This window comes from Peromyscus californicus, unplaced genomic scaffold (genome assembly GCF_007827085.1).
Source record: "Peromyscus californicus insignis strain IS unplaced genomic scaffold, ASM782708v3 Scaffold_24__1_contigs__length_46423439, whole genome shotgun sequence".
Taxonomy (NCBI): domain Eukaryota; kingdom Metazoa; phylum Chordata; class Mammalia; order Rodentia; family Cricetidae; genus Peromyscus; species Peromyscus californicus.
The window spans coordinates 5,119,986-5,191,343 of NW_026294535.1; the positions used below are offsets into that span (position 1 = coordinate 5,119,986).

Here is a 71,358-nt window from a genome sequence, read left to right on the forward strand (position 1 = left end):
GAGTTCAATTCCCAGCACCCATATGGCAGTTCACAACTGTTGATAATGAGATCTGGCGCCCTCTTCTGGCCTGCAGGCAAACATGCAGGCAGAACACTGTATACATAAGAAATAAATCTTAAAAAATAAACAAAAAATATTAAAACTATAGTTAAAGAGAGATGAACAGTGGTTAAAAAATGGATGTAATTTCATGGTTGGGGTCAAGGGTGCTTTCTGGAGGAGGTGCCTCAGCTTTGCCATCACTGAGACAGAATGCCTGAGACAGTTTCAGGGAGAAGACACTTGGCTCCAGTCACGCATGCTCTGCTGGCTCCTTACTGTCAGGCTCATGGCAAGGCAGGAGCACAAGAGAGGATGCTCCCGGTGGAGAAGAGCCTCTCACATCACAGCAGCCAGGAAGCGAAGAAGAGGAGCAGGAAGGGGCCAGAACCCGGAACACCCTCAGATGGCATCCTCAGTGACTCGCTTCCTCATCTGGGCCTCACCTTTCAGAGTTCCAGCACTCCCCCCAAATTTATTCACAGCTCAAGTCCAAGCCTGTGCCATTAATCCCAGCCCTGGGGAAGCAGAGCTGGGTGGTGTTAAGCCTGAGAATCTGGAGGAGAAAAGACCAAATCCATGACTGTACGATTAAAGCAAGCTGCATCTTGGGGTGTCCCTGGGACTGGCCTGCCGGCTGTCTCCCTCTAAGTCAGGATTTGAGAGAGCAGCCCCTGCTGGCCTCCTGAAGTCCTTTACGGGAGAGAAGGTGTTCACAGGGGGGCCAGAGAGTTGGCTGCCACACATGGTTAAAAAATACAATGAACGAACAGGGTAGGGATACACATCACACGGATGGAGGTAGCAAGCAGTTTACATCAGACCTAAGAAACAGAAACTTACTCTTCTTTTAGAAAAAAAAATTAATTGATGTTTTGCCTGTATGTATGTCTGTGTGAAGGTGTTGGATCCTGGAGTTACAGACAGTTGGGAGCTGCCATGTGGGTGCTGGGAATTGAACCCGGGTCCTCTGGAAGAGCATCCAGTGCTCTTAACTGTGGAGCCATCTCTCCAGACCCCAGGAACTTATTCTTAATTACAGATAGAAACCTTACCTTGCAAGGACTCAGCATAGGACAAACAGGAACTTATTCTTAGATGTATTAACTGTAAAGAGAACTCTTAACCTGCAAGGTCTATTTTTCCTGTCTTGGTATCCCATTAACTTGCTTGTGAGGTACATTGTTCCTGTTTCAGTCTCGCAGTGGATCTCTGTGTCTGTGTGTTCGAAGTCAGCATGGCCTACATAGCAAGTTCCAGGCCACCAGGGCTACGTAGCAAGACCCTGTCTAAAATAAATAAGTAAATAAATAAAAATAAATAAAATAAATAAAAAAGTTTGACTCTATCAGTGTATTAAACCATTGTAGATCAAAGCCTTCATGATTGATCTGATCCTCTTTGGAAATCACAGACATGCTCAGACACACTCAGAGGGATGCTCTGCTAACCTCCTAGGGGACCTCTCAATGCAATCAAGTTTGGCAGTCCAGATTACCCATCACGAGGTGTAAACTAACCTACATCTGGAAGAATACTGAGGAGTCAGTCAAGAGAATGGCAAAGGATGAGGTGTGAGTGGATGAAACTACCCAGGTGGGATCACTATTTGGAGACCAAGAATGCCCTTAGGGATATCAGAAAAGCAGAGGAGGACTGGGGATGCGGCGGCGGCTCAGCGGTAGAGCGCTTACCTAGCATGCATGAGGCCCAAGCACCACAACAAGGAAAAAGAAAAGGAATGGAAACTTTAGAGAAAAAAAAAAAAAAGAATTTCGTCATATTCGTAATACAAAACCTACAGATGCGCCCATCCCGGAGAAAGCTGAGCCTTGTAGGACTCTCGCCACACATTTTACTGCAGTTTTATCTTCAGCACAGTGGCTGCACCTTAATCGACTGCTATGTCAGCCAGCAATTGCGACTCCACAGTTACCGGCCTGTTTCACTGGAAGCAACCTGGCTGCTCGGGCCACAGCCTGGCGGGAATTCTGTTCCCACAGGCACTGGCTCTGTCGTTGCCACTAAAAGTAGCTTTAACTAAATGTCTACCGTCCTATTTATAAATAAGACTTGCGACTCAAAGGCTGGGGTGAAAACCTGCTAGCTCGGAGAGGCTGAGTAGCAACTAACTGACCTTCTCTTCTTGCTGGCGTCTCCTAAAAGGCATGTTCTTCTGCTCCATTGACGCAAAAGAGCTGCGCCATTCAAAATCCTTCCCTACTACTTCCTGTGCCTCTCTCTATCTCTCCCAGAAGCCCTCTGATGCTCTACCATGACTTTCTGCCAACTAGTTGCTAATTCAGCCTCCTGACCCAAGGTTAATTTTTATTTAATTAACATGAATGCAAACTCGGGGGTTCATAGTGTGATCAAATATCCCCCAACACTTTACAGTGAAGTTCCCTTTTCATTTTGGAGTATTCGTCCTTGGGGGGGAGAGGCCTCCAATATTCAAGGTGGAGCCATTAACCATCCCCAGGTGAATGACCCAAAGTAGGAGGCACGGTAGTGGCCTCCAGCTCCTGCCGTAGCTCTGTCTGTAGCTCCTTTCCCCCCAGGTTCAGCTTGCCTCAGCTCCTCCCTGCCAGATCCATTCCCTGGAGTCCTTATTAAAATTTACTGCTCACTTATTCCTTCCCTCGGGCACCTCTAATCCACAGTGTTAATTATCACGGAGCGCATAAATTACTTCCATAACTGGTTAAACTAGGTAATCCTTACTGGACGGCACCGTTCTGCTGGGGTAGAGAAATATTAATAAAGGTTACGCCTCCTAAGTACTCAGTTATTCTTAGTGTTAATAACCTCTTCAATCATAGCCATCTCAATCGCGGTAACAAATGACTCGTGGTTTCCAGCTGTCTTTCTGTGAGCTATCATCACTCTGAACCCTGTCTGCTGCCTGATGCTTTCCAACAACTCTGGGGGCAGAGTGGGTGAAGAAGTCCCTCAGTTTGCAGAAATAAAGGCATGTGGGGCTTGTGTAGCCCGTGGACCCAGAGTCCTCGGCTGGTAGAGGGTGGCAAGAGAGATCTAATCTAAACCCTACTCCAGATTCTACCTACCACGCACTCACTGCCAAGCCGGGGACCCAAGGATAAGTGTCATGGTTTTTCACTGTTCCCTTTTGGGGGGCCAGAGTGTTCTGTCACTAAAATGTAAAGTTCGTCAGGCACCTACTCTCTCTCTCTCCACCTGCATCCCCATTGCTTTGGCTTGAAAGTGGCCCCCAAAGTTCAGGCATGGGAGCTTAATTCCCAGCACAGCAGTGCTAAGAGTGGAGCCTTTGAGAGGTGATTAGGGTCTTGGGGGATCTGCTCTCCATGATGCTAATGTGATCATCTCCAGAGTGAGCTTGTTAGAAAAGTCATGACGGCAGTATCTGTGTGTCTCCCCTTTCTCTCCCCTCCCCACCACCAACCTGGCCTGCTGTGAGGTAAAGAAGGTGCTTACCAGATGCCGCAGGTGCAATATATATCCTTTGATTCTGGACTCCCCAGCCTCCGGAGCGATGAGCCAGTAAACCTGTTCACTACGAATTCCTGGATCTCAAGGATTCGGTTACAGCAGGCTGGACAGCCCCTCCAGTAAGAAATGGTTCGTGGCCAGCAAGGGGGTTCATCTGGTAAAGGCAGTTTGGTACCTGAGTTTGAGCCTCGGAATCCCCGTGGTGGAAGGAGGGAGCAGACTCCTGAAAGTTGATCTCTGGCCTCCACACATGTGCCATGCCAGTGGAACATCCGCATATACAAATAAATAAGTAAATATGAGAACAAGTGGTTCAGCTTGGAGTTGGGTACACCTGCAATCCTAGCAGTTAGGAAGATAGGCCGGGGGGACCCCCAGTTTGAGTCCAACGTAAGCTACCAAGTGAGGGGTGGGGGACCTCCAGTTTGAGACCAACCTAAGCTACCAAGTGAGGCTCCATTTCAAAAAAAAAGAAAAAAAAGAAAAAGAAAAAACAAAGAAGTAAAAAGTCCTTACAACCACTTTTAGTTGGTAGCATGATATTTTGGTTTAATGCCATAACCGTTCAGCCATTTCAAGTTGTTAGGTAATTAGATTGTGTTGATTACCTAGTGCTGTGTAACAAGTCATCCCAAACAGTGTCGTAAAAGAGTGAACACCGTCTCGTCTCTGTGGGGAAATCATTTGCATGTTCCTGTGGCTCTGAGTTTATTATAATGGCCATAACTTAAGCTCTCAACTGGGCGGTGCTCAGCCTAGCCGCACCCCCCGCCCCGGGGCTGGGGGGAGAGCCTTTCCAACCTCACTCTGGGCTGCAGTACCCAGCTTCTGCTGAAGCTTCTCCAAGGTCAGGGAAGGAGACAGCGAAGGAACTGCTATTATGACGAGATGAAAGGAACTGATGGTAATGTGAGTTTACGTGTCCCCTGTAACACGAATTCCTAAACCGTCTTATAATAAAAACCCGGGGCCAGATAGATTGGTATGAATGCTGAAAGATCAGAGAAGCAGAGCAAGCCACAGCTACCACCTCTTACCTCACCAACTCCTCAGCCTGAAAGAGCCTCTAGTTCCTGTCTCCTCACGCCTTTTATACCTTTCTCTGTTCAGCCATCACTTCCTGGGATTGAAGGTGTGTGTGCTTCCCAAGCAAAGGCATGAGATCTCAAGTGCTAGGATTAAAGGTGTGTGCCACCACTGCCTGGCCTCTGTGTTTACTCTAGTGGCTTGTTCTGTTCTCTGATCTTCAGGCAAATTTTATTAGGGTACACAATATATCACCACAGTCCCCACCAAATGCACCTGTTAAAGGCTGGGCCAGACCTTGAGTAACATTACTGGGGAGATGGGAGCTTTAAGAGGTGGGTTTCTTTTACTGTTTTACTCTACTTTTACTTTTAAATATTATTTTGCTGTTGATTTGGTGGGGAGAGGGAGACAGCAAAAGGCTGGCCTCAAACTTACAGAAATCCTCCTGCCTCAATTTCCTTGGTGTTGAAATTACAGGCATGTGCTACCATGCTCCAGAACTAAGGACTGCTTTAGGTGGAAGAATAGGGGAATTCTCTCTTTGAAGAGAGAGAAGACTTAAAGGTAAAAGCGGGCCACTTAGGGTCTTAAGGCAAAAGCTGTGTGTGTGTGTGTCTGTGTGTATGTGTGTGTGTCTGTGTGTATGTCTGTGTGTGTGTATGTCTGCGTGTGTGTGTGTGTGTGTGTGTGTGTGTGTGTGTGTGTGTGTGAATCTATGTCAAGGCTAGGGGCTCCAGAGGGTGGTGAGGTGGGGCTAGGAGAATAGTATAGCTGAGGTGGGAGAAGGAAGCAGAAGTCATATCCTTCTAGACTTCAGCACATAGAAAGGATTGAGAAAGCGGGCGATGGTGGTGCATGACTTTAATCCCAACACTTGGGATGCAGAGGCAGGTGAATCTCTGTGAGTTCGAGGCCAGCCCGGGCTACAGAGTGAGTTCCGGGACAGGCAGGACTATTACACAGAGAAACCCTGTCTTGAAAAACCAGATAGATAGATAGATAGATAGATAGATAGATAGATAGACAGATAGATGATAGATAGGCCCAAGTGTCTGGGTATATCTTTGAGGGATTTTTCTTGATTGAATCATTTGAAGTGGGATCTTTTGAGGTGGGAAGATCCACTTTAAATATGGACCAAGTCTTCTGCTGGCAGCCTGTATAAAAGACCTGGAGGAAGGAAGTGCTTGCTCTCTGCCTGCTTGCCCTTGCTCTCACGGGCAAGTCCATTCCTTCACAGGCATTAGAGCCTACTCCTTCAGGATTCCACTGTGTACTGAAGACCAGCTGAGACATCCAGCCTTGAGGGCTGAACAATTAATTACTGGATTCGTGGACCTTCCATACAGAGCCAGCCATTGGTGGATTAGTTGAACCAGAGCTTACAAGCCATTCTAGTAAATCCCATAAGTATCTGTGGGATTTAATTGATCACATATGTATGTATGGGTATGGGATTTAAAAGATTCCTATAGATACTCATTATCTATAGGAATCTATCTCTGTCTACCAGTCTGTCTACTCACTCTGTCAGTTTGTCCTCTGGAGAACCCTGACTAATACAGAAAACAGTGATGCAGGCTTGTAGTCTCTCAGTTACTGGGGGGGGGGGGGGGGGGGGGGCAGGGGCAGAGGATCTGGAGTTTAAGGCCAGCTTGGAACATCTCAGAAAAACAAACTGATCAAACAAAAAAAAATTGTAGAATTAGCCTTTTTTAGGTCTTTGTGTGTACACATTGCAACCAACCTTAGTAGTTAATGTTATTTCTGCTATAAAGAAATAACAGAAGAGTGAATCTGGCCTGTGAGAAGGGGTCCTGGAATTCAGGTCAGGTAGTCCTTCAGATCATGCAGGGCTGCTTTCTCCTCTTGGAATAACTAACTGAGCAACGCTGGTTTATGCTCCCTTCCTTATTTGCCCAGGAACTATTTATATGTTCCAGACATAGTAGGAACTCAATAAACATCTTTCTCAACCTTTCTGTGTATTTTATGCACACACACTTAATATGCTTGTTTTTTCGAGACAGGGTTTCTCTGTGGAGCCCTAGCTGTCCTGGAACTCACTCTATAGATCAGGCTGGCCAAAATCATAGTGATCCACCTGCCTCCTACCTCTGCCTCCTGAGTGCTGGGACTAAAGGTGTGTGCCCACCACTGCCCAGCTTACTTTTATATGTAATCTATACCCACACATAATTTTTTTTTTTTTTTGAGATGTAGTCCCAAGCTGGCTGTGAACACACTAGAGAGCCCAAGATGGCCTGGAATTTCCAGTCTTGCTGGATCTCCCCAGTACTGGGATTAAAGGCATAAAGCACAACACCAGGACTTCATTGTTACTATTGTTTGCTTTTAAAGATGGTCTTGCTTTTAAAAGGAGAACAATAACTTTCCACATATATTTTAAAAAGTAAAGCCAGAAAGTTAACGTGCCAGGCATTGTTCACAAAAGCAAAGGAAAGAGATTCCCAGCTCTGGGTGCATGCACCCTGTGGTGCTTTCCAGTGCCCGGCCATGCAGGCTTTTTGGATTTCCACCATATTCCACCATAGCAGCCAAGGGACATTCGATCCAGACCTCAGAGAAGTCCACAGGGAAGGCCCTGGCTGCACAGAGGCCATGAGATTTTGCGGCCGTGTCATCTGATTGGAAAAAAAGCACATCAGGCAGCAAGCTCCTAAGCCAACTTGGTAGAGCGGGCCTAGCAAAAAAAAAAAAAAAAAAAGGCAGCATCTTTAGACCAGAGTACAGGGTGGTGGTCTGCTGGACTAGCCGACATGTTAAACTTGGAGGAAGGGTTCGGTGTGCTAAGATGAAACCTGAAAAACTAACAGCCATGTTCAGTGACTGGGAGGGAACGCTGTGTGCCTGGGGACGCTTGGAGGGACACTAGGCATCCTGGAAGGTAGCTCGGGTGTCGATCCCCTCCGGGGCTGAACTCAAGCGGGCGAGACGCTGCAGGCGCGTGGGAAAAGAAGGAACAGGAAGGAGAAAGAGGCCCGAGCAAAGGCGCTCGGCACCGACTCCAGGATGCGCGGTGAGAACGCCGGGGCAGACGCGCGGCCTCCCCGGAGCAGTGCAGCACGGAGGAACCGAGCGCCCAGAGCCCGCCCGCGCGCTTTTCCGGGGGACGAGCGAGCCGCTCGGCTCGGCTCGGCTCGGTTCGGCTCGGCTAGCTCGCGGGCCCGGGGGCGTGGCGCGGCCGGGGGGCGCGGCCGGGGGCGTGGCCTCGGGCGCGGGCGTCGCGGAGGGAGGGTGTCACGCAGAGGGAAGCGGCCCGCGGCGGAGGGAGGGGAGGCCGAGTCCTGGAAGTGGAGCTCCGCGCTGGGACTGGTTCCTTCGCAGCCATTTTCTGTCCAACCAAACAGCCGATTGGAGACGGGAGCCAACCAGGGCTGCATTGGAGGTTTGTGTCTCGCTTCGGCCAATGATCGCTCCTAAACCGACTCCACTTTAGCTCGAATGAAATGTCCGTCTCCTCCCGGCGCCGTCCCCGCCGCCAACGCCGCGGCGGTCGGGGGCCACTCTCCGGCCGCAGCCTCCGGGCGGGCGGGCCGGGCCTCCGGGCGAGGCCGCCGTGCTTCGGGCCGGGCCGGGCGCGGGGCGGCGGGCGCTTTGTGCACGGGGCCGCGAGCTCGGCCGAGCTGGGCCGGGCCGGGCGGCTGCGGGGCTCTCGCGGCGGCAGCCCCCGGGCCGGCTCCATTTTGTTCGGGGAGCCGGCGGCGGGCGAGCGGGCGGGCGGGCGGGGGAAAGCGGCCCGGCGTGCGCGGCGCCCCGGAGCGGCCGCTTTGTCTCCCGCATCCCGGCGGCGGCGGGCGTTGGGCGCGGGCGGCGGGGGATGCGCTCAGCGGGGCCGCCCGGGCACCTGCAAGCCGAGGTGGCGGGTCCCCCGCGAGGAACGAGCGGCCTGGCGGCCCCCGGCCCGCTCGGCGCCTACAGCATGCAGCCATCTGGCGGCTGGCGCGCCCCGGACTTGCCCCGAAGGTGGGAAAGGAGCCTTGGAGGTTGCACGGTGGTTTCAGTCACCCGTGCTGGGGGGTGGGGGCGGGAGGGTCTGCGAGAACAAAGAATTACCGAGCACCCACAGATCGTTTTCATGCCCAAAGTGCTACAACAAGACTGTTTGGTTTAGGCAAGGTTAGGTAGCAGGCGACCTTTAAAAAAAAAAAAAATGGCATCCCGCTAATCCTCACAGACCCTAGTTTTGTGGATCGTGCCACAGATCACCGAGGTGGCTTCAGCTCTCAGTAAGGAAACTAATCTGCAGCCGAAAGTGATGGCTTAACTCGTCAGTAGTAGTGACATTAATAAATAGGAGCTTTATGGATGAAGTATTGAGAGTTTTACCAGAATTCCTTTAAAAGGCAAATTCCTCCTCTGCACTGCTCCTGTGGCTTAATTTAAGGATTCTATCGATGCAAAACTGTGGTTGTCGATGCCAAAGAATGGAGGTTGGAGGAAGGGAAGACTGCTTTTCTTGGATACAAATTTGCATTTCTTCAAACATTAAGCAGATGTATGCATTCCCTTGAGCTGTTACACAGATTATAACCTGCCCTTGGGAAAATGTTTTCCATATGAAGTGATAGAGTGATTTTATTCTTAATGGACTAAACCTAAATGTATACTTAGCCAACTGTTTGGGTTACTGGTGTGGTAAGGGCCCTCAACCCCATACCCTTTCTAAGCAATATACATGCACATGCCCAACTCCTGTGTTTAAGTGTCCAAACACTCTTTAAAGCTGTAAGAGCAGTTTTGGATCTAGAAAAGGGACATAATATGGAAAGAGGATACAAATTACTTTTGAGAGTGTAACAGTGTCAGACTGTCTTTGCTGTCTGGTCCCTTTAATCCCATTTTAAAAATCAATTTAGCGGAGCAGTGGTGCCACACGCATTTAATCCCAGCAGTCGGGAGGCAGAGACAGGAGGATCTCTGTGAGTTCTGAGCGAGTTCTAGGACAGTCTCCAAAGCTGCAGAGAAACCCTGTCTCAAAAACAAAAAAATTCAACTCAATAGCCACGTTTACCCCCTCCCCTGCTATTTATACTGCATTTCATGCTTGAATGGAAATCAGTATTCTTCCTTTAAAATTAACACTGAAAGGATTTTTGTTTTGTGCCCCCCCACACACATTTAATTGTTTGCTTTGAAAACAAGGACTCAGCAAATAGGAAGGTGCCCAAACTGTCATTGCTTCTGATTCTCTCAGTTGTTTTTGCCGTACAGTGAGACTGAAGCCTGTCTCCGTGCAATTTCAGTTCCCAATGACGGTGCTCCAAAACTATAAATAAGGGCCCTGTGGATTTTTTTTTCAGTGTGCCCTCTAGGCAGTGTGTCTTTTTTCCAGCATAATGAATGATAATTTAAATGCATTATATAGTCTGACATAAATTTTTTCTTCCTTTTGAAGTTCAAAAATTTATACATCTCTGAAACATTTAATGAAGCCATCCTCAAAAATTGAAGTTAATCAGTGGGGTATTTCTGTCCTTGGTGTTAATATTTTATGAAATTTAGATATGTGAGTTTTCAGTCTCTTGCATAATATATAATTTGGTCCCTTATTTGGAGTATTATGGTGAATATTTATTATTAAAACAAATTCGGGGGTATGTTAGAAAGCCATTTCTGCCCTCCCCTGCAGACCCTCCACTGATTAGGTGTAGGAGGTAAGATGGCCTGTGTCTCTAATTTCAAGGAAGTCTGCAGACTGCACACTTTTGCTATTAAGAGATATTTGTCTTTTAGGTTAAAATTGGGCAAGGATCCAACACCTTTTGACGGGTGTTTGAGAACACCACTGACACACAATTCTGACGGTATTTCATGACAGTAAGTATGCTTTGACCATTTTGGTTAGTTCCGTCCGACATGAAAAGGTAGCTGGTGTGTTGGAGAGGGCTGCACAGTGAAACCTTCCAGTCTAGACAGACAGTACCTGTGTTTATCCGCTTTGACGCTTGTCAGCTGTTGGCACAGGCTCACTGGTTCCTCAGCACTGCTGAGACCGTCTGGTAAAAGACCGTCTGCTCTCCTGCTTACGGGCTGTCTGTTCGGCTGCAGGCGGGGTTATGTGCCGACTGGAAAGGGCTGAAGAGAGGGATGTGGTTGACCTGGGAATGTCAGGAGGGGTCCTCCCGGGCTGAACGGGGTCTTACAGATGGGTGGGATTTGGCCAGGTAAAAGGTGTCACTCAGAGCAAAAGCCCAGAAGCCCCGGTGAGTCACAGGCTTGGAGAGGGAGACAGGTACTTGTTCCAGATGGGTTTTCACAGGATAGTTCTGTGACGAGCTCCCACCTGGCCGCTCTGCACATTTGGATCTGGCTCTGCTACAGTATCTGTGACCTCAGGCAGGGTACAGTTCCTATGAGTCATGTTTGCTTCACTCTTAAAATGAGAGACCTGCAATTGGTGGTCCCCTAGGCATATTCTAGTGTTAGAGTTTTCCTAGGTTAAGAAGGGAAGCTTCTCGTAAAGCTATGAAGAGGAGGTTTGGATTTGATGTAAGAGACCTTGTGGAAACAGTTTTGGTGAGTTGGTCTTGATAGCATGCTAAGCTGGGCTGGGTGGTGGTGACCCAGTGGGATAGAAAAGGACGGGCTGATCCAGGTTGGAACCGCAAGACAGTGCTGGCCGGTCAGCCTAGACCAGTCGACCCGTGGTGCTCTCAACAGAACTGTCGGGATGGGGGAGGTGAGTTACACTCCAGTGTCCTAGTAGTCACTGAGGGCTGCTTAAACGGCAGGCGCAACAGTGATTGTAAATTTCGTATTTATGAGAGTGGAGGTAAAATTTAATGAGTTCATTAGAAGAGCAGAGGAGGAAAGAGCAAACAGTAACCTTGGGTTGAAGCTAACGATTAGGGGACAGAGTAAGAGGATGGCTTTGGAAGTCTCGGAGGGCATGGGGCAAGCCGTGTCAGTTCTGCGATGGTCTGTCGGGTGAAGGCAGATCTGAAAAGGCGGCTTTTCAGTGGTTTCTATTGGCATGTTGGCGTTTAAGAGCATGGGAATGAAGAGCTGTGTAAGGACCACGTGACTCCGTGAGCGTGAGCGCTAGTTAGGGAGTGGGGAGGTGAGGGTAGTCCTCAGCCGGGAGAGTACCGCTGTGTGAAATGAGCACGTGTTTAAGGGAGAGTAGGAAGCAGGCAGGCAGGGCTGAAAATGAGTAGAGATGAGGACTCCTGATACTGTTTCTTAACCTCCAGAACAGATAAAGAGCAGGTAAGAGGTTAGTGTACATTCGAGGAAAGGTCCTCGTGCCTGGAAAGAACCAGGACTGTTTGAAAAGGCAGGAATTACAGGAGGCTGAGGCTTGTGTGCTCTGCTGGGGCATTTGCACAGGAACTTGTTAGAGCAATCTTTCCGTAGAGGATGGAAAGTGACCTGTTGGCCGCCACTTGGAGTGAGTGGGAGTGTGCCTCCAACCCAGACAAGCCCAAGGACCACACTCATCCCAAACTCCAGAACACCTTTTTAACCCCTTATAGATGTTATTCTGGTTGTGAGAGCAGCTACAATGCTTTCACTATGCAATCAGGAGATAGAGAGCTAAGAGGGGGCACCTGGAGAATCAGGCCTAAGCATCCTAGGAAAAGCTACCAGGATGGGTTCTGTAGAGAACGTGGAGCCTCTAGGTTGGAGTCCCACTCACTCCGTCACCTCAGGCAGTCCGCACCTCAGCTACCTTTTCTTTTTTAAGATGTGGGATGGGGCTGACGGTGAAGGTGCATGACATGGCTGATGTGGAAGTCGGGATCATTGTGGAGCTGGGTTCTCTCCTTTCCCCGTGTGGTTTCAAGGGATGGAGCTTAGGAAGTTAGGCTTGGAGGCAAGCCTGTGTACCTGCTGAGCCATGTCGCCGGCCCATAGCTAGTTTCTTAAGCTATGCACAGGGCTATGAACATCTGAGGGATTTAGAAGTGCTCAGTAAATAAACATATTAAAGAAGACACTGTTTACCAGTGCACTTACTGTATTAGCAGATGATTGCTACTTTAAAAATCGGAATAAAAATGCATTATCACATCATCTTTAAAGAACATCAGTTCAGCTGGATAGCACAGTCACTGAACCTAATGTAATGAGATGGTCTCTGGGTTGCAGCTCCCCAGTGGACACGTGTAAATTCAGTCACAGCCGACTGGCCCTGTTGCCTCCCACTGGTGTTCCTGTCCTTTCCACCCCTCGCTGTCCTTTTCTGCTCCCCACATCTGCAGCCGTGCACTTCCCAGGTGGAGCCCAGCGCCACTCTGCTGGAGCTCCCGGCAGCCAGGCGGACTGAAATGTGCAGGCCCTGGAACACGCACTGGGGGATCCTCTTACCTCACTTCCTGCCGTAAGAGCGGTGTTACAGACCCTCTGTCTCCTGGTTCTATTTTGCTTCCTCCAGGCCATTTTCTGTGCTGGACGATACTCTACTCTTCGACTGAAAATCCCCCTTTGGAGGCTCTTGTCCACAGATAACTGCTTAACTGTCTTTCCCCCCAGTACTGTGTTTCTCTGTCTTTCTTTTTTTTTTTTTTTTGAGACAGGGTTTCTCTGTAGTTTTGGCACCTGTCCTGGAACTCTCTCTGTAGACCAGGCTGGCCTTGAACTCACAAAGATCCATCTGCCTCTGCCTCCCGAGTGCTGGGATTAAAGGCGTGCACCACCACCGCCCTGCCATCTCTGTTTCTTTCTTAAACATGGATGTGCACCCTCCCCCTCCCCCTTGGGCCTGATTTCTATGCTTTCAGTCTGTTTAGATGCCATCTCCTTTTGTTGTTGTTGTTTTGTTTTTTAAGATGTTTCTTATGTAGTCCTGGGTGTCCTGGAATTTACTCTGACCTCAAACTCAGAGATCCACCTGCCTCTGCCTCTGGAGTGCTGGGATTAAAGGTGTGTACCACCACTGCCTGCTAAATGCCATCTCCTAATGGGGCTTTTCTTGGCCCCCTCAGATTAGTCAAGCCCTTTTGAAATATATAACAACATGGATGGAGTATTCCCATTGTACTTGCTCAGTCTTTACAGATATGTCTCCTGATCCATGCAGAAGCCCTGTAAGCATAAGTCTTCTCTCTGTTTATCCACTTGCTCAAGGTCTTGTGGCCAATAAGTAGCAGGAAATTCAAACTAGGCGATTCCAGAGCCAGTGGCCTCGAAGAGCCCATGGACCAACCGCTCTCTACTCCCTCACCCCGTTCCCCAGATTACATAATATGTGTTTTCTCTGCAGGATGAGGACAGAGCCCTTATCTGTTATTTGCTGTTCTGTGACCACACGGCGTGGACCAGTAAACACTGGGCGCTCAGTCAGTGCAGTATTGGCTGACTTTCATCCACATTCTCTTCCATAAAAATTCCATAGAAAGCCAGGCGGTGGTGGTACACGCCTTTAATCCCAGTACTCCGGAGGCAGAGCCAGGTTGATCTCTGAGTTCAGGGCCAGCCTAGCCTACAGAGTGAGTTCCAGGACAGGCACCAAAACTACACAGAGAAACCCTATGTCGAAGAAAAAAAAAATTCCATAGAAAAACAAAACAAACCTTTAGACTATATAATAAGTTTTCCCCACTGTTCCTTATATATAGCAGGGTAGCTAGCATATTGTAAGACCCAGGGTTAGGCTGCTTATCTGAGGAATGCTACTGCTGCTGTTGGCTTCAGACAAGTGAACGTTAGATGTTTTGAGATTCCAGAACATGATAAATCAAGAAGTTGCAGCAGGAAAGGGAATACTGGGATTGAAGTCTGGAGTGGGGTTTTAACGGTAGAAAGATAGAGGTGAGGAGCAGAAGGCATGAAGTAACAGAAAGGCTAGAACAGACAGAACTAAAGATGCCCAGTTAAGTAGGAGACGCGGACTTGGGGAGCAGGGTCTCCACAGCCCCGGCATTGCTGACCCTGACAGTTGTGAGGTAGGAGACGCGGACTTGGGGAGCAGGGTCTCCACAGCCCCGGCATTGCTGACCCTGACAGTTGTGAAGTAGGTCATGCGCCTGGTTCGAAGACTAGTCGGGTAATCCACGTGATAACCAATCACAGTGTACAGTGGGATGGCAGTCAGCCTTCTGCTCTAGTACCTTTGCTTGTATTTATAATTAATCCATCTCTAGATCCACCTAGCTCCTTGACCAGTTTCTTGCTAGGGGAACTTCAAGACTAGTAGCCTGTGAACATTGACTTAACCAGGAATTTCTGTTATCAGACCTCACCAGTCAAGATTTATTTCCAGTTGTGGGTTCTGAATCAAATCTTGGTCCTATTTCCTTTAAAACAGTGAACAGCTGTTCCAGTGGACCATCTCTCCATGGCCAGTAGGTCCACTGTCAAAGCCTTGAAAGGCATTTGTGATCAAAGACACTAGCATTTTCTACTGGGGTGATGGCTGACGTGTGTGTGAATGAAAGATGGGGAGGGTAATATTGTTCCATGTGTATAGAAATGAGTAGAGGATTAGTGAATGAATAGGACCCCTGCATCTGCATAGACAGAGGCTCCTTAAAACAGTATGAATTACAGAAATGTATCTCTGTCTACAACTGAATCAGATAGCAAAGCCAACAGATGCATGGAAGACATGCCATGTCGATAACTTAGAAACTAGCCTGGTGTGTTAGAGGAAAGCCGTAGAGATGGAGAAGCACTCTGAGGAGGGTAGTACTCCAGTCACTGCTAACTTCTAGGCCTTAGTTCAGTATGCCAGGTAGATTCCACGCTTCTGGGCTTGTCCTGTGGCTGATGCAGCTCCATGCCCATGGGCCAGTCCTTCCAGATCTGCTGTGATGAAAAGAAATGGGATCTGTTGGGGGCTAATGGTTTACTTTCCCCAGATTCTTCCTCTTAGAGATCTTGTTTCTCACAGCCCTAAACAGACTGAAAAGAGGTGGGGCTGAGGAAGTAACATGGGTGATTTAGTACTTGCTGCATAAGGACCCGAGTTCAGTCTCCAGAATGCATATGAAAAGGCCCAGCTGTGTGTGTGTGTCTGTCTGTCTGTCGGTCTGTCTCTGTGTGTGTGTGTGTCTGTGTGTCTGTGTCTCCATGTCTGTTTGAAACAGGCAGTTCCCTGGGGTTCAGTGGCCAGACACCCAAGCCTGATTGGCTAGTTGCATGCCAGTGAGACTGTCCCTAAAACAAGGTGTCTGGCCCCTGAGGAATGACCGCTGAGGTTGACCTCAGGCCTCCATAGACACAAATAGTCTCTGTAATTGTTCTTGGTCTTGTTTGTGGTTGTACTTCTCCTATTTATATATTCAAGTCTCTTAAATATTTCCTTTCATTTAAAGAATCAGAAAGTTTGAGGAGCTAGGGGAAGAAAATACTTGTGTTAGACTCAGGTGATGGCCCCATTCAAAACCTGATGGGAAGCTTGGCATGGCGGCGTATGCCGGTAATCCCAGTTTTCAGAAGGTCAGTCTGGCTGTGTGACAAGACCCTGCAGGAAAAAAGAGGACTGTACCTTTGGGTGGCAGGGAGGCAGCAAAGGGAGGTATGCAGCAGGCACAGAAGGGTAGCTAGTCCTGGGGCTGTGCAGGACCGCTGGTAGGGCTGGGGCTGCCCGACATTCCAGGGACTGCCGTGCTCACCTGATTCGGTGCTCCAAGGAAGAAGTGTATGGTAAGTTAAGGTTGGCCACACTGTACTTGAGGAGGATGTAGTTGGAAAGCAAGAGGCATGTACTTCAGGGTCATTTTGTTTTATTCCTCTACTGATTTTACACTTAGTACATATGGAAGATGGACAGGAATGTTGAGTGGTTAGCAAATTGTTGAAAAATGTCCTAGTCAAGAAATGCATTTTCTTAGTCAGGCAAACTAGAATTGGTCCACCCGGGGAGCGGGTAAGTGCTGAGCCGTTTCCTGGAGAGCACTGAAAGACTTTGTCCCCTTAGATGGATGGCGACGGTTCGACAACAGATGCTTCTCAACTAGGGATCTCCGCGGACTACATTGGAGGAAGTCACTATGTCATCCAGCCGCACGATGGTAAGACACACAGCTAGAACAGACACACACCAGCTCACCAGTGTCTGACAGCAGAGTAATGATTGCATGCCCTGGTTCACTGGGAATCGAAGTGAGAGCCTGCCTGGTCTGGGGCCCAACCTGTAATCCCACCTATTTGGGAGGCCAAGGCAGGAGGGTGACAAGTCAGGACTGGCCTAATCAACTTTATTGAGACCCTGTCTCACATGTGAAGTTAAGGCTGGGTATGATGGTGTACAGCTTTAACCCCAGCACTCGGGAGGCAGAGGCAGGCAGGTCTCTGTGAGTTTGAGGCCAGCCTGATCTACAGAGAGAGTTTCAGGCTAGTTAGGGCTACACAGAGAAACCTTTCTGAAAAGAAAGAGAAGTGGGGAAGAGAGAGAGACATAGCTCAGTGCTCTGTCCTTAGGTCCTATCCCTAAGGCCCTTGGTCCAGTCGAAGTATTCCAAAAGCCAACCCACTGTAGAAGGCACACCCTACCGTCTTATTAGAGATGCTCTTCACAAGAGTGGCGAGGCCTAGGAAGAGTGCTCTATAAAAGTGTGCTCTAAAAAACTCAAAACTTAGCAGACTCCCTCTAAACAGTAAGAGGAATTCTTATGTTAATCTACCAGAAATAATCTGCTTTTATGGCATTTTAATTTGTAAAATTAAACATTAACGTGTATTTTTTAGGAGCTATGAAGGGATTAGTGTTCCTAGATACTAAATTATTACCCAGTTGGGTCAATAACATTCAAGTCTAATTTTTTAAGTCTATAGAATTTAATATAAAATTTATATGAACAGGTTTATGTAAATGCTAGCTAGGAGTTTTATACTTTATAAACTTTACATATACAGGTTTATATAAACTTGGCTTTGGATAAACATAAACTTAGTCTAGTAATATTTAAGGAGCATAGGTTACGGACTGAGTTTTATAGCCAAGTTAGGCAGTGGATGAGTGTTGGCCCTGCCACTGCTGGGGATTGAGCGCAAGACCTCATGGCTGGCAGTCAAGCACTGCACACTGAGTTACATCCCCCAGTGGTGAGCGTCTGCTCTGTAGAACCACGTCCCGGCACGCAGAGCTGCTTCCTGGCTTCAGGAAAGACTCGATAGGGGAAATGAGAAGTGAGAAGAATTAGGAAACAGCATGGAGGACTTGCCAAGGTATTGCATGAAGGGAGAGCACTTCGGGAGGTGCCGTCGGGGAGGGGGTTGGTGGAGGCTTTGGAGGAATGGGTGCTGGGATGTTAGAGGACAGCCAGGACAAAAGAGTGCTGGGTGCTGGGTTGGAGATTAACCCCGAGGAAATGTGGAAAAACAATTATTGCCATCTCTTAGGAGCACTGGGTGATGAGCCACAAGGCTCGTGCTTTAGACCGTCACAGACAGTCATTTCAAGGTCGAAGTAAAAATGAAGATGTTTTAAACTATTTGTTATTTTTACTCGTGTATGTGCCTGGGTGAGCTTATGTGCACCATGTGTGTGCGGGTGCCTGTGGAGGCAGAGGGCCTCAGATCCCTTGGAACTGGAGTTACAGGCGGTTGTGAGCTGCCTGATGTGGGTGCTGGGAACCGAACCCGGGTCCTCTGCAAGAGCAGTAAGTGCTCTTAACCGCTGAGCCATCTCTCCAGCCCCCAAACCTAATTCTTAAAACACTTTCTTTAGATACTGAGGACAGCATGAATGATCATGAAGATACAAATGGTTCAAAAGAGAGTTTCAGAGAACAAGATATTTACCTTCCAATTGCAAATGTGGCTAGGATAATGAAAAATGCCATACCTCAAACAGGAAAGGTAACGTAGGGGAGACTTGGTCTGCCTTTGCTTTTGCAGGGGGAGGGAGAGGGAATGGAAACTGTAAGACACGTGTCCATAGTGAAATCAGAAGTAGCTAGCTATTGATTTCGGTCCCCAGCCTTTCAGCACATCAGGTTTGTTTCTGACTACTTGGCTACTGAACAGTGGTCTGTCTCCAGTCCCCTCACCTTCCCACATGCCCCGGACATCCAGTGTCAGTGACGTTAGGTGGCAGTGGACTGAAAGGTATGATAAGATTTTCAAAACACCTTGGTATTTGCAAACAGCTGTTTTCCTTTTTATGCAAATGGAGCCCATCTGTACCTCAGCTGACACACAGTAGCTTGTCTTAGAGCAACTCCTTGTATGAAACATTCCTCAGCCAGGTGTGGTGGCACTTGCTTTTAATTCCAGCATTTGGGGAGCAGAGGCAGAAGGATTGCCAAGAGTTCAAGGGCTACATAGCAAGTTCCATACCAGCCTTGGCTACATAATGAGACCTTGTGTCATAAAACAGACAAACCTCATCACTCAGCTTATCACTTGGTCTGAGGTAAATTTCCTACTTTATATATTGCTTTATATATAAAACATATGCATATACATTAACCTTTTCCATTATTTTTATAAACCTTTTGAAAGTAAAACTTTCAAATAAATATAATGATATTACATTACTCACACTGTAAGTATGAGATATTCCTCATGTTTTAGAGCAGAGGAATTGTTCCAGACTTGCTTTTAAGTAGCTCCTGCCTCTTACTAAAACCCCAGCCATCTGGGCCACCAAGCAGCTGAAATGTGGCTGGTCTAAAAGGACTAGTGCTGTAACAAACCCACCAGATTCCAGAGGCCTGGTGTGAGGAGGACCATGGAAATACCTCGTATTAAATTGATTACGTGTTTCTGCTATATGTGTGTGTGTGTACACATATGTATGTGTATATATGCTCCGTAGTTAACGTGGCTTCCGATGGAAAGAAATACAGAATTACACACTTCGCTTGCATCCCATTGTTTTGTTCAATGCATTGTACAACTCTCATTTACTTTCTCCACCGAGTAAAATGGGTGTGGAGGTAAATGACAGTATGTATGCTCGTGTGCGCAACTGCATATATGTACACATACCACGGAACATGTGTAAAGGGTAGAGGACAACTTACGGTGTTCACTTCTTTCCTCCCATCATTTGGGCCCAGGGGACCAAACTCAGTTGCTCCGGTTTGGCAGCCGGCACCCTTAGCTGCTGAACCATCCCGCCAGCACCCAGTGACAGTAATTTTTCAGGAAGGTCTATTTCATTTTCACTAGTAGACCCCCGACCGTTACTTACCTGTTTATGTGTGTTTGCATGTATGTATTGAGACGGGGCCTTACTGTGTAGCTATGGCTGGCCTGGAACTGTTGTGTAGCCCAGGCTGGCCTCTACTTCTACCTCTCAAGGATTAAAAGCATTCACTACCATGCCCAGCAGACCTCAGAATTTGAAGAGAAGACTTCGTCATAATGGTGTGGAGGGTATATGCTGTTGTAGGCAATATTCAGAACCCATATTTTTTCTAGCCCCAATAGTTTAAAAAAGAAAAAAAAATCAGTATTTTATTCCTAAGACTTTTGTGAATTCAGTTTTTGTTTTTTTTCTGAACTTTTTTTTAAGCATTTTATTTATTTTGTGTGTATTAGTGTTTTGTCTGAAATGTATGTCTGTGCACCTTGCCCATACTTGGTGCCTGAGGTGGCCAGAAAAAGGAGTCAGATGCCCCGGAACTGGAGTTACAGATGGTTGTGAGCCACCATGTGGGTGCTGGGAATTGAACCCACATCCTCTAGAAGAGCCGCCAGTGCTCTTAACCACTGGGTCAACACTTCAGGTTTTTTGGGGCGGCAGGGGGTGGCGTTTATTTTGTATGTCCTATTCACAGACATGCTCCCCGAGTCTCAGCCCGATGTGCTCAGTGCAGCCGTACCGGGTTGGCCTTCCTGCGTCCCTGGGGTGGTAAGCTACTCAGTGGTGGCTCTCCACCATCTCCGGCTGGCTGCTGTGACAGTTGCAGAAGTTTTCTCTCTTTTATGTATGTGTTCCTTCTGCTCATTCTGACTCTGAGTTGGCTATTACCAACAACGGTTAATATGTAAGGGGCTGAAGTTTAGGCATCACCAGCTCCGGGAACGTGGCTCCAGAGGTGGAGTGCTGGCCTAGCAAGCAAGAAACCCTGGGCTTTTCAAACTGGGCATGGTGGCGCACGCCTGTAGCCCAACACTTGAGAGGTAGAGGCAGAAATAGAGGTCAGGTCATCCTTGGCTGCGTAAAGAGCCCGGCCTGGAGACATGAGACCCTGGGTAGCAGAGGTGTCTGTCAGTGTGGTATGCTCTGGGCAGCGTTTTGTTTTCACGGGCAGAGATGGCGCACACCTTTAATCCCAGCACTTGAGAAGCAAGGGCAGGCAGATCTCTGTGAGTTCGAGGCCAGCCTGGTCTACAAAGCGAGTTCCAGGACAGCTAGGACTGTTACACAGAGAAACCCTGTCTCAAACAATCGAAGAAAAAAAAAAAGGTGATGCATTTCCTACCAATTTACCTATGGCTTTTTTTTCCTCTTCAGATTGCAAAAGATGCCAAAGAGTGTGTTCAGGAGTGTGTGAGTGAGTTCATAAGCTTCATAACATCCGAGGCAAGCGAACGCTGTCATCAGGAGAAGCGGAAGACGATTAATGGGGAGGATATTCTCTTCGCCATGTCTACTCTAGGCTTTGACAGCTATGTGGAACCTCTGAAACTGTACCTTCAGAAGTTCAGAGAGGTAAGTGCCGTGGCCGCGGTGCTATGCCGGGGAAAGCGACAGCCACCATCAGCTCGGTGTTAGACCATGTCACCTCAGATGCTTTGCAGCAAATCGTGTGACATTTCCAGTAGTGTGAGATGTGTAAGATTACAGTATTTTAAATACCAATTCTTTACTTCTTTCCTGTTTTGTTACAAACTTTAGCAGGTGAATAGTGATTAAAAGGATTCTGGGTTTATGCTGCCAGGGGGAGAACACTGAAATAGTTTAGGCTTTGGTTCCTCATCTGTAAAGAGAGACTTACAGCACTTCCACTATAGAATTATTGAAAAGATTAAATGGTGGACAGAGCTGCTGCACTAAGTGAGGAGCCGTCGGTCAGTGTGGGACTTCTCAGATGACCAGAGGATGGTGTGACCATCCCCTGGTGTGCACACACATTATACACGTCTGCTGTCATCACTTGGCACCTTAGTTTTTGAGACAGGCCTCCTTGACCAGGAGCCCGCTAATGGGCTGGTCGGCTGGCCAGAAGCCCCAGAGACCCTTCTGTCTGCCTCCCTGGCACTGGTTACAGCTCTGAAGTGGGTTGTGAGGTCTCTGAACTCGGGTCCTCCTGCTTGTTGGGAAAAAGCATCTTAAGGGCTCAAGTCCCTCCCTGAAATTGGTGGATGTTTGCATGGAATGAGTAAAAGTGGGGAAACTGTAAGTCACAGTACTCTCCTAAATACTTCCCACAATACTTTGCTACTGAAGAGTACCACAGACCCAGAGAGCGGCTGGAACTTTGGAGGTCTCTGGTTCAAACAAATCTGTAGTTGGGAATTTTAAACACTAAGCTTGGAGCTTCCCAGTGTTTCCCACCTGGCCGTACACACTGATGACGACACACAAACAGGCCGTAAAGAGTTAATAAAACATTCTGTCATGTCATAGTTTTCTAACTGAGGCTTCCTGTTTTGGACATCACGCTCTCACTTAGAAACAGTTGAATGTGAGCACTTGTTTGGGCGTCTTCATTCCCTAGGCCATGAAAGGAGAGAAGGGCATTGGTGGAGCGGTCTCCGCTACAGATGGGCTAAGTGAGGAGCTCACAGAAGAGGCATTTAGTAAGTACTTGACACGCTGCTGCTGGGGAGTGGGCCGCTGAGGCGCCGCTGAGGCTTGGTGCTAAGCGACTTGTCGGGGACCTGCTCTAAGTGACCGCTTCACGTCCATGTCCTTGGTGAAGTCGGTGAGTGATGTGTGCAGATTTGAACTGGGAAGACAGACACCTCGACCTTACAGTAACGATTACACTCATTCTCCTTGTTTCGCGTTTGAGTGAAGACTTCTGAGAGGAGTATTGAGAATTACAGCTCATGACATAAAATTGTGTGATTTAAATGTCAACACGAGACACTTCATCTACGAGACTCATGATGCTCAGTCCTGTGTTGCTCCGGCCACGCCCAGTGGTGAGGCTAGGTCTGAGCATGACTCGGAAACTGTTGCTGAGTACAGTGTAGAGATGTGAGGCCGTGAATTGGAAGGCACAGTAGGGAAAAAATGTGACTTTTATTCTTAGAGGACTTTTTAAAAAAAAAATAGGAAGTTTATGATTTTTCACAGGATTATATTCTGCATATATGGGAGAACTGTAATGGGACATTAATAGCATTAAACTAAGATTGAGGCCAAGAGAGTAAGATTATTTCCCCTTTAACTTTTTTTTTCTCCTTCCTTTAGCTAACCAGTTACCAGCTGGCTTAATAACTGCAGATGGTCAACAACAAAACGTTATGGTTTACACAACGTCCTATCAACAGGTACGGTACCGTCTGCACCTCACAACTTCAAAAGCACATGATAGTTACTGTAATAAAATGGTTTTCTCCAAATATATATTACTGTCAGAATTCCTTAATGATGAAAGCATTTCCCAGCTGCTCAGTCTACATGGAAGGTGACGTAGCTCTGAGGCTAGCTGGTATGGGAACAACCCCCTCCTGCTGCCTGTTTGGTGGATGAAATAGACACATTACTTGTAACTTTTTTTCTTTTTCTTTTTTTTTTTTTTGATTTTTTGAGACAGGGTTTCTCTGTGTAGCTTTGCGCTTTTCCTGGATCTTGCTCTAGACCAGGCTGGCCTCGAACTCACAAAGATCCGCCTGGCTCTGGCAAATTATTTTCTGTTTTTTTTGGGTTTTTTTTTTTTTTTTTTTTTTTTTTTTTTTTTTTTGAGACAGGGTTTCTCTGTGTAGTTTTGGTGCCTGTCCTGGCTCTGCCTCTCAAGTGCTAGGATTAAAGGCGTGCGCCACCACCGCCCCTTGAAACTTTTCAAGATCTTACTTTCTATTTTCCAATCCTAGATTTCTGGTGTCCAGCAAATTCAGTTTTCGTGATCTGAAGAAGTGATGGAAGCGGGCTGTACAGATAGTCCGACCAAGTCTGGAACAGAGGCGTCGGGAGGAAGTGAGGGGAAGACGCCTCTTTGTACAATATGTAGCTGTAATGTAGCTTCCTGACGCTTGACTAATTGAGGTGTTAATTCTGACTTGAGAATCTTTTTCATGAATGATTTTAAAGAAAAAATTGGATTTTAAAGGTATTAAAATATTTTTGTTTTGTACGAGAGTTTGTTGCTCTGTATGACGCCTGTATGCATTGTATATTGCAATTTATTACTGTCAGAGATTTGTAGACAGTTTCTTATTTTCATATTGAATCATGTTATTTTGTAATTCAAGTAAGCAGCTGGGTTAATTCATGATGTTTGCCCTTTTAATAAAGTATAAGGGTAGAGTTCATTTTGAATGAAAGTTGCCTTTATTATAAATTTGAGTTTGTCCTGGCTATATACTATCTTGCATGATAACCTAGCTAGATTTTTAGAATTTATTTATTGAAATTAATTTTTTTGGTAAAAGTCATAGCTTAAGCAGTGTCTTTTTTTAATGTAATTGAATAATTAAGTTGGATGCAGAAGCAAGTATTGTCTGACCTATAAACTTGGTGCCCATCACTCTCCACACCTCTTCAGGTAGCTCTAGTTACTATCATACGTGTTAGAATTCATTCTCACTCGATGTAGTCCCAGCACCCTGAAGTGGTCCCTTTCTTAAGTATTACAGTGTCCTCGTCAAGAGGGATGTTTTTAGTCCATTGATAATGTCATATTACCCTTTTCACTGAAAGGTCAGATTTCCTGTTGAGCTGTGAGAACCAGAACAGTGGGTGTGAGTGTGTGCAGACGTTTTACGTGGATGAGTGAACACACAGGAGAGCAGTGAGGGCTGTGGATCATGTGACACGGGAGCCTTGTGGCGCTGTCATGCTGTCTGCAATAAACTCATGTTAGATGATGTTGCTTTGTACAGCTTAGCAGTGTGTGCTTAGGTTCCTTTTTAAAGTAAAGATTTCTATTTTCTCATCTATTCTTTTTAGTAATATTTGAGTTTTTGTGTACGTAGAGGTGGTAGTTTTAGCTCTATCAGAAATGGCTTATTGTACACTTTGTCCAGAAGGAAATTTGTGGGACTCCAATGGATGAAGGAGAAAATTGCCTAGATACAAACTGAATGATAACAGCCACTTTGCCAGGAGTCTTGGGGACATAGCTGGCTATTCACAGATTAACTAACCCTCCTCTCCTCCCCCCTTTCCATAATAACCTTCATTGTAGACAATGCACATAGGAAAGAAAGGGAGAGGATGGTTAAGCAAAATCAACAGCCACCCTACTGTGTTGAAATAACCAATGTTAATATTTTGATAAATTCATTTGTCCTTTTACTTTGCTAAATATGTATATTTTTATAAAATGGGCTCCTGTTGTGCACACTGTTTTGTAACTGGCTTTTTCACTTAACAATATATTGTGAACATCTTCCCCAGGTTGTGCATGGTCTTCTGCATCATTTTTACTGGGTTTTTATTCTGTTGTATGACTGAATCATGATTAATTTATTTAATCACCTATTGGAAATTTTAACTTTTCATCTCTCCATAGTTATAAATAGCACTTCACTGAATCTTGTGTATATCGTAACTTTTCTTGAAATAAATTCTTAGAAGTAGAACTGCTGGGATACCAGATACACAAAGCAGGAAGGTTTTGCTCCTTGTGTGTGGGTTCACTTTTGGAATGTGTCCTACCCAGACACTGTCATCACTTCACTGACACAGTGTGAGACTTGGGCATCAGACCATCTTGACAACTCTTTAAAGGTTAAGAATAAAGATAAAAAATAAATTACCATTTTTAAGTTTAAAGCATACATCAAAATAGGATTTTGAACCTGATTGTGAGGGATACCTTTTAGGGCAAAAGCAGGTCAACTCAGGGTCATATTGCCTCCATATTCATGCAGGAAAGAAAACAGGCATTCTGTGCGTGCCTGATACAAGTCCTTCATGCTCAGTTAGTGTTAGCTTCATGTTCATCCTGGCTCACATCTGATACCATCCTTAAGTGTTTGTTAGCCTAAAATAGTTTTATGATTTTGTAAATACTCCTTTTCTGATTAAAAGTGACTTGCGGTTTCAGTGATTTGAGTTACAAGTGGCATAAGGGGCTTAAGTTAGCCTGATTTTGGTACTTGGTATAGTAGTGTATGTTGCACGAATCCTAAATGGTCTTATAATAAAAACCCAGAGCCAGATATTGGGGTGAATGCTGAAAGATCAGGGAGACAAAGGAACAGGCCACAGCCATGTCTCACCATGCCAACTCCACGCCCAGCCATTTCACTTCCTATCTCAACCTTGCTAGTTAATGGATCTCTGCCTCCTGAGTGCTAGGATTAAAGGTGTGTGGCACCACTGCCTGACCTCTATGTTTAACTCTATAGCTGGCCTTTTCCTCTGATCTTCAGGCAGATTTTATTTGAGTACAACAAAATGTTACTACATTTCCCCATTTTTGTCTAAAATAATAAAAGAAGGTGGTAACTAATATAAGAAAAATTATATACAATAAGTACAAGAACTATATATAATATATAAAGCCAAGAATTACATCAACAATGTCCAATCCATTGACATTTCATGGATTCAGAGAAAATACTCTATTATGGTGAGTCTAAAATGTACCTAATTCACTTTCTTTTTTTTCTAATTCACTTTCTATCCTAACTTGTATTACTAACCCAAAACTATATTTTGATGTCTTTCAAACTTATAAACTTCACACCTCTTTAGTGAGTTTCTTTTCTGAATTTGTTAACAAGGAAAACTATTAACTAGTCTTCAACTTCATCAAAGACCTGAGAAAGAAAGAATACTACCTAAGTAAACAGGAAGAGCAGGCAAGTGACTTCTAAAAAATGTGAGAAGTGACAGGAACAGCTGGCTGCCTGGATAGTCACCCAAGGTTCCTCTGCAACGTTCGGGCATCCATCTTCGGCCTACAGGTCTGGCAAATCTGACAGACTTATCTGTGAAGCAGGATTTTCTGAAGGGCTGTCCTACTTTGGCTTGGCAGGGTTTGGCAGTCCTTTTTTTGTGTCCTGCTCATCCCATTTGGACAGCATACACTGTCAGCAGTGGAGGCAAAAGCATTTTCTTGCATAGTGGCTAACTTGCCACAAAGAAAGTAAACTCCATATGGAGTTTCTTCGATGCCCATCATTGCTCTGAAATAGATTGGTGCTGCCAGGAGCAGACATGTCTCATAGTCATAAAAAAAAAAAAAAAGAATCTATGTTACTAAAACATCTTAAATGCCATATTCTGTAGCTCTCTGAAGTGTTTGAAGATGACCTGTCTACCTAAAATATATCTGTTGGACCTTGAAAACATACCTAATATGACTACAAGTTTGATTTTAATAGGTAACTATTAACTTGTATTTCTTTATATCCTAAATAGTTGGTAATAATAACTTTCAAGGACTAGCAATTTGCATTACATTGTTAAACAAGCTGTATAGATACAATACCTTGAACAAGAGTAGAAATACATGTACAGTATGTTCCAACAAAAATAATCTCAACTTTGTATCAATATACACAATTTGTATCCAAAATATCCAATCCAATGTAAAATATTTAAAACTAGTAGTTGCTTTTTTAAAGTAGATTCAATAATCTACCTTTTTATCATATCCATATTCTTTTCTTTTTAAAGGAGATTTAATTACCCTTTTATCCTATCCTATCTTTTATGATATCCTATCATATCTGTATCTTTTTTTCAGAGTAGATTCAATAATCTACCTTTTATCTTATCATACCTATATTTTTTCTTTTTAAAACAAGAACTCCTTTGTTTAGCTTTTTTCCTATTACCAATAACAACTTGTAATAAACCACCAAAATAATGACAAATATATTATGGATGACAGAATTTATTAAGATATAAATTGAAATCCCAGCACTCGGGAGGCAGAGCCAGGCGGATCTCTATGAGTTCGAGGCCAGCCTGGGTTCCAAGTGAGTTCCAGGAAAGGCGCAAAGCTACACAGAGAAACCCTGTCTCGAAAAAAACCAAAAAAAAAAAAAAAAAAAAGATATAAATTGAGGAAATACACTCACAATTAAGAACGGAGTAAACAGCACAAAGTCATCCCCTGATCTGATTGGGAGCAAATCCATCTCGCAGGTAGGAGCAGGGAGAAGGGGCATGTGACCCTTCTCCAACTCCTTATCAGAAGTCATGTACAACAACAGGATGCACTGCCAGACAGCCCAAGGTCACGGGCAGAGCAAATACCACTACACAAATATCCATAACTTACTGAATGACTAAAAACCACCTACCCCTTGGGGTTGGGGATTTAGCTCGGTGGTAGAGCGCTTGCCCAAGCGCAAGGCCCTGGGTTTGGTCCTCAGCTCTCAAAACAAAACAAAAACTACCCACCCCACCTCTTGTCAATGTGGATGTCATTGTCTTAAATTTACTTCCTGCTGTCTGGGGATGAAGGCATCTTAGGGGATCCTGAAAAGAAAATTTTGGGTTAATTGTCAAGTCTTGGAGGTTAATTCCTTTCCTTGGTAATTTTTTTGGGGGGTGGTTCTCCTTTTTTGGATGCTTATTTGTCCAAAGGTCTTTAAATTCCTCAAGATGATTTTTGGTTTGGTTTGGTTTGTTTTTTTCCTGGAGTAATAAAAACAAAACCGTGCCCCAACCCTAACTTTGAGGAGGTTCCAAATCTAATCTGTATCATATTTGCTTTATGATTTCTCCTGAAATTTTTGTTCTCTCCTATAGCTATTCTATCATTCAGAGCAGTATGGGAATTTACAATAGGCATTAGGTTATTTAATTGCTCTGGGAAGGGGCTTCTTCCACGATGACCAGAAAGGACTGAACAGAATTTGACATGGGGGCCTGCCAGGGGCCCTCAGGAGTTTCCCCAACAGCAAAGGATTACCTTGTCTGTCCCTCGTTGATCTACATTCGTTAGTGCAGTGTCTGCCTTTGCTACACCTTCTGCATAATCCAGAGGTGAGGGGCTTATATTGGGATTATTCCTTGAAAAAAATTATTTCTAGGAATGCCCTGTTTACAGTCCTTTTTTTAGGTGTCCTTGTTTACTGCAATTGAAACATTTGACATTACTATTTTTCTTCAAACCTCTGGAAATCACCTCTCCTATCCAAGCATAATCATGGTCCTGAGATTCAATATTGATTGTATCTCAGATCCATTCCTCCAATGGTGCTGATCTTGCCTTTACCGGCCTAATTACCCTTTTGCATTGTGCATTAGCATTTTCAAAAGCCAGAGATTCAATTATTTGTCTAGCTTCTGAATTTGGTATCATTCTGTTTACTGCTGAAGACAGCCTTTGTAAGAAATCAGTGAAGGTTTCTTCTGGGCCCTGTATAACTTTAGTAAATGATTCAATTTTCTTTCCTACTTCTTCAATTCTGTCCTAATTGTTCAAGGCTGCTGTGCAGCATAAAGTAGGGTCATCATATAAAGATTGTCTTTGTATATCAGCATAACTGCCCTCTCCAGTAAGTTGGTCTTAGGAGATTTCCATACCTTTAGCCCTACTTTTTTGTTGTTCAATGGTCTTAGCCTCATCCTTCCACCAGATCCTCCATTGTAATTGGGGACCAGCCTCTTAGACTGCTGTAACCAAATCTCTCCAGTCTTGAGGAATAATTCTATTGCAAGTTGACCATGAGTTTAACATCTGCTTCACAAAAGGTGAGTGCATATCATAGGAGACTATCGCTTCTCAAATTTCCTCAAATCTAACATTTGCACAGGAGTCCAGTCAGCTCTTACACAGCCTTGGGGATATCTATCATTTGGCAGTTCCTGTAAGGATACTGGATAAATTAAGGTTGACTGTTTGAAAGCCTTAGGTTGTTCCTCTGTAACCTTATAATGCAATGTTGAAATTGTTTCTCCCTTAAATTCCTCTGACTGCCGGGTGTTGGTGGCGCACGCCTTTAATCCCAGCACTCGGGAGGCAGAGCCAGGCGGATCTCTGTGAGTTCCAGGCCAGCCTGGTCTCCAAAGCGAGTTCCAGGAAAGGCGCAAAGCTACACAGAGAAACCCTGTCTCGAAAAACCAAAAAAAAAAAAAAAAAAAAAAAAAAAATTCCTCTGACTGGGTCTGAGTATCTCTATGATCTATCTGTATTAATAAGCTTTTCTAAGACTTATATCTTGGCACTCATATCAACCAACTTAGTACTCATATAAACCAACTTTTTTAGGGATAAAATAAGAATAATCAAACCGATAATGTTTATAATTGACATTACGTCAATCCCATCTAAGTTAATTATCCTCTCATTTAATTGTTCCATTTTTCAGGCTGTCGAGTGTGTTATCAAACAGAGACCAAACTCCTTCCATTATAATAGTTTCCCTTTTTTTAAAAAGGGGGGGTTCGTGGCTGCAGGAGGTAAGTCTCTGCGCTGCTGATGTCATGAGACTGAGACTAGGAAGCCCAGTATGGCTCCATTTCTGGCGCTCGGAATCTTTAAGCTTTCTTAGGCCTATGTGGATCAGTGCTCCACGTTGGGCACCAAACGTCCCACCTAGCCCCTCGGTCCAGATGAACCTCTCCCACCCAAGCTCTCAGCCACTTGTAATCACTCAGAGGCTTATATTAATTACAAACTGTATGACCTATGGTTTCAGCTTCTGGCTAGCTAGTCTTTCATCTTAAATTAACCCATTCCTATTAATCTATACGCTGCCACATGGCCACGGTGTTACCAGTCTGCTGGCATCTTGTTGCTCCTTCAGTGGCTGGTTGGCATCTCTCTGGACTCTGCCCTTCTTTATCTCTACTTGGATTTCCCACCTGGCTGTAAGCTTTCTTGCATAGGCCAAAACAGCTTTATGATCCAGTGGGAGCCACACATACAGCATACAAAAAGACATCCCACAGCAGGTATAGAAGCTGTTATTTATTTCTCTCCTCCCATGTTATATGTATACATTATTCTCCTTTCATGAAAACATGCCTTACTACCTTGGTGAGCTAAAGAAATCCAGTTACCTTTAATATTCTAATTATATATACTCATGAGGTTCTATCTCAAATTTCTATAGTTGAGCAGTGAGACAGACAAAAGAAGCCAAAGACTGGCAGGATAGCTTAGTGTGTAAGGGCATTTGCTGCCAAGACTGACCCGAGTTCAATCCCTGGAACCCACGCAGGGGAAGAAGAGAACTCTACAGGATGTCTTCTGACCTTAAAACATGTGCTGTGGCACTGTATGCTCTTTTTCTCTGTCTCTGTCTTTCTCTCTGGTGCACACGCACACACAATGTGCAATTTTTAAAAATGCACAATTCTATCTTTTGCAAGATGTAAATATATATAGTTCTCTTGTTACTTTATATAAAATATGCCTTCAGTCACTCCTGAAGTTAGGCAAAACCTTAGTTCTTTCAGTTTCTGGATAGTATGGTGGCATCAAGATCAACAGAGTTCAAGGCCAACCCCAACCTCCAAGTCATCCCAGTTTAGGGTCTGTGAGAGTCTTTAGAGTCACAACTGCAGATGACACTGGAATGTGTTATTTCTCTGGTTTCTGGCCACTGCCTGTGAAGACAAAGACTTGCCTAAAAGTATGGCTCTGGCTCCCTGACTTGTTCAGATGGCTCCCTTCAGCACTGCACACTGCATAGAAACTCAGGGCACGTCATGCATTAGTACTGACTCCTCAATCTACAACAGATGGCATGCTCTTTTTGTCCCTTTTATGTATATTATATAATTCATGGCAGTAGCAAGTTTTTGTCTTAGTTTTTTGCCTTACTTTCTGTACTTAGTCTATGAGTGAAAGGTAGTTCTGAATCTTGAACACTGAACAGTCAGTTGAAACAAGTAAACTGGGGCCAGGAAGATGACTGACTCAGCAGGTACAGGTGCTTGCCCCCAAGGCTGGAGACTGAGTTAAATCCACGACCCAAGGGATGAGGGAAGAGGGCAGATTTCTGGAGGGTTGTCTTGACTCCACTCACACGCAGATAGTCACACATGCACATGCACACACAAATAAATGTAACAAAACAAGTTTCTAGGCAAGAACAAGGCATAAGCAGTACCTACATGCCAAGGAAGCTCATTCACATATGAGAAACCAAAGCCAGTTGAGCATGGTGGCACACTGCCAAAGGGCCCAGCACTTGTGAAGGTGAGGCAAAAGACAGCTTGGCAACAATAAGATGCTTGCTCAGAACAAAAACACGAGGGGCTGGAGAGAGGGCTCCGTGATTAGGAATAATTCATATTCTTGCAGAGGACTCCCATGTGGTTCCTGGCATGCTCACAACTACCTGTAACTCCAGATCCAGGGGATCTGACAACTGCGTTCCCACCAGCACCTGCACACAAACACATCCCCTCTCCCCAATTTAAAACACAAAAACACTTTGGAAAACAAAGCAATCAGCAGATGATAGCATGCAAGGGAATATTTAATGGAATGCCAGTGCTACTTCCTACTCTGGCAAAAATAACTTGGAAAATGTTTCCTTGGGGCTGGGGAGATGGTTCAGTAGTTCCATGCTTGCCCCTCATGCATGAGGCCAAGTTAGTTCACAGGAGTCCTGTAAACTGGAAAGGCAGGACATGCCTGCAATTCCAGTACTGGGAAGGTGAAGACAGGATCCCTGGCCAGTGAGAGGTCCTTTTGTTGCATTTTCTCACCTACTCTAAGTAGGATTCCCCCAAACTGCAAGTGCTAACTTACAGTCAGTGTTTCCCAGACTTCTATAAAGACTACAAATGCCCTATAGTGCTGGCTATCATGTCTGAGGCCTGTAATCCCTGCACTTGGCAGGCAGAGGTAGAAAGATCAAGAATCCAAGGTCACCTTTGGCTGTATACCAAGTTGGGGCCAGCTCGGACTAGATGAGAGAGAACTGTCTCAAAAAGCCAAACAAACCTGCAAGTATGTGTTTTTCTACTTGTATCAACAGTAAGTTACATCTTCAGACTTCATCTGGGAAGCAGCCTAGACAATAAAGCTTCTCTTTAAGAACTCCAAACACCGAATAACAAAGGAAGGTAAAATAATATACAAGTCTTTTAGGGTTGATGGAGTGCCTCCTCAGTGGGCAGTGTACCTGAGTTTGATCCCTGCCTCCTCAGTGGGCAGTGTACCTGAGTTTGATCCCTGCCTCCTCAGTGGCAGTGTACCTGAGTTTGATCCCTGCCTCCTCAGTGGCAGTGTACCTGAGTTTGATCCCTGGGACCCACCAGATGAAAGTTGAGAACTCCATGTACAAGCTGTCCTGACCTCCACACTGGAACTGTGGCACTCATGCAATAATACATGTGCATAAGCTGTATTGTTAAAAAATTCCTTTAAAAATGTATATGACATAAAAGCCGGTTTTCAGAAATGACGTGGAAATGGGAAAACTTTGGTAAGTCAACACTGAAGTTTGTGTCTCTATCCCCAGAGGTGTTAAGCCCTGCAGACTTGGAAACAGTAGCCAGGCTGGACATAAGGCAGACATAGGCTGAAGTCTGAAAACTACCACTGTAGGAATGTGAGCAGGCTAGGAACATCTCTTAATTTTGGTGCTGGATGGAGAGGCATAAATTGCCACTCTCAAAACATTCATAATAGGCCACTCCTCAGTTTATTATTCAAAATGAAAAACCATCAAGCTAATAAATAATTTGAAGGAGTCTCAAGCTAACAGCCTTTGGATGTCTGGAAAAGCAAGTAGATTCTCTTAGGGATTTTCAACTTCAGTCTGACTCAAATCATCCTTAGTTGTCAAGGAAGATACCAGATACTCAAGACAAATGGCACCATGAATAAAAGACAAAATCCTTCAGATAAACAAGATTATCACATAGAATATGAACAGGGAAAATGATGTTTAAAGAAACAAACATAAAAAAGGAACAAAAGATTGCAGAAAAGATTTGTAAACCAACTAGAACTTGTAAGAAAAAATAAAATAATTGAAAATTAAAAAACAACCCTCTAGGAGACAAGGCCATTGTCCACTACACTTCAAGTCTCCGGAGTTCTGGCATATGGACCGATGCCTGGTGTCCCAGAAAGGCCACACCAAGGTATGACTAGGGTGATCTCATGTGCCCACGGAAGCACTGGGCTGGTTGCTCTCGTCTCTAGCCACAGACTCCTCTTGAGAACCCTGTAGTCTTCATTCTAAGACAGGCAGTCACTACTCTGGTAGTGGGACAGTATGGTGACCCAGGGCTGACTTGTGAGGTGCCACTTCTGAGTTGATCTGGGCCGTGCCTGAGGGCTTCCTGCAGTATGGTAGGTCCACTTAGAGGAAGTACTAGGTATGGGGGCATGACTTGGAGGTCCCTTGGTGAGTTGTGTGTCCTGGAGTCCAACTTTTGCCTGCTGCAGACCTACCTCACTCAAGGCCTTGGGTGGGACATGCCCTAGTCCATATGGAGAAAGACATGACCTCCACATGCCTAAGACTAGAATTAAACTAAAAAGACAATTTATGTTTAAGACTTAGGAATAAATCAGCCTATAATCACAACAAAAACAGAATAAATCATTTAATTTTTAAAACTTTCTTGGCCTCCAGGTGGTGGGAGGCAGCACTTAGGAGGCAGAGGCAGGTGGATTTCTTTGAGTTCCAGCTAGCCAGGGTTACACTGTATCACAAAGAAAATGCAAGGGCACAACTGCGGGGCCCATAATGACACCAGGATGGGAGAATTCTAAACTCAGATGGCGGTTAATCTCTGGAAAAACAGAGGGCTGGTTCCAAATGTTCCTATCATGAAACTATTATGGTGATGACAGCGTGTCACAGCACAAGGGCAGACAGACCAGTGGACCCAGTAACACTAAATCCAGGCCCTGACTAAATGTATGTGCTCAACTGGCTTTGAAAACACACTTATAGAAACCAGGGATAAGAGACTATTTCCCCCTTTAGTTTTTATAAATTCTTTGAGAATCATGTACAACCTGTTTTCAGTTTTGGTTTTAGGGTTTGTTTGGTTTGGTTTTTTGTTGTTGTTTTTCTCTTTGGAGATGTCATGGAATTCACTATGTAGACCAGGCTGGCCCCAAACTCAGAGATCTGCTTGCCTCTTGTATCCTAGTGCTGGGATTAAAGGCGTGCACCACCATGCCCAGCTTCCATTTTTATCATCTTCACTAGCCTTTCCCAAACCTACCTCCACCTCATACCCACCCAACTTTGTAGCCTTTAAAAAAACAAACAAGGCTAGAGAGATGGCTCAGAGGTTAAGAGCACTGGCTGTTCTTCCAGAGGTCCTGAGTTCAATTCCCAGCAACCACATGGTGGCTCACAACCATCTGTAATGAGATCTGGCTCCCTCTTCTGGCCTGCAGGGATACACGCAAACAACACTGTATACATAATAAATAAATCTTTAAAAAAATAAAAAATATTAAAAAAAAAAAGAAAAAAAACACATTTAAGTACAGTTTGTGCTGGCCATATACTCTTGGATGCAGAGCCTTCCACTAAAGTGTGGTTGACCCTGTTTTAAAAAAGAAAAATGGCAAATTGAGTCCATCAACGAACTAAGAATTAAAGGTTAGTTTAGTATTTTAGAAAGAACAGTCATGTATGTACACATGCAGAGAGCAGTGAAACTCAACAACTATTCACAACCAAGTACCAGCATCTACAGTGGAGAGGACTTCCTCAACCAGGACAGGCGAGTGAGAACACACTTCCAACTGTGAAGCATTCAAACGCCTTAACCCAGCACTGGAGGTGGAGACAGCCCAGTGAGAGTTCAGTTCCTGTCCAAGGCAAAGGCAGAGGACAACAGAGGAAGACTCCTGTAGTTCACTCTGGCTGCCTCATGGGCATGAATACATACCTGCATGGTCACGTGCACACATAACCCAAGCATAAATACATGATTTTCTTTGAGATGACCATGTTCACTGTCTGTACTTTTCAACATGTACTGTGGGTCTGTAGGAAGGGACCAAACTGAAGCCATTTTGGATACAATTTCCATTCTGAATAAGGGGCCAAATAAAGTTTAAGTTCCCCAGACCTCCCTGGGTAACTGACATCACTGACATCCCGGTTGGCAAGCTGAGACATGAATGGTGGACAAGCTACCCCACCACAGTCGAGTGAACCGACCAATGGAAACAAGACTGTGCCAAGAACAATGTCCCTAGGAAAAGTCCCTACCCCTGAATCCTGACTGGTGGAAAATACAACCGTAATTTGGCACAGAGGATGTTTTTTTTCTCTCTGCTTAAATACTTGCTGAAATGAATGTTCAAGGAAGCAGTCAGCTCCCAAGTCTATACTGCTGTCCCTGCCCAGCTCAATAAAGACCCTGCTTTGTGTGGGTTCTTGTGCCTGCCTGGGTTGTTTCGAACTCTCAGACTCCACAACACTCTACCTATCACTGTAGTAAAATAAGGATAAGAAACAAAACATCCATAATGAGCAGATGAAAATTAAAAAGTGCCCGGTGTAGTGGCGCACACCTTTAATCCCAGCACTCAGGAGGCAGAGGCAGTCAGATCTTTGTGAATTTGAGGCCAGCCTGGACTACAAAGCAAGTTCCAGGGCAGCCAGGGCTACACAGAGAATCAAACAAACTAAACAAAACACACATATATAAAATTCCTACAGAGAAATCTAATATAAGACATGAGGCTTTCATAGGGAAAACTGTGTTTATTGGAAGACATTAAAGAAAGACATTTGAAGACATTAAAGTCAGGGAGTGGTGGTGGCGCACGCCTTTAATCCCAGCACTCAGGAGGCAGAAGCAATGGATCTCTGTGAGTTCAAGGCCAACCTGGTCTACAGAGTGAGTTCCAGGACAGCCAGAGCTATTACACAGAGAAACTGTCTAGAAACAAACAATAAGAAAGCATAATCAATGGAGAGACATATAATGCTTCTGACTGGGAAAACACATGGAAAAGATGCAAGTTTTCTCCAAGTTGATTAGCACATTCAACACAACTACAGAAGAAAATGCACAAATTTGGTAGGAATGTTGCGTACCATATGCAAAGGGCTGACATCCAGAACACACACAGAGACCATATGCATCAATGAAAGACAACTTATCAAACATGGGCAAAAGACACTAATCACTACTTCACAGGAGAGGACCATACATGGAAAAATTATTCCACAGTCATCAGGAGAATGAGACACTGAATATTAGACCTCCAACTGGCAGACACTAGACAGCCAAGAACAGGTGTTGCCAAGGTGTGGTCCAGGAACTCCAGCTGCGCTGCCAGTGAGAGCACTTCAGAGCCCAGCTCAGCATTACAGTGGACTCCTCCTACAAGCTGCAGTATTCAACCTTTCACTTCCGATTCTCTTTCATTCTTAAAATTGAGGCATTCAGAGCTACAGCACATGCAGGGTGTGCCTATTTGTACTTACCACATGAGAAACCAAAGTGGAGACTTTTAAAGACACAAAACATGCATATGTATGCTCGATTAGATATCAGCTGTGATACTACATACCAGGACAATATTTAAGCTTGGGGAAAGCAGTAAAAAGGACGCATATCTCAGTGGTGGTCATGAAAACAATTGTCCTCAAAGATCTTCTTTAAGGAGTGGTTATTAAACCGCAGTGCAGGACTTCAAAACCAACTGTCCTACAGCAACTCTCGTACACAAAAGGAAATGGGTGCAGGAAGCTATACACCCTCAACACTGACTGAGTGTCTGTCCTTTGTCAGTCATTGTTCTCAGCACTGACTACAGGCAAGGAACACAGAGTCTGCAACAGAATTGGGCAGAATGGCCACAGCAGCACTGTCTTCAATAGCAAAAAACTGAAAATAATAACCCAGATCCTGGTGAATAGAAGACCAGATAAAATTGTAGAATAGTAATACAATGGAATATTATATAGCAGGAAGACATGAAATACAATCACGTGCATAAACATGTATGCAAATTTAGAAAATACCACAAAATGTCACAGGAGAATACATATATCATGATTACTTTTACAAACAAGTTCAAATCAAGGTACATCTAAACATTTTATTAAGAACATACACATGTATGATAGAGCTACAAATAAAAAACATGGAAATAATTACTAAACAAATCCAGAGCACTTACATTGTATGGTGTGTATGAAGGGAGGAGAGATGGGATAGAATGAGTTTGTAGGCAGTTAGGAAGTTCTGCTTCTTAAGCAAAGCTTGGTAAAAGTCGCATTATTTTATCTTTTTTACCCATACAGACAGGTTACGGCTGGCACACACTGTTTCACAGCAAATATTTTTAAACAAGACGTGAGGTTACACAATACTTCAAACAAGATGACATCGCCACTTCAGTCACTGTTGTCCAAATGAGAGGCAGCCAACAATAACCGGCAAGTCCATGACATACAAAACAACCCAGTGTGCACGACTGCTCACTCAAGGAACTAATTGGCAATGTAAAGCATACACCACTTCCTTACTGAATGCTGTTGCCTAGGCACATTCTCCTAACTGTGCATTTGTGTGCTAAGTATTTCCAAAACCTGGGCAGCATACAGCCGTTCTCCACTGCCTCTCTATCTTCATCAAGGACAGCTTCCTTCTGGGTCTGCAGAAACGTCAACCGTTTCTAGACACTGTCTGCCAACATCACCCTGTCTGTGCCTGGGATTTTATGGACTTGCAGCAGTTAAGGGACAGTTTCTCCTGGTCCAGGGAATTCACTGAACATTCTGGTCTTCAATTCAGAAATTCTGAAAAGCAAAAGTGCTCTTGAAATATTTAACCCATCAGCCACTGAAGTTTTTTATCTTCTTAGTTATGGAGTGGGAAAGGGCAGACTAGTTGAGGCAGCAAATGAGCCAAGGACTCCGCTCTACTGAGTCAACTCCATCTACACCATCAACTCACCAGCAAGTTACAGGAGCTGCTGTGCCTATCCATCAACAACACACATGCACACACACAGCCAGCTGTGCGACCCAGAATCCACGTGTGACTGGAACGGACAAGGAGGGCAAACTGCAGTCTGTGCACCAGACACTGGGAGCTTCCAAACTCTTCTTAGCACCTGTTAGGCTTTATTTTACTAGATGAACCTGCTGGATCGGGAGACCACCCAAGCACACATATTTTCTCTTTCTTTCTTTCTTTCTTTCTTTCTTTCTTTCTTTCTTTCTTTCTTTCTTTCTTTCTTCTTCTTCTTCCTTCCTTCCTTCCTTCCTTCCTTCCTTCCTTCCTTCCTTCCTTCCTTCCTTCCTTTCTTTCTTTCTTTCTTCTCAATCTTAGTTCTGCAATGGACAGAAGCAGCACATAGATAGGAAGATGGAGAGCCATCTGGAACCAGGAGGCCAACCATCCTGAGATTTTGCAGCTTTCACTCAGCTTAAAGAATCTGGTTTTTGTTTCTCCCAGAATGTTATGGTTTGTCTTTCCATACATGATCAGAATAATACATTGTAGTTACAGGGACTTATAACTAACTAGACCTGAAGGGAGGAAGGCCAAGGGCATCTTGTGTCTGTCGCTCTGAGTAAATTCTAAAATGAAGTGCAGTGACTCAGGCTGCAATCCTGCCCTTGAGAGGTGAGGCAGAGGACTGCCAGGAGTTCAAAGTCAGCCTAGGTAAACAGGCTCTTGCCCAACAAGCTTACAGTGGCCTGCCCCAGGGAGCAGCAGGAGTTCAGTTCTAAACCAGCTGTCAGTTCCACCAGTTTCCTAGGCTTAAACTGATACACTGCTTTCTAGTGTCAGAGAGACTATTTCTGCTCCACATGCTGGTGCACGCCTTTAATCTCAGCACTCGGGAAGCAGAGGCAGGCAGATCTTAGTGAGTTCAAGGCCAGCCTGGTCTTCATGGTGAGTTCCAGGACAGCCAGGGCTACACAGTGAGACCCTGTCTCAAAAACACACACACACACACACACACACACACACACACACACACACACACGACAACAACAAAGATGAGAGACTAACTTCTGACAGATTTTAGATCATTTTGACCTCCTAGTGTCTCTGTGCCCACCGAACTCCTTAAACTCTAACACAACTTCAGATCAGGCCCTCCTCTTTGAGATCTAGCACCTCCCTCCTACACCTCATCTCACAATTTCCTTAGTTAGGAACCCAGTGCAGGGCGGGCGAGGCAGACAAAGCGCCAGCGTCTATTTCCCCAGCATGACACACACACTAAAACCACTCTCCTTCAGAACCTCCCCGCTGACTGTGATCTGAGATCAGGAATGGAAGACGACAAGGGTGGCCATTTTTTCACTCACCTGTTCAGATAGTTAGGTGTCATGAAGAGCCCAGGAGGGAAGAGCACGAGACCGTCTCTGCGCAAACACCCGGTCAGAGACCAGAAAGGGGCAGTGCTATGAAGTGAGGGGACAGCATCCGTGAGACCGTGAGGAGAGGAGCCTTGATGCAGCAGCTAGAGCTCGCTGAAGGTGGGGAGGTCGGAGAAGGTGTGCCCAGACTGGTCAAGTCCATACAAAGTGTGTGGAAAAAAGACAGATGTGCCACCACAGACATGGGCAACTGTGCAAATTCCAAGGGGTGCTCACGCGACAAGATGAGTGTGAGAAAGAGCGCCTCCTAGATCCGGGAAATGCAACATTATACCTGGTTTTGTTAGAGCCATCGGAACAGAGTAGCAGGGCAGAACCTGGCTGCTGTGAACCAAAGTGGGACAGAAGGAGACAGACAGAGACAGAGAGACAGACAGACAGAGACAGAGAAGAGAGAGAGGAAGGGAAGAAGGGAGAGAGGAGAGAGACAGACAGAGACAGAGGAGAGAAAGAGAGAGGGGGATGGAAGAAGGGAGAGAGACAGAGAGACAGGGAGAAAGAGACAGAGAGACAGGGACAGAGAGAGGAGAGAGAGACAGACAGAGAGAGGTGAGAGAGGAGGGAGAGAGGAGGGAGGGGAGAGAAGCAGAGGAGAGAGAGGAGAGACAGAGAGAGACAGAGAGACAGGGAGAAAGAGACAGAGAGACAGGGACAGAGAGAGGAGAGAGAGACAGACAGAGACAGAGAGAGAGGTGAGAGAGGAGGGAGAGAGGAGGGAGGGGAGAGAAGCAGAGGAGAGAGAGGAGAGACAGAGAGAGACAGAGAGACAGACAGAGAGACACGGAGAGAAAGCAAGCAAGCTCCAAAAAGTCAACAGACTCCAGAAGGTGCAAACAAGTCTAGACTGTTTCTTGGAGCCATCTGTCCGGTCCCCTTGCACACAGATCAGCACAACTGTAACACAATATCAATCTTGGAGAAAATGACTCCTGACCACAACCTAACTTCAGTTTCTAGACAGTCCATCTTAAGTCAGCAACAGACACATCAGCCTCCCACAGACGGGCTCTGCCACCACTACTCTCTGATTTTATCATTCAAAGTCAATAATAACACCTGTCATTGTTTATAGCAAAAAGGGGCTTTTATTTTACACATCATTGGTACACAATACATAGAACTGCCTATAATCAGTCTTAGGAAACAACAGTTACACTTCAAATGGCCAAAGGCCAAGCCTACTTGCAGTTTCTCTATTAGGAGCAGATGCCTACAGGAGCTCTAAATACTAATCACTCCACACAGAATGTAACAAATGGTCTTTATGTTGTAAGCGCTACCATTTTAAAATAAAAGCCCTTTAGTTACAGCAGACACTCTCTAAGCAGAACTGATTTTTGCTAGTCTACAAGTCTGAAAGAATCGATCAACAATTTCACTTCTCTATAGATGATTATACATGTACTGGATTATGGGGCAAAGATGCCTCATACATGCAATCTGATTATTTTAATCTTTAAATACAGATTGAGTTTATATATAACTTATTTCTAGTTAAATTGCCAAAATAATTTGCTAAACTAAAATAAAGCCAATACAGTATCTTAAAAAACATAATTCTAAGAGCATGCAATATCAATATTTTTACTTCTTATGTGAACCGAAGTTCAGAACACAGGACAGAGGCTCATGACACAAAGATCGTTATACAACTGGAGAGGAAAGAAAGAAATTCAACCTAATGTAAATCCTCGTAGTAAGAGATATCTGCCTAGGGGTGGTGAGCTTGGTGTTGGAGCCCTGGCCTAGTTGCCCAGGCCCCGAGTTCAATCTCCAGCATACACACACACAAAACAAGGATGCGGCAGATGGCGGAAAAAGAAAACAATGTCTGCATGACATGGATCACAGCTTCACGATGTGCAAGTCACGTTGGCAGGACGAGTCCTTCTAATGGAGCAGTTCTAACACCGCATGAACTACTACCACCAAAGCCACACTCACCTGCTAAAGGATCTCTCAGTCACCAGCTCCATAACAGAAACACAAAAATGACTTATGCTTAAGGAAGTAGGCCAATGAAGAAAAAAATACAATTTGGGCAATTTGCAAGGTAAAAAGATTTATTATTTTAACAAATCACTTGATATAGAAAGGCTACCCTTTTGTCAAAGAAGCAAATCGTATGTTAGAACCATGGGCTCATATCTGTCTCCTGGTCTAGAATAGAAGATGCCTTTAAGCAAAATAAACTAAATCACATACTAAATAGACAAAAAAAAGTACACACACAAAACCAACATTCTAGTCTGCTATATATCAACTTATTCCTCAACAGAAAGATAAATGTTTCAAGATGTAAACTGTTAACTGATGCAGAGAATAGGGACTGAAACTCGGAAGTTTTCTAAGAAAGTAACTGGGCTTGAAACATACACTTCCTGTAACTGGCTATTCTAAGCTGAGCACACACATACAGCAAAGCCTACCACTCAGTATGTGCAAATCTGCATACCACGTAACTTTGGTTAAGACATGTTTAGCTCTATCAGACACATCATGGAAGCTACACAAATGATTACAAACATAATAATGAGGTAAGTTCAAAGTCTCCTAGTGCAAAAAGCAAGCACTGCCCAAAGCAAAGCACATAAATTAAATGAAGGCAGAGTGAAGCTCTCCCCACGGGAGCTGCTGGAATAACCAACCAGAGGTGCTCCTTGTAAACACTGCTTGGAAAGTACCCATTTAATGATTAAGGACTCATGTACCCAAAAAAGGTATTCTAATAACACCAGAGTAGTGCATTTATTTTTTATCTTTAGAGTTCAGAAACCACTCATGTGTCTAATAGTTTGCATATTTTCTTCAAGAGAAATTTAATTAGTGAGACGCATTAATTACAAATACTGTAGTATAAAAATCCCAGTCTTTACAAAAATTATATATTAAAATATTCTATACACTTTAAGTTAGTAACTGGCATATATATCAATTCTTCACAATTAGACTCATCTTCACTGGGCATATCATACGTAAAGCTGGAGGGCACAGCTACTCATCACCTTAAACTGGCATTGAGATTGTGTGGCAGAAGCAGCTAGGCCTGTGCTCCTGCAGTCACGGCAGCGCTCAGCCTGAAATGTCTTTTCTGCAGCTACTGCCTGTACATACTCATTTCCAAACAGACTAGGCGGTCAAACTAAGAGACTTCAGAAGGTGTAAAGCAAGTTACCTGCAGCCAAATGGTCACGGAATTATCTGCATCATCTCTGAGGTGGTAAGGAGCCTGCACTGGCTGTCTGATGCTTTTTATTTCTGGTATACAAAAGCTTATACAATTCTGAGGTAAAAATAATGCAAAAATAAAACATCTAGAGCATTTACAAAAATCTTACAAATGTTTAAAACACTATTTAAAAACCTGTGTCCTGTTAAGGTGCTTACTTCTTTCTTCAGGAGGAGGACACACGCTTTGATTTTTAATGAGGTCAAGGAAAAGCACAGCTAGAGTGAGGAAGACTGCTACAAAGGACAGCGTTCAGGGACACACCTGACTGCTAAGGAAAATACAAAACACTAGAGCTGAAAGGGACCTTCACGAAAACTCTTCTAACTCTCTCACCTGCTAGGGAAGAAATTAAGGGCCAGATAGATTAAGTGCTTCAGTTAAAGATACAGTCAGATATATTGGTCATATACCAATCAAGACTATCCACTATCCTTTTTTTTATTTTGCTAGGATTCTCAGGGGAAAAAAAAAAACAAGACAGAGTTCCTGCACTTGCCTTTTTTTTTTTTTAACTTCTTAGGCTTGTGGTAACTATAAATAAAGGAGTAAGTTTAGGTATCATAAATGCACTGGAAAGTGTTGGTAGAAGAGCATTGCTCATGGGATAAAGGCAGGAGGATACTCAGGCAGGGCATTAACAATGGGGAACACTTTCACCACAGCAAGGTGTACAACAGCCAGTTACTGGACTCATCTCAGCAGCTGCAGATGACTGAGTTACGAGGCCTTTACAAAAGAGAAGGGGCAATACACCTTACAGCTTTTGTCTTTGTTTTGCTCTTGTTTTCTTTATAAGTAGTTATATGGGTAAGGAAGAATCCATATACTAATTTTCAGTCTTTGCTTCTTTCTATTTTTTATTTGGATCTAGAAATGAGCAAATACATTTTAAGAACAACTTACAAACTCAAATTCATAACTGCTAGAAATACAATCAGAGACTACTCTCCGAGAACAGGTCTTCATAACCAGTTACTAATAAATAACCATCACAACAGCTTAAACAAAAACAACTCAACTCAAAGGTGCTTTCTTATTGTTACCTTGAAGCCATCGAACTTGGGTGGCTGGTCCATAGCCCTTTTCATTCTTTGCTGATATCCTGAATACAATGGCAGGTCTGGATGTGTAATCAATATGTGCATTTGCAAGCTGCCCAGAAGTCACAATGCATGAGGTTTTAAGACCACAGTAGATCCTCATGAACACAAGCTGGCTTGGATTATCCTGCACCTGTGCTGTGCGGATAGCCAAGTAGGCTGAGTATTCCAAAATATTCCCAGAAGGTGAAGTTGGAGGCTCCCAGGAAAGGTGGATCCCTTCGACATTCTAGAGAAGAGGAAGAAAGAGGTGATTCTCTATTATCACTTATCATGTCTTTAGAAGGCAGACCCTTTCCTCCTGTCACTGCACTAGACATCAGAACTCTCACTGCTGATTAGGATAGCTTAACTGGCTCTACAGTTTACACACACTTTTCACAAAGTGAGGCTTAAATATCCACAATCTGCCTATTGTATCCCCCATAGAGGATTTTCTTCCTTAGCAAAGAGCACGAGTTATAAAATACAACCCAACTTCGTATGTCCTGGAATTTAAAACTCTCCAAAATGGGGTTGGAGATTTAGCTCAGTGGTAGAGCGATTGCCTAAAGCAAGTGCAAGGCCCTGGGTTCAGTCCTCAGCTCGGAGGGGTAGGGTGGATGGGGGGGGAACCTCTCCAAAATGAACTCTGGATGATGAAATAGGACAATTACAAACTGATTTCCAGTCCTGTGGTTTTATGCTGTAATTGTACTTGTAATTTCGTACTCAAAATACCATGCATGGCTACCAGCACACACTTTTAAACATTTAATCCACCTCCCTTAAGTATCTTTCACAAGTGCCAGTAAGAATCTCTGTATAAGACAGGTAATGCCTGGGGGGCGCTCACCAACCTAAGACAGAGCGCCTGTGTGGCCTGGGCAGGCGTCTCCATGACGGGTAAGGTGACCTGCTGACATCCCATGCAACCTAAGTCAGAAGCTCATTTTTCAGTAAAAGGGGGACCTGTAGGGTCCTGGCCCCTGTTTTGGGTAACTGTTGCCTTGCTTGCTGACCTTGACCTTGATATCCTCTCTATGCTAATTCCCTGCCGGGTTCCACCCTCCTGAATGCTTAAGGGAAGTTCCTTGTCTGTGTATCCTGCATAATGGGCGTTAGCAGCTTAGATGCAAGATTGTAAAACATCGGTATCAAACTTCTGCCCTCTGGGGTTCTCCCATTGTGCTGTAAGCCTGTATTGAAGACCTCTTCCCTCCTTCAATAAACAGTATTCAGCATTAAAAAAAAAAAGAAAGAAAGAAAAGAGGGGGGAAAAAAGAATCTCTGTATAAGATGAATCTTCGTTCTCAATATGTGTTTAGAGGGGTATTTCACAAGTGACAGAACCAAGAGGGTTTCACCCTTGGCAATCTAATGTGATGCCCATAAAAATCAGGTTCATGATACAGAGAATGACCTTTCCTGTAAGTTCTGAAACCCGAAAATTTAGCTTCTCCCCCATGAAACAACTGGAAATGCCATGGACTGGAGGCTGGTCTCCAACCAGGCACCAGATTCACAGGAATATTGATCTTGGACTTGCCCACCTCTGAAACTGCAAATGATATATTTGTATTTTTAAAATAAATCATCTAGTTTTGGATAGTTTGCTGTAACATAATAAATTCCCTTTGGCACACAGAAAAGAAATGATAAGGATGGAGAGGTAAACAGCAATGGAGAAAATGTTTTTGTTTATGTTACTGCTGACAAATATTTCCATGATTGGCTGGTGGGAAAAAAAAAAATCTCTAAACCCTGCGTTTCCAATCGTTTGCATCACAGACCAGTCTTCCTGGACCTGACAGGTTACCTTGGAGATACGGACTGTGGAAGGAGCTCCAGGAAAACCAGGGATACACGTTTTAAATTCACTGATTTTGCTGAAAGGGCCTATTCCACAACCATTGATTGCAGCAACTCTGAATTTATATACTGTTCCTGGAACAAGATCCTGTTTCTTAAGTAAACTGTAGTCAGGTACATCTGCATTTCCTACCTAAAATGTAAGATATATTGAAGTCAGAAAAAAGGTACACTTATTTCAAAGTTATAATTATTCAATTTTTATTAAACAAAAAACTGTTTAAGAATGAGTTGTATTTTAGGGATGCAAGTCCATCATGTATTTCCCTTTCTCACACAAAGAGTAAAACTAATGCAGAACCCAGTAAGTCCCTTCCTGAATCAGATTCATACCCAATGGGGAGTTGATCTGAACCTCTGACTGTACGGAGAAAGGCAAGGGAATTCTGCACATGGGAGGCAGTAGAGGCAGGAAAAACAAAAACAAAAACCCAGAGGTGACATCACAATCAACAAAAGAAATACCCCATCCCCACGTGAACTTAATTGGGAGAAGAATCTCGGACTTGCTGTCATATAATGGTCTTCCTAGGAGCAATGCCCTTTAGAGACAGGTAAGCAAGCTTGGCAAAGAAGGTGTAACTAACATGTAGGGTAGTTTTATAAATCCTACGCAGGACACTGAATAAACGTTAATGAGGATATGCTCTTGGGTGGCAACACCCTACCACCTATTCCTTTCAGACAGTTTGCAGTTCTTCTTGCTGACCATCACCACACCTGCCGTGACGGGGCCAGTGGACCACCACACTGTCTGGAAGCCTGGTCATCTCTACTACACAGGAAGGACACCAGATCCCAGAGAGTTTAGACAACTGACTTGCCTCTGTTCAAACTGAGGAGTACTGGAACTAGAAATTCAAACTCCAGTTTACTAGCTACAGATTTTATGCTCTTTTGTTTTTTAAGAAAAATTAGGTAGCTAGCATGTCTTTACAATGGATGTATCCTTATATGGACACAGATTCATCTCCAGTCAGGGATCCTCATTAGCCATAAAAGTAGTAATTATTACTAGACTTTTTTTTTAAATCAAGAATTGAAAATATTTGCCGGGTGGTGGTGGTTCACACCTTTAATCCCAGCACTTGGGAGGCAGAGGAAGTCAGATCTCTGTGAGTTCAAGGCCAGCCTGGTCTACAGAGCAAGTTCCAGGACAGCCTACGCAGAGAAACCGTCTTGAAAAACCAAAATAATAATAATAATGAAATAAAAGAATTGAAAATATTCAATATGAAAAAGAGGGAAGGATGCCAAAAGTTTTGCTAGAGAAATTAAACTGGTAAGTGATTTTATGTGTATGTATGTATGTATGTATGTATGTGTGTGTGTGTGTGTGTGTGTGTATATACACATATATATATATGTGTATATATATATATGATTTTATGTGTGTGTGTGTATGTGTGATATAGGTTGGTTGGGATACCCTTTATGGGAAATAATTGGGTACAGCTTTTTTTTTGAGATAGGCTCTCACTATGTAGCTCTGGTTATCCTAAAACTCACTATGTAGACCAGGCTGGCCTCATACTCACAGAGATCTGCCTGCCTCTGACTGCTGAGTGCTGGGATTAAAGCCATGCACCACCATGCCCAGCTTGAAGCAGGTTTTTTCACCGTGTTTGCTTGTGTGTGTGTGTGTGTGTGTGTGTGTGTGTGTGTGTGTGTGTGTGTGGTTTTTTTTGTTTTGTTTTTGTTTTTGTTGTTTTTGAGAGGTTTCTTTATGTAGCCCTAGCTGTCCTGAAACTCACTTTGCAGACCAGGCTGTCCTGGAACTCAAAGATCTGCCAGCCTCTGCCTTCTGAATGCTGGGATTAAAGGTGTGCACCACCATCGCTTGGCAAAATATTTTTTAAATGAACTATTTGTGTCACAGTTATAAAAGCAGCATTAAAGAATGTAAGATGATTACATATACAGAACTCTCAATAATACACCGTGGAAAGATCCCAATTTCATTCCTTCAAATGACCTGAATCAGAGTTATCAAAAATAATCTCATTCCCAAGGTTCATAATTCACTTTTTGTACATTTTGCTTGCTTTATGAAGTGTTAGGAATTGTAGCCAAACTTATACACATGCCAGGCATGCATTCTACTAATTATCTCCTCAGCCCTCAAAATGTTGAAAATTTACCAACAGTTACCTTTGACATACTTTGTTTTCCTTTTGGTAGCAAATAGAACTGGCTCACCAAAGCAGTATTGTTTTTAAAAATTCCCACATCACACCATTGTTGTTCTGTTTTCAAAATGGCCACTGGATTTGAAGGTGTCTCTTTCTAATTTCAGAGAAAGGAAAGTTTATAAAGACCTTATTGAATATAGAAATGTCAAACTTGTGTAATCCCATACAGTGGTCTACAAGTACATACCTGGGTGAATAGCACACACTACTAGCTCACAATGAACGGGATGCCAATTAAACACAGGGTGTAACAGGGACTCTCCACCAGGAGCTTGCTACTATGAGCCTGGCTGAGGTTAGCATGCTTCCAAATCAGTGGCAGGTTAACGTACCAGCTGTTAGAGAACACTGTCATTTCAGAGACCCTCAGAAAGCAGAATCGCTTTGGAGAAATGCTACAGGAACAAAGTTCATTCCAACTGGCCTTGTCTCTAGATTCAAAACTAATAAGTAGAGATCCAGTGATCTTTGTATCTGAAATACCTGTGCTTCTCCAAAACTAAAAGGATAAAAAAAAATGTTCAAAACTAAAATGCAATGTGAATAGACTTCAATCTATATGAAAAAGTGGAGAAGATTACACTGGTCTGCATTTCTTTTCTCTGCTTTAAAAACAGACTTTCTCTAACTTTCAGTGGTGAGCTATCCTTACTCCCAGAACTAACCTTTCAAAACCATCTTTTTATAAATGGGAAATTATTTCCAGAAGCTCAAAACAAATGTGCACGTCAGTTATTTATTTCTGACTTAATATACAACAGCAGAGGCACATGCTCATCACTGACATTTCTGTTATGCAGGCTAGCACACACAACAAAATCAACTGACTGGAAGTCTTAAAAGCTTAGGGACAGCTCTGAACTCATCTTCATTTGCTAAACAACTTTCATGAAGCACCTGGCTCCAACTGAAATAACAAACACAACTGTGACTGATATGTCACAAAACAGACTCAAAAGGAAAACCTTTCCATTTAATAATCCCTCCCTGAGAAGAGTCTACACAGACTTAATGTTCTGGAAAGGGGAACACTGATAAAGGAAGATACATGATCAAAATTCCAAAAATGAAAAGAAAAAAATTATGGAAAATTCTTAAAGACTCTAAAAAAACAAGCAAGGAATCATAATAATCACAGCAATCAAGTGAAATGACCGTTTTTTTTAACCCCTAATAACAGTATGTATGTATAATCCTTATATTTATCTACTTAAGGCAATCCTGATGTATCTGTGAGGCACTTTGCAAGCATTTAAGTTTGGTGCTATGCAGATCCATTATGACCACCCATGAAACAACTCACTGTCTGATTTTTGAGCTAGCCTCCATGTATGTCAATCTATTAGAGCAATGTTCTGCTGTGCTCCTATGAAGTAGTTACCCAAGTACTTCTGTCCCTTAACAAATTCCTTTAACCATTAATTTACATTAATGCACACATATGTATGTCCATTTAAATATACATAAACTAGAGAAAACATGAAGAAGAATGTCAAAATGATTTGTGGCCTCACATCCCAAAGACAGTCACCTAGCAGTTGTGGCTGCATTGTGAGGTGGTATACTGAGAATGTGATTATGTATATTAAATGAATTTTTACCTCAAAATTGGGACCACAAAATGGGCATTATTATTGTAGCCATCTTTTTTCACTAACTATATTATGAACATTTCCTATTCATCTACCTACTTTTAAATTTATATCAATTCCTACTTCATGAGACCTGAGACCCTTTTTATTTAAACACACACACTCATCTAGAACATCACCTCCACCAGATCATACACTTACAGAAAAGGGCGTTGCTGAAGCATGCACCTCTACACGGCTGATCTTAGTTGCAGGCAGAGCACATATTTCATCAACTGAAAATCAAACCATCAGTTAAGTATTTAATCACTCAGACATATTAAAACAGTTCATAAATATACAGGGTATTTAATGCCACCAAACAATTAAACATAGTCCATATTCTACGTATTTTACCATAATTAAAAGAACCGAAGAACTGAGAGCTGGGGAGTTATCTCAATCCCAGAACTGATGTAAAAAAACTGGGCACGATCTTATTATCCCAGTGCTGGTAAAGCAGAGAAAGGCAGATCTCTGGGGCTTGTTTGTCTGCCAGCTTAGTTAAATTAGCAAGCTCCATGTAAAAATTGGAGACCCTATCTCAAAGAACAGGGTGGAGAGTGACTGAGGTAGACACACAGGGTGTCTCTAGCCTTCTCATGCACACACATGCACATCTGTGGATACATACATGCGTGCACATGCACACACAAACACATGCACACAAAATGGGGAAAACAGCCAGAGATATCAGTGATCAATAATCACTCAAACTAGTCACAGTGTTCCTTTCATAAGGGTTGATGACTAGCTCTAATCAAAGATGAACCTGGCTCCTAGCACAGGAGAACAAGTGACAAAGTTAGTCATCCGTCAAGCTTGGAGGACTGTCGATCCTCAGGACTAACCTTTCCTAAGGGATGGGGTGTGCTCAACTTACTCCAGCGGAGGAGATAAGCGTCATGTTAGTGTGTGCTGGTCTGAATACTTTACATACAGGAACAAGGACTATACTGGGATGGGGGATGTAGCTCAGCATAGCATCAGAACGTTCAATCACTAACGGGACAGGCAACAAAAACTTGTCTAACTTTTGAGGTTAATAGGAGATATAGTTGGGTGCAGAGATCTACCCTATAATCTCAGCATTCAGAAGGCTGAGGCAGGAGGATCTCAAGGTAGGAGATCAGGCTGGGCTACATAGTGAGATTTTAAGAAAAACAAACTTTATTTTATGTGCATTGGTGGAACTGGAATTACAGACAGTTATGATCTGCCATGTGGGTGCTGAGAATTAAACCCAGGTCCTCTAGAAGAGCAGCCAGTGCTCTTAACCACTGAGCCATCTCTCCAGCCCCATAGTGAGATCTTATCTCACAAAAAACAAAGTCAAAGAAAAAAAGACATGTATATTTATCTTAACTGCTTCATGATTTGCTCCACAGTGGAATTCCCATCTACATTAGTAACTCTGATGATTTATAAGTATAAATGGTTCAAAATGCAGTATGTGAAACATGTTCCAAACCTTTAGATTTGGGACTGAATGCTGCTGGAGAAGTCCCATCTTCAGCACCTGCCTCATTTGAACTGGATGGTTCAGTTTTAATAGCCTGCTGGGCTCACATAGTTTGCATGCTGGAAACAGTACTGGAGAGCCAAGTTTCAGGAATCACTGCTCTTAGGTCCAGGCAACTACTAACTCCACCTACATGTGCTGAAGCATGAGGACCTGAGTTTAAAGGGAAAGGTAGAGACCCTGGAGGTTTCTGAGTTACTACTTTTGTTGTGTACTTCTTGGCGCTTTCAGTTTCCAGTCACAAACTTGAGCACTGTACGCAGCACTAATATGGATTAACTACGGGGTAGAAAATGTTTAGAAAAGGGCACTGGACCCATCACGGACATCTAACATCTCAGCTCCCTTTTCCACTTGAAATACTGACACTGTTTGTTACTGAACTATAGATCAAATGACTGTCACTCGGTTTGAGGGTGTGTGTGTGGGGGCATGAGTTTCTTCAGTGTTCTATCTTTTCCTGCCTAAACTAGAAATGTATTTGTGATCCTGTCCATTTTCTGTCTTCTCTCCCATTGTGGAAAATAAAGTTATATTCATGTATCCCACAATACTGAAGACTGCCTACAGGGTATTATGTTTATTTCTTTGATGGTGAAGGGAGACAGGGTTCATGTCCCATAAATTTCTTCATTTGGTACATACATATACATAAACATACATATACAAAAAGAGTCACAAACTGTAATGCCTACTATAAGGGAAAAAACAAAAACAAACAACATTTATCTTTTCCTAAGCTAGGGGCCTCCTTTCTCACTCTCTTCAGCGAGGTTTTTTTTTTTTCCCCGAGACAGGGTTTCTCTGTGTAGCTTTGGTGCCTGTCCTGGATCTCGCTCTGTAGACCAGACTGGCCTCAAACTTACAGAGATCTGCCTGGCTCTGCCTCCCGAGTGCTGGGATGAAAGGGATGTGCCACCACTGCCCGGCTCTACCTGGATTCTTAAACTGAGGTTCCTTCTCTGCGAGTAAGTACCTTGGGCTGTAAACACTAGTCACCAATCACTCACTAGTTCAGCACACATGTATGACCTGGGCACAATACTGGCTGTTGGGAATCTAGCAGTGAACATGTCCACAAGGCCTCCCTCCACTCTTGTGGCACTTACATTTTAGATAGCCCCTACATTTGTATTTCTAGCTGAGAACTGCTTCCTAGCCTGCACACTATGTATCTAACTGCCCAGTGTGCTCCTCTAGTACCTATCTGGGTTCACAGGTAGACACTCTTCCTGAGTGCCCTTGTTCCTGTACTGTCATTCCGATGAAGAGCCGTGTCCATTCTGATAGTCAACTAAAAAGTCTTGCTTGACTTGCTTTTTTCTCTCATAACCAACCAGTTGCCAAGTTTAGTTAATATACCTTTTTAAGAGCATCTTCAATGTTTTGTTTTCATTCTGTCTTACCCACTGTTTTGTCTTTATGCACACCTATCTGAGAGTACTAAAAGAAGCCCTACCCAGTCTTTCAATTCTTTCCTAAAACGTCTCTTCCTCCAGTAAAGTCAGGTTTACTTTCAAGGAAAACACAATCTACTCCTATCACCCCTTTCCTCTTGGAGACACACACTGGCCGCTCTTGCATCTGTAAAGGATGTCAAGCTCTGTGCAACCTAGACTGCGCAGCCATCCCAGACACGGAGTGCTTATGATATGTCAGGCACCGTCCCACAACCTCTGGCTTTACTGTTTGTTCAGTACCAACTCTACTCAGGATTTAGAAGCTCAAGCTCAAGTTTGTTTTCACAATATAAACTTCTTCGCAAGACAGAAAGTTACAAATAAGAAATCTTAAATTGGAAGTTTAGGACCAAGCTTATCTATACCAAATAATACCTTTATATCAAGAAAGCCAGTGACCCTGTCAGGTGTAGTGGACATACCTATGATCCCAGCACCTGGAAGGGTGAAGCAGGAGAATCACTAGGAGCTGAGGCTAGCCTGTGATACCTAGTGAGTCCTAGGCCAGTCTGGGATACAGAGTGAGCCTATCTCAAAACAAAAATAAAATAAAATAAAAGCTGGGTGGTGGTGATGGTGCATACCTTTAATTCCAGCACTTGGGAAGCAGAGACAAGCGGATCTCTGTGAGCTCAAGACCAGCCTGGTCTACAGAGCTACACAGAGAAACCCTGCCTCAAAAAAACCAACCAACCAACCAACCAACCAACCAACCAAAACAAAAGCAGAGAGAAGAAAAACCAAGCAAAGGAAAAGGAAGGAAACTCAACGAAGTGCTCCTTCTGTGTAAGCAGAGCAAAAGAACAGTACAGCAAATAATCTTTCTAGAGTATGTTTATCTACTGTTCGAAATAGAAATAAAAAGAATGTTTATTCTGTTTTATTTGAATCCCTCAACCACTAGATTTAGAACAGCTATCACAATATCTTAAAATCAAAAAGCTACAATTCTATTCCAAGGGTATACCAAAATAAAATTTATAAAATAATTGCAGATATTGAAATCATAAGCAATACTTGATATATATCTCAATGGCATCTGAATATTCAAATATAACCAGGCATGGTGGATCATGCCTACAATCTCAACACTTTATAGGCTGAGGCAGGAGGATTGCCACAAGTTTAGGTCAGCCTAGGCTACAATAGTGAGTTTCGGGCTAGCATGGGCTACAGAGTAAGATCCTGTTTAAAAAAACAAAAATAAAAAAACCTAAAAATCAAAACAAAATACAACAGAATATTCAAATAAAAAAACCACCAAATTATGAGCTGTCTTGTAAATGCAAGTGATTAATGAACAGTTCCCATAACTGAATTACCTTAATTCAGATACCTGCTACACGACTATTTACTAAATGACAACTATTCATCAAGCACAGATCTCAGCCTTTTGGAACGAGGAACAAGATGAATAAATAACCTCTTACATAAAAAGTGACAGAAAACAAGCACAAGAAAAGTCACACTGACCAAAGTCAATTCAACAAGAACTTCCCTGACTGCAATTTCACACTTATAATCTGTCAATGAGGCTCACTATGAAGAAAATGATTAAAACCATGTAATATAAGTACTTGCCTTTAATCCCAGCTCTCAGGAGGCAGAGGCAGATGGAGCTCTGTTAGTTTCAGGTCAGCCAAAGCTACACAGTAAGACTCGAACACACACACACCCCACCCCACTCCCCAAGGACAGTGTAATTGTCTACTTTTTCAGTAACTCTAAGATTCTCTACCAATGTTATAAAGGTTTAATTTGATTTAAAATGTAACCTTATACCTTCATTCTTCCATAGCATATCCGTCACACAACTGTTATTATTAGAAGCATTAGGCGCCAAAGGTGAATGTAAACCAGCATTAGCATCTGTTGCTCTGAAATCTGGTTTGTTTCTCACTGCAGTTCCCTTCATGGCTGTGTGTTCAGTTTTTGCACTGTTTACTGTATCACTAACCTACAAGAAATAAAATAGTTCATCATAGGAAGCAATGTGCAATACAATAGAAGTAAAAACTTAAAAAAACAAGTAAAACAATTTACAAGAACATTTGGGAAAGTAAATTCACCAGCAGGGAGTGGTGGTGCATGCTTGTAACTCCAGGTCATTTGAGACCCAGGCAGAAAGCTCCAGTGCTCTAGGTAGCCTAGGCTAGGAAGTAAGATTCCCAAAACAACGACAGAAACTCAAATTTACTAAAATATAAAACATTTAAAATTAGATCCCTAATTTTTATAATCATTCTTTAGCCTAGTAGTTTTAAGATTTTTTTCACCTAATCTCCTTGTTCCAAAGATTATTATTTTTAGTTTAGCTTTTTCAAATGGTGGCTAGTATTTCAAGTATTTATGTAGCACACGTAAGGAGGCCATGAAAACTGCGTTAGCATTTTTATTAACAATTTTTTTTGGAGACAGGGTTTCTCGGTGTAGCCCTGGCTGTCCTGGAATTTTCTTTGTAAATCAGGCTGCCCTCAGACTCATAGAGATCCACCTGCCTCTGCCTCCTAAGTGCTGGGATTAAAGGTGTGTGCCACCATTGCCTGGCATTAATAATTTTTTAATTGATTGTGTGTATAATGTGCAACGGTATACACATACCATGACACATATGTGTGGTCAGAGGACAACTCTATGGTGTCCGTTTCCTAATGCTTTTATGTGGGTCTTGGGGACTGAACTATGGTGGGCAGGCTTGCATAGTAAGTTCTTGACTCACTGAACCATTTTGTTAACAGCCCCTATTCAATTTTTAAAAAACAAATCAGACACATAGGCAAAAGGGCTGATGACTCCTAAGAGGAAAATTTCAGCAAATGAATTATTCTGTATGACTGAGTTTTACATATAAAGATTCAACACACTACACATCAATGTTAACACACTACACATCAGTATTATTTACTATTAAACATTTGGTTAGAAACCTTCCTAATGCTGAGCCTGGAGGTCTGGACATATGATTCTGGATACTCTGCGAGACTGGGGTAGAGAAGATGGAGCCCAGGAAAGAGGAGAGGAAAGACGAAGGGAAGGAGAGAGGAGGGGGGAGACAGACTAAATATACTATAATGAACACATTTAAATTTTATGGCAGTCCAAGTTATCAGTAACATCATCATCAATTATATAGCCATGGAACTATAAAAAATGACCTGCCTTTCTTCAAATACTCCAATGTTGCTGCTGTTTTACCTGAGTGTGCACATGTGTGTGTGTGTGTGTGTGTGTGTGTGTGTGTGTGTGTGTGTGTGTGTGTTTATACTCACTGAGACATCTTGCTGGCCTCTAGATTTTTAATTTGCTGGTGAGTTGCTGACTCGAATTTTACAAAAACCATTACATGAATTTTGGCTCCCAAAGAATCAGGATGGAATTTCCAACAATGTCTCTGGAATGGACCTAAACATACTTCTGCCATTTTGTCTACATTATTTATGTGAGGTGGCATTCTCAGCATTTATAATAGTAAAATAAAAACGGCCATCAATTTTCAAAAACACTGAAGATGTTCTAAATCCTCCAGTTAACAAAGCACAACCATCTCATCAGTATGCAAATTTGCTTAACAACAGTAAACTGTATATATACCAAATAATTATTTTAAAAGCAATTTCTCAGGCTGGGGAGATGACTCAGTTGATAAAATACTTTCAGCACAAACATGAGGAGCTGAGTTCAATCGCCAGGACCCAAATAAAAACTCATGCGAGCCGGGTGGTGGTGGCGCACGCCTTTAATCCCAGCACTTGGGAGGCAGAGCCAGGCGGATCTCTGTGAGTTCGAGGCCAGCCTGGTCTACAGAGTGAGGTCCAGGAAATGCGCAAAGCTACACAGAGAAACCCTGTCTCGAAAAAACAAAAAAACTCATGCGAAAAAGCTTCCTTGTGGTGGTGCACGCCTGTAAGCCCGGTGCTGGAGAGACAGAGACAGGAGGATCCCTGCCTGGGTCTCGCTAGCCAGCCAGTCCAGTTGGATTTACAAGACCTAGGTTCAGGGAGATCCCATCTTAAATACATGGTGCAGAGTGATTGAGGAGGATACCTAGTGTTGACCTCTGTCTTCCATGTGATCTTGCATACAAATGTACACTTGCACACACACACAATACACTTCTCTATCAATTATTATTAGCAAATATTTCATTTGTATACTTATTTTATATACCTATATATTGGATTATGCAAAATTTTCTTGGGCAAAAAAATGGGTTATGAATTGAAAAAGTTTAGGAGGTCCTGGACTAAAGGATGAAGAAGGGCTCCAGGAAACAAAAAGAAAAAGAAGAAAAGAAATTGCTTTAGATGTTGGGATTTGATTAGAATTAATTGTCGGAAAGGAAAAAAGAACTAAAAAGGGAGGCAGCTAACAGCAGGAAAAGCTAAGCTGTATGTGAAGGAACAATACTAATGGCTCATTGCAGGGCTCATCTATGGATACCTCATCACTGTGACACAAACATCAAGTTCAATTCCACTAAAAATACTTCAAGGCTGGAGAGGAGTGAAAATGGGGAGGGGTGTCATCAAGTCACCTTCCATCGTTCTTTCTGTATGTGTATGTGAACCTGTCCGCATGTGTGTGGAGACCACAGGACACCTCGGCTGCAGTTTTCTAAGACAGGAGTCCTCCAGTGGCCTAGGATTTGCCAAGGAGGCTCGGCTGGCTGGCCAGTGGGCCCTGCGACTCCTCCTGCCCCTCCTCCTAGTACTGGGATCTCCAGCACTCACCACTACTCCCAGTTTCCTCTGTTCTTATTGATCAAAAGCTAGAAAGTAAAGGTGTAACAAAATAAGGATTTAATTTATTGCTTTGCTCTCTTTGTGGCTCTGGCTGTCCTGGAACTCACTATGTGACCAGGCTGGCCTCAAACTCACAGAGATGTCACTGCCTCTGCTTCCCGAGTGCTGGCATTATAGGCGGGCTACCACACCCAACTCGGATTCCATTCAAGTGTGCATAGCTAGATACTAAAAGAAAGCTAGAAGGGTTGAAAGGAGTTGTTTTTAGCAAGATTCAAGAACAGGGAGGGGCAAGGCAGTCACCCACTGTCTTACCACAAACCATGCAGTACTTTGACAGACATACATACAATACTCATGACACATGTAGACACACAATGTAAATGTAGTTTGTCTTCTAAAATAGGCTCCTTACAAACTGTAATATCTCCTTCCTGGACAACTACAGTATTTTCTCATCCTCTCGGTCATGCTCAGAACAGGACTATACCTCATCCCTTTCTATGGAAAGGATTCACTGATATCAACAGCAGTTTTCCCAGATGAAATTTTAATAAGCCGAGCCATTAATATCCACAAATACTTACCATGACCACTTCATAAGGAACAAGTAAACTCACACAAAGTTGTTCAGTTTAGCTATTGACAGTCTTTGGTAAATAAAATAATTAATATGTAAATATTCTTAAATCATATTTATAGATGCAGAATAAATATATGTGTAACATCTAAGAATATCACAATATATAAATAAAAATACTTTCTTGGAGTTGAGACAGGGTTTTGTGTAGTTCAGGCTGGCTGAGGCTGGCCTTGATCTTCTGGACCTTCTGGCTCCACCTCTCCAGTGCTGGGATTACAGCCTGGCTCCTAAGTATCAATTCAAGAGGAACAGCATCCAATGCTATGTGCACTGAGACTAGACTTCTCTCTAACAAGGTTGTTCAATTCAGGCTCCGTCATAAGAAGTCTGTGGAACCTTTTTCTCCTTTTACTTCTGTGGTGCTAGAGACAGAATCCATGGTCTCGTGTATGCTACCAAGCACTCTAACACTGAACCTCATCCCCAGCCCTGTGAAAACCGGGTTGCCTGGACATCTCAGAGGTGGTTCTCATGTGAAGCCAGGAGTAATTATTCAGAGTAATATGCAAAAAAAAACCCCTCCGTAAACCTGGGACTAAAGCCATAAATATTCATTTGTCATCACAGGGGCATCAACTTACACTGTTATGAAGGATGCTATTACTGCCTTGTCTGTGAGGGTCCATCCTGCCTCCTGTAGGAATGAGAAAGTTCACACTGATATGCTCTTAATTAGCATCCATAAAATATGTTGTAAATAGTTATAAGTTTACATTAAAGATTAAAATATCATCTTTATCCACGTTTATCTGCTTCCTTAATAGTTATTTAATAGTTGCTGAAGACTGTAACAAATTTCGTTACTTTCCAAGGGCCTGTTCAGTTAAAAACACTTTTGAAAACCAGTGAAATATTTCTGAAAGCTAATTAAAAACATGTCGGAACTCAAGGAATATCGATCTTCAAGTACACAGAATGAACTGCAGGAAAGCACTTTATGCACCTTTCTGAGTCCTGCTACAACGAGGAGTAAGACAGCCAGGCTTCAGAGCTGACATTCAGGAGAGCTGGTTTGCAGGTATATACCAGGGCGTCTTAAAACTCATGCATTTTCCTGAACCAAGCATCATCACAGGACTTTCTGCAGTATGTTCTTAAAAAGCACATGAGCAGACATGCATTCTTTAAGCATGACACTTATTTTACCTAGCATATTTGGTGCTGCTGAAGAATCAGGTGATGCAGTTTGGTATGGCAAGTCAGTATTCAATTGCAAAAGATAGCCCTCAACCGTCGGCACTTCGTCCCACTTGACATGGAAAGAGTTGGTAGTAGCTTTGATCAACTGGACTTGTGATGGTGCTGGCGGTTTCTCTAAAGAAAAACATTTATATAGGGCCTTTAGTTTCAAAAGCATCAATAAGTTGCCAACACAGTTTTGGTGGACAGTTTTGAAAACACCAGCAATGAGCGCGGTGTCTGTTTACTGAAGACACTTCAACAAAGAGAGTCAAATCAAAGGAGTCTGAAGCTCTATTTTACTCACTTTCTTCTACAAATAAAACAACCCAGAACCAAATTACTTGTGTCATTAGAATCAGAGGGCTAAAGGTCTACCCTGAACCTAATCGTGTCTGAAAGACTGAGGGGTGAGACTGGGTGTTACAGAATTACTGCTTTGTTGTTTGACCTTCATAAATTCTTGTTTTTTTAATTTAAAGAACTGATTTTCAACCAACAGCATACATGCTAGAAATACTGCTTTTAGCAAAGATGACTTGGATATATTTTGGAAAAATAGTAAGTTTTAATATCCCTTTAACCAAAACACATAACCTTGGTATAAAATATCACTAACATAAAGAAAAATATTGCTAACATTTTCACAAGTAACAGATCTTTAAGATTTAAGATTACAGTCAGGTGGTGGGTGGCACACACCTTTAACCCCAGCACTTGGGAGACAGAAGCAAATGAATCTCTGAGTTCAAGGCCAGCCTGGTCTACACAGCAAGTTCCAGCACAGCCTGTATACACAGAGAAACCCTGTCTCGGAAAACAAAAACAAAAAAGATCTGAGATTATGGATTTTATGACAATATCTTTGCTCCAACCTTCTGTGTGTACTTAGGATGTCAGCAAGCTTCACACTGAGAGAAGTATGTTCCTAGCTTTGGACAGTTAGCTAAGAAAATCATCTTTGTGATCTGCTCAGCTGTCTAGAGCAAGTCAAATATTAATATCTACTTCACTTTTAAATACCTCTTTAAAATATTTTAATCATTATTTTATGTATATAGGTGTTTTGCCTTCATGTATCTCTGTACATCACATGCATGTCTGGTGCACAGAGACCAGGAGAAGGTGTCGGGTCCCCTGGAAGTGGAGTTACAGATGGTTGTGAGGAACCACGTGGGTGCGGGAATTGAACTCTGGTCCTCTAGAAAAACAGCCTGTGCTTTTATCTGCTGAGTCATCTCTCCAACCTCAAATGTATCTTTTTACTGATGATCAGCAGCATATGGCCATAGCCAGTCTATGCCTATTTCCTAAACAAGTTCTGTGGAAATACAGCAAGACTCATTTGTTAGTGTATTTTGCCTAGGGTTGCTTTCATGCTTCAAAATGAGTTAGGAGACCATATGGCCTAGTTCCTTCAATAATTCCCATATAAAGTCCTCCACCATCCTTTTAACAATCCAAGCTGTTTATATCCGCTCAAGGTAAGACAACTCATACCTGAGTAAAAAGCAAACATTTTGGAAAGTCCAGGAAGTAGACCAAACAGAGATATTAAGGTAGAAGACATGAAGAGAATTTTAAAAACTGTAAATCCTGAAATAAATTTCTATGAAACTAAACAATATAAGTTTCCAGACTGAAAGGGCCCACTGAGTACTCCTCACAATAGATTAAAAACAGATATCCGCCGGGCGGTGGTGGCGCACGCCTTTAATCCCAGCACTCGGGAGGCAGAGGCAGGCGGATCTCTGTGAGTTCGAGGCCAGCCTGGTCTACAGCGCGAGATCCGGGAAAGGCGCAAAAATACACAGAGAAACCCTGTCTCGAAAAACCAAAAAAAAAAAAAAAAACAGATATCCAGGGCTGAAGAGATGGTTAGTGAACATCAGCTGTTCTTCCAGTGAACCTGAGTTTACTTCCCAGCACACACACATCAACTGGGTCACAACCATTTGTAGTTCCCACTCTAGGGGATCAGATGCCTCTGGCTTCTGAAGGCACCTGCACTCACTTGCACATGCTAAAATTCATACATATATACCTACAAATAATTAAAAATAACCAAAACAAAACCTCCTTTAAAAAGCAAAACAAGCCAGGGATTGTGGCATATGCCTTTAATCCCAGCACTCGGGAGACAGAGCCAGGCAGATCTCTGTGAGTTCGAGGCCAGCCTGGTCTACAGAGCAAAATCCAGGAAAGGCACCAAAACTACACAGAGAAACTCTGTTTCAGAAAAAAAAAAAAAAACCAACAAAACAAAACACAAGCAAACATGTAAGCAAGGCAGAATGGTGGCACATACCTAAGGCAGGAGGACTGTATAGTTGAGGCCTCTTGGACTATTTTGGAAGACTGTCTAAATAAACAGAAACAAATCACCCGCATCATAAAATTTTAAAATTGCAAGAACAGGAAAAAAAATTACAAAGCTTCTAGAGGCAGGGGAAGAGAAAAAGGTCATGTTAAAAAGGACCAAAACTGAAACCTGGAAAATGTAAGGAAGACAACTCAAGTTCCAGGCATATGTACCTCATAGGACTCCAGTCACTCAGGAAATAAAGCAATCATCAACAAATGGGACTGCATGGAATTGATTTTTTCACAGCAAAGGAAAGTGCTAATCGAGTAAAGAGGTTGACTACAGAATGGGGGAAGGTCTTTGTCATCTGTAAAGGATTGTTATCTAAAATATACAAAGAACTCAAAATCCTACAGCAAGAAAACAAACAACCCAATTAAAAAATGGGTTGAGGAGCAGAGAATTTTCCAAAGAGAAATAAAAATGGCTAATAAATATTTTTAAAATGTGTTCAACATCCTCGACCATCAGAGAAATGCAAATTAAAACTACTCCGAGACTCTGTCTCATCCTTGTCTTAGTGGTCGTCATCACAACAACAAATGACAGTGGACACTGAAAAAGGTGGACACAAGAAACTGCTGGCCCGACTGTAAACTGGACAGACATTACAGACATAAATGAGGGACCCTCCAAGGGCTAGAGAGAAGTCCCCCTTGATTTAGTTATACCACTCCTGGGCATCTATCTAAGGGACTTTACATTCCATTACAGACATACTTCCTCATCTGTATCTATGGCTGCTCTATTCATAATAGCAAGGAAATGGATCAGACTAAATGTCCATCAATAAGTGAGTAAATAGTGAAAAACTGGTACATAGGCACAAAGAAAAACCGAACTATAGTTTGAATAGATGGAGCTGCAAAGTATAAACGAGGCAGAGGTTTAGAAAGACAACATGTCCTCTCATGCGGGTCTCAGCCTCTGACCTCTGTATCACTATATGAATGTCTGTATAGGATGAGGCGGCAGACTCCAGGAAACAGGAAAGGGGCCTGAGAGAGGGAGAAAAAATAACTTTCAGCAGAAAGTTACCCTAGGATTAAATCTTACTGTTGTCTATGTCTTAATTAAAACTCAAAAAGTCATGATTGATTAGCATCTGACCATTTATGAGAAATCTTAAATTCCCAATTATGTTGTTGGAATTTCTGTTCTAATTTACTTCAGACTCATTTCTTCTTCTGATTATTCATGTTGCTGAGGATGCTGCTGTGTCCTGCATTTGCACATTTCTACAACTATCTCCACTGAGTTTCATTTGATTTTAATCTTGATGCTTTCATTTTTCATTCTCATTACGTAAATTTAAATCTTCCAATAAAAACTTGAAAACAACAGGTTAACATATGAAAGAAGCCAAGAGACAAAAAAGGAAGAACTAAACTGAGAAGTGGCTTGAGACCTTGTCATAGAAGAGACCAGTGCTGTTGCTGCTGTTGTTGTGAGACATCAAACTAAGACACTTTACTTCACTGTTGTCGTATGTAGGGGTGTTTGCTTACATTTGTCCATGTACCTGTGGAGGCCAAAAACGGGCATCAGATACCCTAGATGTGTTTTTGTGTGTTTTGCTTACATGTATGTGTGGGGCCTGAAGAGGCCAGACGAGGGCATCAGATCCTCTGCAACTGGAGTTACAGATGGTTGTGAACAGCCCTGTGGATGCTGGGAATCAAAGCCAGGGCCTCTGGAAGAGCAGCCAGCACTATTAACTGCTCAGGGGGTCTCTCCAGCCCCATGGCGCTTATAAGATTCTCTGGGTTTTAGCATAAAATTCTATTTACATCAAAACTATCAAATAAATTTATATGTACTCATTTTTTTTCTTATAATTTTAGCAACTGAAGCTTATCTTTGTATTATCTGTGTCCTGGCTAATTTTATGCCAACTTGACACAAGCTAGAGTCATCTGAAAGGAGGGAACCTCAACTGAGAAAATGCCTCCATAAGATCCAGCTGTAGGCATTTTCTTAATTAGTGACCAATGGGGAGGGCACAGCCCATTGTGGGTGGTGCCATCCTGGGCTGGTGGTCCTGGGTTCTCTAAGAAAGCAGGCTGAGCAAGACATGGGGAACAAGCGAGTAAGTAGCATCCCTCCATGGCCTCTCTGCATCAGCTCTTGCCTCCAGGTTCCTGCCCTGTCTGAGTTCCTGTCCTGACTTCCTTCAAAGATGAACAGTGCTGAGGAAATGTAAGCCAAATAAACCCTTTCCTCTGCAAATTGCTTTGGTTATGGTTCCACCTCAGTGAAAGAAACCCTAACTAGGACAATCAGTTAGTAAATCTCAATTTAAAAGACAAATCTGTAAAGTGGATTTTCTGAACTTCTTTCTCTTTGCTATTGCGCTCTTTTAATGAAAGCAGCTAGTCTCCAGTTTAGGTGTTCCACTGTTATAATCAACTTTTTCATTACAAAAGCATTACATAAGTAAGCCACGCACGACCAGGAGGTAGCAGCGAATGCATTTAATCCCAGCATTTGGGAGACAGACGGTGGATCTCTGACTTCAAGGCCAAGCTGATCTACAGAGCGAGTTCCAGGACAGCCAGGGCAGTTACACAGAGAAACGCTGTCCTGGGAAACAAGCAAACAAACAAAACCAAGCATGTTGTTTGCTTGCACACCTTAATGCCAGCACTAGGGAACTGGAGACAGAGAATCAAAGTTTATCCTTGGCCACATAGTGAATTTAAGGCCAGCTGGGATACCTAAGACTCGACTTTAAAAATAAATAAATAACTTTAGGGAAGGGAATTAGAACAAAGTCTTAGGACATGTATGAAAATGTCATAATGAAACCTGTGACTTTCTACCTTTACTCATATGTCTATGTGCATGCGGGCACAGACACAAAGCTAGAAGAGGGTGTCAGATGTCTTGGGAGAGGGAGTTACCCACAACTGCCTGATATGAGGCTAGGAACTAAAGTCCTCTTCAAGAACTGAATGAGGTATTAACTGCTAAGTCATCTCTCCAGCCCCAAGAAAGGTAAGTCTTACAAACTGTAATAAATTATCCTCACAGTAAAGGTTCTTCAGAACTTCTCCATGGAAAGTACTTTTAAAAGCTGTAATGAGCCGGGCAGTGGCAGTGCACGCCTTTAATCCCAGCACTCGGGAGGCAGAGGCAGGTGGATCTCTGTGAGTTCGAGGCCAGCCTGGGCTACAGAGTGAGTTCCAGGAAAGGCACAAAGTACACAGAGAAACCCTGTCTCGAGAAAAAAAAAAGCTGTAATGAGTTTTTAAACTAGTAAATAAACTAACTGCCTTCTGAAACAAAGCCCAATACCCTCTAAAGGATGACAACATTAGATGATAACAATATAATAAAATTACCAATAAAAACTATTAGAAATGGGGGGCTGAGATGGCTCAGTGGTTAAGAGCAAATACTGCCTCTTTCCCAGCACACATCTTGCAGCTAATAATTGCCTGTAAGTCTAGAGGCCTTCTGGCCTCCTCAGGTGCCTGTACTGATGTGTGTGCAACCACAAGCACACAAACACACACAAACTAAGATAAAAATAAATCTTTAACAGAAAATTATTAGAAATGCAAATGAAACAAGCCCTTTAGGAGAAGAAAACTGATTCCACACGACAGACCTGGAGTGTAGAGAAGACAAGGACTGTGAACTGTGTAGTGTTACTTACCCCTTCCTATATTCTCTCCTCGGCCCTTTCATTCCCACACCATGTAGCATTCCTGCCATTATTCTCCCCTCCCTCTTTCTGACCCTGTGCTCTCCCAAAGGGCGGAGAACAGTGACTCTAGAATACCCTAAGTGGGACATCTCTATTACCTGCCTTCCTCCCACACTCGGGATCACTTCGGAATAGGGGCAGGAAGACTACAAGGCAGCGGGATGGCTACAAGGAAACGGGGTTTTCAGGACACATCGGGGCAGTTGCACACACCAACTCACAGTGGTTCTCACCCCGTGCACAAGACCCACACAAGCTCAAGACAGAAAGAATCCCAGCGTGGAGCCAGGAGGTGGACATGAAGCCCTGCCCCTCGCTGAGAAGCTGTTGGTAACTGAGAGCTGCTGGGAGAGCACACATTTTCTTTAAGGGTCTAGTCTCTGGTAGGTTGCTCTAATTTCTGGTAGGATGGCCACACACCCAGGAATACAGGGGTGGCACTAACTGGACTCAACACACTTTTTTTTTTTCCCCAGGGGAGAGCGCGAACGCAGTCCCCCACTACCACAAATTATGCAATCGAGTTTCCCGCATTTGGGGAAATCACAGGGGTCAGCACATCCGGAGTGCAATGGATAAGCCTCGCCCTGGGAAAACCACCTTCGTGATCATGGTATCTCCCCTGCCAGGTAATCAACACACTTTTTTTTTCCTGTTTTTTTTTCGAGACAGGGTTTCCGTGGGTAGCCTTAGCTGTCCTGGAACTCAGTAGACCAGGCGGAGATTCGACTGTCTCTGCCTGAGTGCTGGGATTAAAGGTGTGGGCTGTCATTCCTGGCTGACTGAACAGATTGAAAAAGAGTACAAAATTCTATGGGTACAGAATAGGGTGGAGGAGGAAAATAACTGTGGTTGAAACACCAAGTACAGAGCTGAAGAGATGGCTCAGTGGGTGCTTGTTCTTGCAGAAGACCAGGGTTCGGTTCCCTGCATCTACATGGTGGCTCTAATTCCAATTCCAAAATGTCTGATGCCCTCTTCTGACCCCCTCACGGGCGCCAAGCACACACATGGTGCACATACTTACAGGCAAACACTCATACATATAAAAACAAATCTAAAATCTAAAAATGCAATATTTGAAATTCTCAGAAAATTTTTGAAGATTTTTATTGTTTTCAACTGTGTGTGTGTGTGTGTGTGTGTGTGTGTGTGTGTGTGTGTGTGTGTGTGTGTACACACTCAAGTGCATGCACCAGAGAGCATGTATGGACATGTCAGAGGACAACTTATATGAGTCAGTGGTTTCTCTTTCCATCATATGGGCCCTGGGGAATGAGCTCATGATGTCAGGCTTGACAGCAAGCACCATTAACTGATGAGACATCCTGCTGGCCCCCACTTTAAAACTTTTGATGCAACTATTAAGAAATGCTCTAAAATGTCCTTTAATTTGAGGCTGTCTGGCCTCATTACACTGGGGTTACAGATTTGTAGGAAAGTACCAACAGGAGTAGAGTATTTCTTGCTGCATTTTTTTGTTTTTATTTATTTATTTATTTATTTATTTATTTATTTATTTATTTATTTATTTATTTATTTTTGAGACAGGGTTTTTCTGTGTAAAAGCTCTGGCTGCCCTGGAACTCTAGACAGGCTAGCCTCAAACTCAGATATCCACCTGTCTGTGCCTCCCAAGTACTGGGATTAAAGGTACATGCCACCACTGCTGCCCTGCTCTCCTGCCGCATTTTTTATTAGGGTGTAAATGATACGAATAGAATTTATCACTAATGATAATGATCTTGATCACTTTAGATGAGCTTGCAAGGTCTGATCATTAGAATAAGAATAGTTTTCTTCTTCCATGCTTTGGGAAGGAATCTTTAAACCCATTCTACATTCAATAAGAGAGGAATTAATAGACTCCTTTGAAGTGGGGAAGAGTTACATATTTTTTTCAGTGATTTCTTATTGTAAGAAAAGAGGAAATTATATTCATTTAAAGTCTTTGAAGACAGGTACTGAGTATCTATAGGTAGAACTTAATTAAGTACTCTTACCTACCAGTATCAAGATACCAAAGATCCTTGCAGCAAACTTGACTATTAAGTGCTTTTTTGTAGCCATCTCTTCCACTCCAAAAATATAATCGAGTTCCGATTGCAACAGCGCAGTGTCCAGCTCTTGGTCTGGGCCTTGAATTTTTTTTATCTTCTTGAGAATCTGATACTAGAGTTGTCCACTCTGCTGTATCTAAAAAGAAAGAAATTTCCATGACTCAGTTATTGCTCTGAAGCAACAAATAGCAAAAATTACTTTATTATGTCAATGAGCAAGTTTCAAAGACTCACCTAGATTTAGGTAAGAAAATGAGCTGGTACATCTCCATTCACAATCATGAGGTGAATTCTCAGTATTTTCCCCCTTGTGTGGAACCCATCCACCAAAAATGTACATCCTAGAAAGCAAAAGAAAACCAAGAACTTAAAGTAAGTGGTTTAATTTTACTTTTTGGATAGGAAATACAAGGATGAACTTAAATTTATTTGTTGGTTTAAAACTTCAGAACCACTTGCTTACCTACTACACTGTAGAGATAATATTATATAAATAAAATGGTCCTTTAAAAAAGAGTTTACCACCGGGCGGTGGTGGCGCACGCCTTTAATCCCAGTGCTCGGGAGGCAGAGGCAGGCGGATCTCTGTGAATGTGAGGCCAGCCTGGTCTACAGAGTGAGTTCCAGGACAGGTACCAAAACTACACTGAGAAACCATGTCTTGAAAAACCAAAAAAAAAAAAAAAAAAAAAAAAGAGTTTACCGGGTTGGGGATTTAGCTCAGTGGTAGAGCGCTTGCCTAGCAAGCACAAGGCCCTGGGTTCGATCCTCAGCTCCAAAAAAAAAAGTTTACCATTTTAAGTCAGGGTAGTACACATCTGAAGTCAGAGGTACTTGGGAAGAGGAGGATTACTGGAGTCCACACTGGGAAATGAAACAAGAGCCTGTCTCAACAACAGCAGCAAACGAAATCAACAACTTGATAAAGAGGTACTGAATCAAAATTATACTCTGTAAAATAAGTTTAATGAAGAGTGTTTCAACTATAATATACTTAAAACCCAGTCCTGTGTGTAATACAGTCAGGGTGCAGGCATCCATCCCTGCTTCCTGACTGCAGATGCACTCCGAGTTCCTCAAAATGGAGGACTACCACCTCCAACTGTAAGCACAGCCAGCCCTTCCTTCCTAGGTTGCTTCTGTTGGGAAAAGTAACTAAGACAGAGACCAAAAAAGATGAAATTTCACGTAACTCTGGGTCACTGCTATTACTTAAATGTAACAACTTTAAGCCTGCAGTCCCAACTGCATGGAAGCTGTGGTAAAAGCATGCTTGAACAAGCTTGGTGGTGCAGGCTTACAATCCCAGCTACCCAGGGAGGCCGAAGCAGGAAGATCACAAGTCCGAGGCCTGCCTGGACAAGTTAGTGAGACTTGGTCCTCAAATTCAAATTGAAAAAAAGGTTTGGTGAGGTAGCTCCACGTATGGTAGGACACTGCGATACATGTTAAGATGCTCAGTTCAAACTTCAGCACTGTTTAAAAAAACAAATAAAGCCAGGCGGTGGTGGCGCACGCCTTTAATCCCAGCACTCGGGAGGCAGAGCCAGGAGGATCTCTATGAGTTCGAGGCCAGCCTGGGCTACCAAGTGAGTTCCAGGAAAAGGCGCAAAGCTACACAGAGAAACCCTGTCTCGAAAAATCCAAAAAACAAAAAACAAAAAAAAAAAAAAACAACAAATAATGATCCTTAAATTTCCCCAGCACTCTAGGGGTTCTTGTTGGAACACTGTTCAGGAATGGAGTAGTGTAGAATTTTTAGTGCTTGTGGGGAAACTCCAAGAAAACAAGACAAGAGTCTTGTGACCTCAGTTTCTCCAAAGCACGGAATTGTTCTTGGAATGTGTTCTCATGCTGTAGTGGATAGGAGTTTAACTTCAGCTATTGTTATTCATGTGCTTCTATGGAAAACGTGTTTTGACCTCATGTGGCTTGTCCTTGTGATTGAACACCTTACTCACAGGATTCTTAACTCTCAGAGTATAAATTGTCTGATGCTCCGAATAAGTTGTCTACTGCATGAGACTTTTAGTCCACCTCATTTTTAGGCCCTGCTCTCCCAGACTCACACCGCCAATTAGAGCAATAAACAGTTCTTTTTAATTTTTTCTAAAACATTTTATTTCATGTGTGTGGGTGTTTTGTCTGCATTTATGCATATGCACCATATGTATGCCTGATGTCTCTGATTCCCCAGAACTGGAGTTAGTGATGGATGTGAGCCCCGTGCAGATGCTGGGAATCCAACCACAGAGAAGACACAGCAGCTTGGCCACACCTTCTGACACTTAGGTCATGCCATACCAGAAAGGCACGGAGAGGAAGGCAACTAGGTATCACAGATGGTACTAAAAGAAGTGGGTGTACAGGTGTTTCAGCTCCCACAGACAAGTCACTTTAGCTGTGGTTAGCATGAGGCATTATGAAGTTTACTAATCTATTTCTAAGAAAGTAACATCTTTATTTTGCTTGGTATGAATCTTTCAAAGTTGGTAAAGATGAAAGCTAGCCATACTTGTTTCCAATGACACTGGCTGTATGGAGGCTTCGTGGAAGTGGTACAGTCCCCTTTGTTTCTGGTTGTGACCATGACATAGTTTCTAGAAACAAAAATAAGCAAATCAGGAACTTGATCTAATAATAGTACATCACCTTAATTTACACACAAGTATAGAACAAAAGAAGTACTTATCAAAATGAAGCAAAAATGTTTTAAATCAGTTATCTGAATTTCATCTTAAATGTTTCCAGACCACAAAAACTTCCAATTAGAAATCTATTTACAGCCGGGCGGTGGTGGCGCACGCCTTTAATCCCAGCACTCGGGAGGCAGAGCCAGGCGGATCTCTGTGAGTTCGAGGCCAGCCTGGGCTACCAAGTGAGTTCCAGGAAAGGCACAAAGCTACACAGAGAAACCCTGTCTCGAAAAAAAAAAAAAAAAAAAACCAAAAAAAAAAAAAAAAAAAAAAAAAAGAAATCTATTTACATTTGAATTTAACATTATATTGAAGAAGTATGCTTAAAATGTCATTAATTTTGAGTTACATATAATATTTTTGACTTTACCATTGTAAATAAATGTGTGAAACAGTCAAAAATGAGAAGTACATTTCCAGTTACTCACTTCTAGAGAGCTGCCCTCAGGTTTCCCACTGGTTAGCAATGCTGTGAAAGCCACACTTCCCAAAGACAGGGGGGACAATGAGAAACTACCAACCCAACCAGATCCTTCCAAGGTGAAAGAGGGCACTACTGACAACTACAACGGACAGCAAGCATAAAGCTGGACCATTCTAGACAAGCCAGGACCTATGGTGGAGCTCAAGGGACCATAGGAAAGTTACTGCCATAAACTGAACATTCAATTGCTCAAAGTCTCAGCTGTTTCAGAGAATGTAAATGCTAACTATAATATCAGTGCAACTTGACAAGTATTTAAACAAAAACGTTTTAAATACATTTAAATTTCTCTTACCAATCATAAGAAATTCCTGAATCAAACTATGATTACCTAAATCAAGCTGCCATAGGTCATCCAGGCGAGCACCACACATTCCACCAAAAACATACATCCTAGGACGTCCAGAGTCTTTTTTACAATATATAATCGCAGTATGGGACTCTCTCGGAGAAGGTACAATGCCTTTGGTGGCTGGGATGCTCCAGCCCACGACACCAGAACCATGCTGTAGTTCCAACTCATAGAAATCATTTAAATACCTACGACATCACAAATAAATGAAAACGTTCAGATGATAGGTATGTTTATTTGCTTTTTTTCAATTCACAAATACAACATATGCTAGCCACACACAGTGGTGCATGC

At 43.2% G+C, this 71,358-nt stretch overlaps 2 protein-coding genes and 2 non-coding genes across 6 annotated transcripts in view; 2 read left to right on the forward strand and 2 right to left on the reverse strand.

The window, feature by feature from the left end:
* The first annotated feature begins 7,820 nt into the window (after window positions 1-7,820).
* Window positions 7,821-25,113, forward strand: Nfyb (nuclear transcription factor Y subunit beta). 3 transcript variants are annotated; one of them, XM_052753002.1, is made up of 8 exons: window positions 7,822-7,951; window positions 10,300-10,383; window positions 16,430-16,523; window positions 18,182-18,312; window positions 20,921-21,118; window positions 22,128-22,209; window positions 22,829-22,908; window positions 23,452-24,971. In XM_052753002.1, the coding sequence occupies exons 2-8, from the start codon at window positions 10,378-10,380 to the stop codon at window positions 23,482-23,484; spliced, it is 624 nt and encodes a 207-aa protein (XP_052608962.1). In that variant the 5' UTR covers window positions 7,822-7,951; window positions 10,300-10,377; the 3' UTR covers window positions 23,485-24,971. The 3 variants fall into 3 exon arrangements, with proteins under 3 accessions (XP_052608964.1, XP_052608962.1, XP_052608963.1); XM_052753003.1 differs by lacking the exon at window positions 7,822-7,951 and adding an exon at window positions 8,323-8,529; XM_052753004.1 differs by lacking the exon at window positions 18,182-18,312 and having other exon boundaries at window positions 7,821-7,951; window positions 23,452-25,113.
* Window positions 25,114-40,905: 15,792 nt separating this feature from the next.
* Window positions 40,906-71,358, reverse strand: part of Hcfc2 (host cell factor C2) — a 36,747-nt gene continuing 6,294 nt past the window's right edge. The window contains exons 4-14 of the mRNA XM_052753005.1: window positions 71,044-71,252; window positions 70,048-70,132; window positions 67,767-67,873; window positions 67,480-67,668; window positions 59,363-59,530; window positions 58,798-58,850; window positions 54,614-54,788; window positions 50,012-50,085; window positions 48,178-48,312; window positions 45,974-46,159; window positions 40,906-44,404 (exon numbers count right to left, since the gene is read on the reverse strand). Coding sequence (XP_052608965.1) covers window positions 44,090-44,404; window positions 45,974-46,159; window positions 48,178-48,312; window positions 50,012-50,085; window positions 54,614-54,788; window positions 58,798-58,850; window positions 59,363-59,530; window positions 67,480-67,668; window positions 67,767-67,873; window positions 70,048-70,132; window positions 71,044-71,252 — 1,696 coding nt within the window. The 3' untranslated portion in view covers window positions 40,906-44,089. The remainder of the gene's footprint in view (window positions 44,405-45,973; window positions 46,160-48,177; window positions 48,313-50,011; window positions 50,086-54,613; window positions 54,789-58,797; window positions 58,851-59,362; window positions 59,531-67,479; window positions 67,669-67,766; window positions 67,874-70,047; window positions 70,133-71,043; window positions 71,253-71,358) is intronic.
* Window positions 65,946-66,109, reverse strand: LOC128120113 (U1 spliceosomal RNA). The gene has a single exon (XR_008221764.1). It is a non-coding gene; the product is annotated as a U1 spliceosomal RNA (small nuclear RNA).
* On the forward strand, window positions 68,240-68,312 carry Trnaa-agc (transfer RNA alanine (anticodon AGC)). The gene has a single exon. It is a non-coding gene; the product is annotated as a tRNA-Ala (tRNA).

What these genes read in the sequence shown, in the direction of transcription:
- Nfyb (XM_052753002.1), top strand. An exon ending in CCATACCTCAAACAGGAAAG is followed by an intron (nt 18,313 to 20,920) that starts GTAACGTAGGGG and finishes TTTCCTCTTCAG; the next exon opens with ATTGCAAAAGATGCCAAAGA. An exon ending in GCTCACAGAAGAGGCATTTA is followed by an intron (nt 22,210 to 22,828) that starts GTAAGTACTTGA and finishes TCCTTCCTTTAG; the next exon opens with CTAACCAGTTACCAGCTGGC.